We start from the raw sequence: 68373 nt of genomic DNA, 5'->3' as shown, positions 1-68373 counted from the left end.
ACACAGAGAGAGGAGAGGCAGAAAGAGAGAGAGAGAGAGAGAGAGAGAGAGAGAGAGAGGTCTTCCATCCATTGGTTCACTCCCCAACTGGCCGCGATGGCCAAAGCTGTGCCGATCCAAAGCCAGGAGCTTCTTCCGAGCCTCCCACATGGGTGCAGGGGCCCAAGGACTTGGGCCATCTTCTACTACTACCAGGCCACAGCAGAGAGCCAGATCTGAAGTGAAGCAGCCGGGTCTCGAACCGGTGCCCATATGGGATGCCGATGCTTCAGGCCAGGGCATTAACCCGCTGTGCCACAGCGCTGGCCCCTATGTATTGTCTTTTAATTTAAAGTTTATTATTTATTTATTCACTCATTTACTTGAAAGAGAAAGAGAGAGAAGAGACAGAGGAAACAGGAATCTTCCATCTGCTGGTTCACTCTCTAAATCCCTCAGGACTGGGCCAAGCCAAAGCTAAGATCCAGAATCCCATCTGGGTTTCCCACATGGGTGGCAGGAACTCAAGTACTTCTGCCACCACCTGCTACTTCCCAGGCACATCCCTATGGCCAGGGAGCTGGATGGGAAACAGAATGATCAGGACACAAACCAGCCCTGGGATATGGGATGCGGGAGGCCCAAGTAGTGGCTCAACATGCTGCACCACAGTGTCCACCCCTAGATTTACATTTATTTATTTATTTTTATTTATTTGAAAGGCAGAGTGACTGAGAGGAGAGAGGGGTGACAGAGAGAAATCCCCATAGTCTGGTTCACTCCCCAAATAGCCACAGCAGCCAGGGAAAGCAGTTAGGATTTGAAGAAGCCAGGAACTCCATCCAGGTCTCCCACATGAATACAAGGAGCGCATGTACTTGGCCATCTTCTGCTGCACTCCCGGGTGCATTAACAGGGAGCTGGATCAGCTGAGACTCAAACTGGCACTCCAATATTGGATGCCAGAATGCTGGCACCTCAGGTGGCAGCTTAACACACTACACCATAGGTTTGCATTTTAAACAGACTAGGCTATGATAAAAGAAATGTGTGCGTTCTCATTTTTCAAAAACCCTCTTGATTTTATTTTGTACTTTTTTATAGATACAGGTAAGAGAAATATTTACTCCACCTTCCTGTCAACTATATTGTTAAAAGAAGAATTGCAGGGCTGGCGTTGTGGCATAGAAAACGCATATCATGCAGAAACTATGCATGACTTTCAAGTTTTTTATGCTAAAATAAACTCATCTTTGAAAAAAGAGACTTATTTTATTCATTTGACAGGGAGAGTTACAGAAACAGAGGGAGAGACACAGAGAGAGCAAGACAAAGGTCTTCCATCTGCCAATTCACTCCCCAAATGGCCATCATGCCAAGACTGGGCCAAGCCAAAGCCAGGAGCCAGGAACTTTATTCCAGTCTCCCACTTAGGTAGCAGGGGCTCAAGTACTCTTCCACTACCTTCCCAGGCACATTAGTAGGGCACTGGATCTGAAGTGGAGCAGCTGGGACTCTCACCAGTGCTCATATGGGATGCTGGCCAGGAAGGCAGAGGCTTAAGCCATAGCACCAGAATGCTAGCCCCTAAACTTATCTTTTAATTCTGTTTTTTTCCATGAACATTTTGAAATACACTTTATATTAATATTTTTAAAGATTTATTTATTTCTTTGAAAGTCAGAATTACATAGAAAAGGAGAGGCAGAGAGAGAGAGAGAGAGGTCTTCCATTCACTGGTTCACTCCCCAGTTGGCCACAAAGGCTGGAGCTGTGCCAATCTGTAGCCAGGAGCCAGGAGCTTCCTCTGGGTCTTCCCATGCCAATGCAGGGGCCCAAAGACTTAGGCCATCTTCTACTGCCTTCCCAGGCCATAGCAGAGAGCTGAATGGGAAGTAGAGCATCCAGGACTCGAACCTGTGCCAATATGGGATGCAGGCACTGCAGGAGGTGGTTTTACCCGCTACGCCACAGAACAGACCCCTACTTGGAAATCCTGCTTCCTGCTGAAGCTTGGGACTTTATAACCTATGAACTGAATGTCTTTGAGTCACACATGCTGATAGAAAGAACAAATGTCCATAAGGTTAGAGAGACTATCCAGAGCTAATAATAAAGCATTGATGTAAAAATAGAACTTACTTCTGTAAAAAGTGCTAGGTGCACTTGTCCTGATTTATGTATGTTAGTATCTTGTGTTCACTGCTAGTTTGAAAATAGTCACGCTCATTTTCTTTCCAGAGTAAGTACTTTTGTGGTTAATGTACGTTTTTTACATTAATCCATTTCCTATAGAAAACATTTCTATTCTTTGCAAGCAATGACTATTATGAATAAGGTTTCTATGAACATCTTTGTATGAGTATAATAATTTATTTTAGGGAAATATCCAGAGTGGATTTAATGTGTGGGTGACAATAACTTTATAAGTAATAAATGGGTAGGGTCTTTCACTTCTGTCACTCCCAGTGCTGATATGTGAACACTTGTCTGTAATTCTCAGTGGTTTTCATTTCAGCCATTCCAGACAGGTGGAAGCTGTATCTCCTTGGGCTTTTATTTTCTCTTCCCAAAGACTGATGACTTTGAGCATCCTTTGATGTGCTTGCTCACAACTTTGAGGAAGTAGGCTCAAGTTTTTCACCCCATGTTTATAGCTTGCTTGTGCAGTTTGTCTCATGGCTTTGCCTTTCCGTTTTCTGGATGGTATGTGTGGAGGGATAGAAAGGTTTCAAGTACGAGGCACATATGAAATACTGCTTTGCAATCCCTTCATTTCTCTAGGGCTTCCATTTTACTCACCAATATTTAACTGTTTCCTGTAGCTGTCTTGAACATATTTTAGTGGGGTAGCTGTGAAGGGGAATTCTGCATGAGTGCATCCTTTGCCGGGAGGGACATAAAACATCGATGTGTAAGGGTGCAGACCTGAGACTTTTTTTTTTTTTTAGATTTATTCATTGGGCCGGTGCTATGGCATAGTAGATAAACCCACTGCCTGCAGTGCCCGCATCCCATATGGGTGCTGGTTCAAGTCCTGGCTGCTCCACTTCCGATCCAGCTCTCTGCTGTGGCCTGGGAAAGCAGTAGAAGATGGCCCAGGTCCTTGGGCCCCTGCACCCACGTGGAAGGCCCAGAGGAAGCTCCTGGCTCCTGGCTCCTGGCTTTGGATCAGCACAGCTCTGGCCATTGTGGCCATCTGGGGAGTGAACTAGCGGATGGAAGACTCTCTCTCTCTCTCTCTCTCTCTCTCTCCCTATCCTTCTGTGTGTGTGTGTGTAACTCTGAATTTCAAATAAATAAATAAATCTTTTTAAAAATTAATTTGTTTATCTTGGAGGTAGAATTAGAGAGAGAGAGAGAGAGAAACAGAGACAGAGACAGAGACAGAGACAGAGACAGAGACAGAGAGAGGTCTTCCTGGTTCACTCCCGAAAGACTGCAAAGGCCAGGGCTGGGCTGATTAGGAGCCAGGAGCTTCCTCCAGGTCTCCCATGCAGGTGCAGGGCCCCAAACATTGGGCCATCTTCTGCCGCCTTCCCAGGCCATAGCAGAGAGCTGGATCGGAAGTGGAGTAACCAGGACACAAATCAGCACCCAAATGGGATGCTGGTGCCACAGGCAGAGGCTTAGCCTACTACGTCACAGTGCCAGGCCCAGAGCCCTAAAGACTTGCACTACATAAATGATAAAGAACTTTGAGACAGGCATGTGATAATTGATCCTGATAAACTTACAGAGACAGAGGAGCCATTCCTTAAATCTGAGAAGCTGCGCAGTAAACATTTAGCAGTAGGCAAAACCTCTGATACTGCTGGTGCTTTTGGAAAATGTTTCTAAGCAGGAAGGTGGTCGCCGTGTGAGAGCAGTGAACAGCCGCTGAGGGCTTGGGGCTGAGACAGGCCGGATACAGATCTCTCTCCAGTTTGGGTTTAATCCCGTGAGGAAGTAGAAGCTTCTTCCGCCTCTTGCGCATCATAGGGTTCCTGGCAGGTGGCTCGATCCGAGGCAGATTTGGATTGATTTTCTTGTCTTGCATTTCACGTCCGTGTGTCACATCTCCCAGGTAGAGGTGGCCTCAGCTGCATCGCCAGAGGTGAGAGACAGTTCCAGCAGAGAAGGGATGCCTCTGGGTGTGGGATTTGAAGTGCATTCACGGATGATTAAACAAAGCCCTGAACTCCTTTCAGAATCCTTTATATATACAAAGGAGAGAGAGAGAGACAGAGACAGAGACGGAGAGAGAGTCTTCCATTTGCTTGTTAACTCCCCAAATGGCTACAACGACCAGAGCTGCACCAGATCAAAGCCAGGAACCAGGAGCGTCAACCGGGTTTTGAATACAGGTGACAGGGGTCCAAGCACTTGGGCCATCCTCTGCTGCTTTTCCCAGACCATAAGCAGAGAGCTGGATTGGAAGAGGAGCAGCCAGGACTCAAACCGGCGCCAATCTGGGATGGCAGCACTGCAGGTGGTAGCTTAACCTTCTATGCCACAGCACCGGCCCTCCTCAGAATCCTTTTATACATTTGTTCTTACCCACAGAAGTTTCCATGCACTTTTATATTTCTTCTTTGGGGCTGGCCTTGTGGCGTAGTTGATTAAGCCTCGGCTTACAACGCCGGCATCCCGTATGCACACTGGTCTGAGTCCTAGCTGTTCTGCTTCTCATACTATTCCCAGCCAATGCACCTAGGAAAGCAGTGGAAGATGGCCCAAGTACTTGGACCCCTGCCACCCACATGGGAGACCCTGGTAGACTTCCTGGCTCCTGGCTGCACCCTGGCCCAGTCCCAGCTGTTTGCAGCCATCTGGGGAGTGCACCAGGGGTTGAAAAATATCTCTCTTCATTTCTCCCTCTTTTTTTGTCATTCTGCCTTTCAAATAAACCTTTTTTAAAAAGATGTGTATTTCTCTTTTTACTCATTTCTTTATTTCATTTTTTTTCTCATCTTGGCATTTATAGCTATCTCTATGCAATGAAAAGCAGAGTTAGTGCTGAGTCACAGAGCTGACCGAGCAGTTTATTTTTTATATACGCCCGTTCTAAATAGGAAAACACGATTCCGTTTTCCCACCTACCAAACAGCGGTGATGAGCTTGCTTCTGTCGTGGGGGCCGTGAACACGGCTTGGGATCGGCCGCCAAGCGCCTGACCCAGGATCTGACACAGACAAGCACAGTAAACCCTCGTTGTTGTTGTTTCAGTGCCGTTGGGAAAATCCTTTTGTCACAAAATCTCCACGTATGACAACGCGACCGTTGAGACTACACACGTAGTTACTTCTCAGTAATGGCACTAGGTTTTGGATCAAGAGTAGAAAAATCTCCTTCTAGCATTTCCTTGAATCAGTGACACGTTTACTAGAAATAACTCAGGCCCTGAAACCAGTGCGGGGCACCTGCCAGCGCGAACATGCTTCAAATCTGAACTAAATAGAACAGAGCCTCGCACTCAGGCCTGCAGGGGGCGCTCCTCAGAGCAGCCGCTTCGGGCCTGGGCTCCTTCCCTCCGGTAGCTCCACCCCGTCCGGGCCTCTGAGTCCCGCCCCGCGACCTCTGCAAGTGGTGGACCCTGGGCCACCACACGGGAGGGCTTTAGCGCGCAGACCTGGCAATGATGCGTCTCACTTTTTCCCATGTCCCAAACGTACTTCTGCAGGTTATAGCTCAGAAATTTCCAATGTCATTCATTTACAGTATTGCTGAAATAATATAAAGATATTCATCATTGTCACTGAGGAAACCCAGGCTTATGGGTATTCCATTTCCATGCTACTCCTAGTCCAATTTTTAGTTAATGAAAAACCCAGAAAATTGGAGCACTGTGCAAGGGATTTTCCTGAACTCATCAATTCACAGAGCCAAGCATAAAATTCCCATTTTTGGAATGCAAATACCTGGGGAGACTGGGGCAGGTATGCCATCTGTCGATCCAGGAGGGACAGGAAATAGGTTATGGAAAGCTGTAATCATAGATGCTGTCGTTGCTTTTTTGTTTTTTTCACGTTGCTCAAACAATCAGCTAACTGAAAAGCTACTCTGGTGGTTATTGTTTTTAACATGCACAGAACCAACATTTTATTCTCACACTGATGTTTCTTAAGTGATTTTGTAAATTTAGTGTTTTGCACTATTCCCAACTGCTTTGTAAGTGTTGTTTGTGCTTCTTGGATAAAATATTAATTTGATTAGCATAATGATGCATGTATCGAAATCTTATTAGCTGGGCCAGCACCACAGCTCACTTGGCTAATCCTCCACCTGTGGCGCCGGCACCCTGGGTTCTAGTCCCGGTAGGGGTGCCAGATTCTGTCCCTGTTGCTCCTCTTCCAGTCCAGCTCTCTGCTGTGGCCCGGGAGTGCAGTGGAAGATGGCCCAAGTCCTTGGGCCCTGCACCCACATGGGAGACCAGGAGAAGCACCTGGCTCCTGGCTTCGGATCAGCACGATGCACCGGCCGCAGCGCGCCTACCGCGGCAGCCATTGGAGGGTGAACCAACGGAAAAGGAAGACCTTTCTCTCTGTCTCTCTCTCTCTCTCTCACTGTCCACTCTGCCTGTCAAAAAAAAATGACATTATGCTTTAAAAGTTATATCCTTAATTAATTAATCTTCAGTGTCTTTGTGTATAGTTTGTCGTTTCCAAACATTTAACTAAATAAAAACTGAACTAGGAATAGCATGAACATGTCATATCCACAAGCATGAGTTCCTACATGGCAATATGGATATATTTAAATAGATTGTCTCAATGAGTCTTTTATTCATAAGCTTTCTGCAACAGCCAAGCCAGGACAGATTGAAGCCAGGAGCCAGGAGCTCCACCTTGGTCCCCACACAGGTGACAGGGGCCCAAGTCCCCCGCTGCCTTCTCAGGAGCATTAGCAGGGATTTGGACTGGAAGTGGACCAGCTGGGACTCATTCTGGCACTCCCAGAAATAACTAGAACTAACTGGCACTGCATCATCACCAAACACAAGGAGCCTCAAGAAACACCTTCAGATAGCAGTGCCCAAAGTCTGAGCTTCAAGAATACTCCAGACTTCCCCTCGCGGACTGGGGGCTGGGTGCCTTCCCAGACCGTGCGCTCACTGGACACAGGGCTTCTGCGCCTGATTAGAGACCTCGCCGCTGCCCCTGCTGCGGCCACCGCTTCCTGCGCACCTGCTCTATCACGGGTCACCTTGGTAGCCATGCTGGCAAGCCGCCCCCTCCCCATTCCGGCTGCGGAAGGAAAGTGTTTCGGCCAAAGCTGCACCTGCCGCGGAGCCCCTACCAGGGCGGGGCCTGTGGGGAAGGCCTGGCCCTGAGCGCCTCCCTCATCTAGCACAGCGAGAGGTCTGGGCGCTGTTCCAGTGTGGCAGGACCTTCTGCACCAAGCTCTGACCTCAGCGGGCCCCAGCCAGTGCACTCCCGCGGAGAAACCTCGGATCTGGGGGAATGTAGCCCTCTGCAGCTAGCTCTCCAAGGGGTGCACACTGGCCTGACGCTCCACGCCTGTCCCCAGTGTGAGAAGGCTTTGGGGGACCACTCAAGGTGCTTCACCACCAGAGTCCACCCAGGCGAGCGTTCCTTTTCTACTCCGCCTGTCCTCGGAGATGGCGTTAGAGACCTCCCTCCCCCAGCACGTTGTATGCCGACATTCAGGGCCGAAGCCTTGTCGGTGTGGGGAGTGTGGGGTGAGCTTCAGCCTCCAGGCCAAGTTCAAGTGCCTTGTTGCTTGGCACAAGCCCCAGGCACCACCCCAGGGTTCCAGCCACAGCCGCCCACCCCTCGCTCCAACCCAGGAGAATCTCAACTCCTTCCATTTCCATCTCCTCCTGTTCATGCTCCTGCTCCACCCTCTTTCCCCCTATCCTGCCCCTCCAGTTTGCAGCCTTTCAGTCAGCCTTACCTCTGCTGAGTGTGGGGAGCACTTCACCCACAGCTCCCCCCTGAGCCACCACAGAAAGAGCCACGTGGTGGAAAAGCCACACCTGTGTGTGGAGTGCGGCCGGCTGGGGCTTCAGTTAGCAGGTGCACCTGACCAACCACTAGCGCACACGCTCTGGAAAGCAGCGGTTTGCTTGGCTGACAGCCCGGAGGGCTTCCAGGACACCTGGAACCTGCCCAAGCACCGTCAGCTGCCCATCTGCAGCTCAGGGGCCTGGGGGCGGTGTGGGACTTGCAGGAAGTGGTTCAGGCCACGGCTTGCTCTCAATCAGCACAGGAGGACTTCACAACACCGAGCGACCCTACCATTGAGGTCAGCGTGGATGAGGCTTTGCAGAGAGTTTCACCACCTTTGCCACCATGGAACCCATGGTGGTGAGAAGCCCTATGTGCATCTGCAGAGCGGGTGGGCCTTCAGCCAGGGATCCAAGCTAGCCAGACACCAGAGAACACACCTGGGGCAGCCCCAGGTGCGACCCCAGGCAGCGGATCCACCACAGCAGCCTCTCCCATCACACCCCCTCAGCAGTGCTGAGAGCTGGATTTTCTCTCCCTGAAACTGCTCGTCTTTCCTTTAAGTCTTGCAGAGAACAGAGGAAGGGTCTGCTTGCTGGTGGTAGGCAAAGGTACATTACTGAAATACGGTGTTATGGACAAGGATTGATATCAGTGACTACTATCAAATTATTTCCCTTGGGCTCTTTTTAAAAAAGATTTATTTACTTATTTGAAATTCAGAGTTACACAGAGAAAGGGAGAGAGAGAGAGAGAGAGAGAGAGAGAGAGAGAACTTCCATCTGCTGGTTCATTCCCAATTGGCCACAACAGCTGGAGCTATGCCAATCTGAAACCAGGAACCAGGAGCTTCTTCCAGGTCTCCCACATGGGTGCAGGGGCCCAAGGACTTGGGCCATCTTCTACTGCTTTCCCAGGCCACAGCAGGGAGCTGGATCGGAAGTGGAACAGCCAGGACTTGAACCAGCACCCATATGGGATGTGGGCACTGCAAGCGGCGGCTTTACCCACCACGCCACAGCGCCAGCCCCTCCCTTGGGTTCTTTTAAACAAGATTCTGTAAATTCAGTGCTGGTTGTCCCAGCAGCACTGTCAGAATGAGGGCTTTGGGACCCTGTGAGAATGAGAGCGGCAGGGAAAGTCCCCGGTGGCATCACCCATCCGCTTGCCAAGCCCTGGTCCCTGATTCCTCTTCTTCCCCCGGCACTGCACCCCCAGCCGGAGGTCCGTCAGGCACCACATTTTGTTGGTTCCTCTTCAGAAGGCTTCTTCTCAATGCCACTCTCTTCTCCCCTGGGTTACATGCAGCTGTTTGTCGTCATTTGCCTGCATTCCTAACAAGGGACACCAGCCAGTCTCTCCTGCTTCAGCTCTGTGCTCTGGTTCACCATCCATACAACCCCCCAGTGGAGTCCCCCCTCTACCCCTGACTGCACCCCAACATCTAATGTCAGCTCCTCGCTACAAGCACCCGTGCCTGCCACTGCCCGCTTCCCCAGCGTGGCCCAGAAGAGGGGTCAAATGCTGGTTCCCAGCTTGCCCTACTTCTTGGTTTGCCTTTGCGCCAGCCCTGTGGGTTTACTGTCCAAGGCTTCTCCTACCTCTGGGCCTTTGCGCTTCCTCTGTTTCCCTCACCTGAGGCCCAGAACACCCCTTCCCCCTGTCTGTCTCCCACAGCTGTCCTGCTTTTCATAGGCTCTCGCCTTCCCATTATACTTGATGTGGGAACTGCTTAAGTGGCACTTGACAGTCGTGAATGCTGGGGACACATGAGGCTTCCCAGCAGACTGTGAGCTCCCTGGGCACAGAGGCCAACCCAGGGCCTCGCTCAGAAAATATTGCTTGAATGAAGGCACCTCTTCCAGCTGCTCAAGTTTTTTTATGCTAAGACCTAGGTTTCTTTGTCCCCCCAAGACCCAAAGTGGACGCACTTAGAAAGCTAACCAAGGTGACCACGAAAGTGACCGCATCCACTCTGTGTCTTTCTGGTCACTTTTTGCCCACAAATTCCATGGGGCTGTCAACAGTGAAAGCAGAGAATCACAATGGAAACCATGTTGTGTCCTGGGGTCTGGTGTATTCCATGCCCACATTTGTCATGAGACTGTCGCAGATTGCCAGGATGATCACAGCAGGTTTTCAGCTGCATCAGGGATAGGACACAAGGGCACTCAGTGTGTCTGCAGTAGCTGGTGACAAAACACTGCTTCAAGAAACATCTACAGCAAACAGCCACCATTTCAGCACTTCTTAATGGATGAGGGTGTTTCAGAAAGTTGAGGAACATGGAATTTCAAGATAAGTTTGTTTGGGTTCAAAAATTTTTGAGATCCACGTGTACGTAGACTTTTCATAATATGCACTTCCATGGGCTTTTAGAAGACCTCTCCTATGCATCAATTTCAGAATTTTTTTTGGTACCAAAAACAACTTCTTATTCAAATGTTCCACAAACTCTTTGAAATACCTTCAAATATAAAGAGGTAGTGAGTTCACAGGGACAAGCCATCCTGGCTGTCACTGTCAGTGAAGGCATGGATGGGTCAGGTCACACAGACATCACCCAGAGGGGATGGAAACAAAACCAAGATTCGCCTGTAGAGCCAAAGTCTCCGGGCACTGTGGCCATGCAGCACACGAGGGCGCCAGCGGCCATGCAAAGCACAAGGGCGCCAGGTGCAGAGGGTGGGTGCAGAGTTCAGGGCATTCGTTGAATTCTCATGGTGGGAGCTCCCACGCTGAGAACACAGGATGGGAAGCCACAGGACGCTGTTTGGCAATGTCCATCAAGACGTGGGGTTGGGGGAAGAGGCGCTGTGTGGTGGCGGAACAGAGGCTGGAACTGTCTCAAGCTAAAATTCCCCTCCTGGTTTCCTGTCTCCAGAGCCATTTTCTTACATGAGCAGGGCAAGGATCTGAGGGGCCTGTGTGGAGGGAGACACCAGGTCACTTTACCTGTACTAAGGCCCCATGTCTGCAGCCATACCAAAGGCCAAGGGGGGAAAAGCAACCATCGGCAAAGCTCAGTTTCTTTTTTTTTTTTTTTGACAGGCAGAGTGGACAGTGAGAGAGAGAGACAGAGAGAAAGGTCTTCCTTTTCTGTTGGTTCACCCCGCAATGGCTGCAGCGGCCAGTGCACTGCAACCGGCACATCGTGCTGATCCGAAGGCAGGAGCCAGGTGCTTCTCCTGGTCTCCCATGCGGGTGCAGGGCCCAAGTACCTGGGCCATCCTCCACTGCACTCCTGAGACACAGCAGAAAGCTGGCCTGGAAGAGGATCAACCAGGACAGAATCCAGCGCCCCGACCGGGACTAGAACCCAGTGTGCAGGCGCCGCAGGAGAGGATTAGCCTATTGAACCGCGGCACCAGCCAAAGCTCAGTTTCATCTCAGGGCTCGGGGATACTTTAGTAACACATGACAGTTCGACAAGGTCCCTAAAAGAAAACAGCAGCAGCCTCTTGGAAGCGTAGCTGTCACAAAACACACCGAACACCAGAGTAAGGGAAAAGATTTATTGGGGAAAAGCCCGCAGGCTGGAGGGAAGGGGTGAAGAAGGAGAGTGTAAGAGAGAGAGACAGAGAGCAGAGGCGAGAGGAGGAGAGGAGAGGAGAGGAGAGGAGAGGAGCCAAGAGAGCAGGAGAGAAGAGCCAAGAGAGCTGAGGAGCCAAGAGAGCCATGTGTTCAGGAACAGGCCCTTTTAAAACTTTGCCGGAGGGTGGGCAGGGAAGCAGGAGCAGCGAATCCCATTAGGATGGGGGTGGAGCTTGACACCGGTGGTTGGGCCATGTAGCCACCTGGCTTCCAGCAATGGCTGCCGGGGCAAGAGCCTAGGATGTAATCAAGGTGCAGATCGCGCCATAGATAAAACTGCACCAGTTTCCTAACAGTTCGACAAGGTCCCTAAAAGAAAACAGCAGCAGCCTCTTGGAAGCTACTTGAGGCCGTCCAGTGGGGCTGGGGGCATCTGTGGGCCTCCTCAGATGTAGTTAGAATGTCCTTCACAAGCAGGCTGTCAGCTGTGGCTGGAAAGCTTGTAACCAGACCCACCGGCATCTCCTCCACTGATAGCTTCCGGTGCTGCATGTGTGACCTTGTGGCTTTAAATCACACCTTCAGGGTGGGTGCAATCTTTCACCCTGAGCTGGCAGGGGAAGGGGCTGAACCCCCGGGATGAGGTGGACCAGCTCCAAGAGATCCTGGCTATCTTGTGTGACCTCACAGTTTTAAACCATGCTTTCAAGTGTGTTGCAATCTTCCACCCAGAGCTAGCAGAGAAGGGGGTTGAGCCCCCGAGGGAGAGACAGGCTGTCTCAGGAGACCCTTCCCCCGCTATCTCCATGAGCCCCAAGCCAATCAACATATAGTATATGAAAACTCTGTCCTATGGCCACCCATATTAGGATAAACCAATGAACAGATAGTAATGCAATTAAAACTGGGACACTTCCTCAAAGCCAAGGTCCCACTCGGGCACTCTGACTGCTCTCCTCCAAGCCAAGATGCTTTTTCCATTGCTTGCTAATCAAATAAAAGTTTCTTTTCTGTGAAAGTAAAAGTTTCTGCCTCTTTGCAAATTGTTTTGCAGCCTTTTATTTCTATAGTAAGCTAAAGAAAACAACCCATGGCTCTCACTCCTGAAATCACCCTCCCCTCCGAGATGGGCAACAGTACTGTTCAGTTGAGAATCCGAGGAGGAGCAGGTGCACAGCCCCTTCAGGAAATGCACCTTCCTCACTGTTCCTCCCTTGGGTTCCTCGGCCTTTGCTCACAGCTGAGACATCCTGCTGGACGGCTGCTCTGAGACGCCATTTCTGCAGGGGCGCAATGCAGAATGCTCACGCATTTATCAAATACGGGTTTCAGGACAGCCACTCTGTGCCGGGTGCGGAGGACGTCACGGCAAGCGCGCCCAGCCCTGTGGCTTTCCCAAGCGCTGCTGGGGTCTAGGATTGCTGCGGGACTGCCCAGGCTTTCTCTCTCCTCCAGGCAGTCCGAGTTTCAGACTGCAAGGACCTGATTTGCAGTAGGCACCGTCAGGTTCGTGGCTACCCCGGATCTTTTCAATGTTCTTCCTGTGTTTGGGGATTTTCTCCGCAATGCAGCTCCCACTCCACGCAGCTGAAGGCAGAACTCGCCTTCCCAGCCTTTCTCAGAGCAAGGGCAAGCGGTGACACAGGCACAGCTGATGGGTGCACCTGTGTGGCCTGCTGACTCAGCGGAGAGAGACCCGAGGGCACAGGCATGGTGCAGCGCTCTTTCGGGTGCAAAGGGGAGCACGGTGTGAGTGTGTGGCTCTCCAAGAAGCGCTGACGAAGGTTCTGGCAGCAAGAGTGCAGCAGTGGGGGACCTGGTGGACTCTCAGGGCAGCTGGCCCACACGGAGGCTTCTGGCTGTGCAGTTTGCAGTGGCCATAGCAGAGACACTGTGGGCTACCCACGGTTCTCACGTGCTTACCTTATACCATGCTGAGAGTGAGTCCTGCTCCTTGCAAAGAACTGTGACTTGACCGGTGCACTCCCAGGTCAAAGGGCGTGAAGGGCAGGTGTGGGGTCAGCAGGGGAGACGCTGCTTGGGATGCCTGCATCCTGCAGTGCAGGGCCTGGGTCTGATCCCAACCCCACCTCCAAAACCAGCTTCCTGCAGGTGCATCCTGGGGCAGCAGAAGGGGCCCAAGTAGCTGAGTCCCTGCCACCACGTGGGGGACAGGGGTTGAGTTCTGGGCTCATGGCTTCCGTCCAATGCCCTCTCTGTTGTGGGCATTTGAGAAATGACCAGGGAATGGAGATCTCTCTCTCTCTCTCTCTCTCTCTCTCTCTCTCTCCCTCTCTGTGCCCCCTCCCTCTCTCCTCTGTCTCACTCTGCCTTTCTAAGTAAAAATTGAATAAATACAGCTCTCTGCTAATGCACCTGAGAAAGCAGCAGAAGATGGCCCAAGTGCTTGGGCCCTGCACCCCTGTGGGAGACCTGGATGAAGCTCCTGGCTCCTGGCTTTGGCATACCCAGCCCTGGCCATGGCCAACATCTGGGGAGTGAATCAGCGGATGGAAGATCTGTCTTTGTCTCTTTCTCTGCCTCTCCCTTTCTGTAACTCTGCCTTTCAAATGAATAAATAAATCTTTTTTTAAAAAATGAACAAGCAGAAGACACAATGAATTCCACAAATATTTATTATAAGAGTGCCCTGTATCAGCCAATTAGCCTAGGTACAGCATAAAATACTTCTCTCAGCCACAGTAACACTGGCATTTCAGACTCCAGATGCCCGCTTGCTAAGATAAAAGGCAGCCGAGGGCAGCTGTCCGCAGAGCCCTCCTGCCAGTCAGGGCACATTTTAAAGATAGAATCGCCCTAAAAATAGGCCCGCACGTCCCAGGCTGGACAGGTGATTGGCCAGAGAGAGGGGAGGAGAGCGCGGCCTCAGGGAAGGAGCCTGGAGCACAGAGCCCTGCCCAGCGTCCTCGCCGCCATGGCCCTGCCGCTGAGGTCCTTGAGCCGGGGCTTGGCCACCGCAGCCAAGGGCGACCACGGAGGCGCCGGAGGTGAGTGGGGCCGCGCCCTGCCCCTGCCCAGCTGGTCCACCCCCGGGGTCCCGGAGACCGCCCTCCCCTCGTGTGTTGCATGGCCACAGTGCCACAGGGCCTCCTCCGGCCTGGCTCACGCGCCTTCCCCTGGCCGCCCGCAGCCAACACCTGGCGCCTCCTGACCTTCGTGCTGGCGCTGCCCAGCGTGGCCCTGTGCACCCTCAACTGCTGGCTCCACGCGGGTCACCGCGAGCGCCCCGAGTTCATCCCCTACCACCACCTGCGCATCCGCACCAAGGTAGGCGGCGGAGGCCCTGGCACCGGGCGGGACGGGGTGCAGGACTGGGTGCGGGACCCCAGGCGGGCGGCGCTGACCTGTGCTCCCCTCCCTCTCTCCGCAGCCCTACTCCTGGGGGGACGGCAACCACACGCTTTTCCACAACCCGCGCTTCAACGCCCTGCCCACGGGCTACGAGAACCCCTGAGCCTGGGCGGCCCAGGCCAATAAAGGTGTAGAAGCCCCGAGTCCGAGTCTGGCTCGCGGGGACGGCGGGGTGGGCGGGACCTCGCGCAGGTGCAGTGCCCTCTGCGCGCCACGTGCTTTCTCCTCCAGGCCGTGGCCTTCGTGAGTAAGTGGGAGTCCCCTCGGGGCTCTAGGCGGCAGAGGGCTTTCCCTTACACGGAATTGTCGCAGGAACGGGGAGAGGGGACAAGATAGACTCGCTGAGGTGCCGGGAGATTCAATGGCTGGTCTCGGCTCAGGCAGCTGGGACGAGGTCCAAGCGAACCCAGGGTCGCAGACCTTGCATCCCCACTGTCCCCTGACGCGCACAGCCCAGAGTGACAGCCTCTGAACCCTGGCCATCTGGAGGGAACCCCATCTCAATCGCGGCCTCTGAGCCAATGCGTGCGGCCTAGGGTCCTAAATCTGGGCTCGGAATATTCTAGTCACGCTCTACAACCGTAGTCAGGAGTCTTTCGGGGTAGTCTGGGAAATCAGCTCCTTCTGGAAGCCTGGACTTCCTGGCTTTTGGAGACCAAATTCAGGGCGGCACTGGTGCATATGAGCTGTGTCTCATTCACCTCCTAGGACAGCCTGCCCCCTGGCCAGACGGAAGCCACTACTGAGACCCAGGACACACACCCACATACATGCACACTCACACACAGTCACACAGGTGCACACGTGTGCCAGTACACACACGAACACACACGTACACTAGCACACACATACATGCACACTCCCACACACAGGTGCACACATGCATGCACATACATGTACACTCACACGTGTACATTAGCACATACATATGCAGGTACACATGTTCATGCACACACATGTACATTCACAGATGTACACTAGCACACACACATATACTCACACACACGTGCACGCACACGACCTTGCCCCACTCCCCTTATATTCCTCATGGAACATCAGGCAAAGACGACCTCCGGCCCAGGCACAAGAGAAAAGTGAGAGAACTTTTTCTGCACACATAAGTGGGTTCCCTCAACTCTACCTACGGTAGCACCCCAGTGCCTGCATTAGGGCGTTTTACATTCAAGGCAAATGCATCACCGACATCCTGATTCCACGTGGCCATTCTTCCACACGTGCACATCCTTACTCCTGCGTCAGCAGTCTGTCACTGGAGCAGCCTGGCAGAGGTGCAGACATAGAAGAACCTTTCCACTGTTGGGACGGGCTCAGCACCCAGGGATGCTCAGACCAGTCGACCCATACAGAGGTTGCTCCCATGGAGACAGCTTTACAGCGGGAGGCAGGACCAGCCCCGGGAGGAGATGGGCAGGAGAGGGGATCACTGGGACAAAGGCAAATCTGAAGCCCCGCTGCTGGTGTCCTCGCCGGGGAAGGTGGCCGCGTCTCCCGGCTTCTCACCCAGCATCTCCTTGTACCGGCGCTTGAAGAAGCCAAGCTTGGAGGGGAAAGAAACCACAGAATCTGGGTGAGAGGGCAGGGGCGAAGGTGGGGGCAGGAAGGAGCTGAGTGGGGAGAAGGAAGGGGGCTGTGTGGGATTGAGATTCTGGCCAGATCACGAATGTGCCCCGCGGCTGCGACGCTGTGTCTGGGGGAAAGCAGGTGCCAGGCCCATGGCTGTCTCACTCCAGCCGCTCTGTACTGTGGGTGCTGCGAGTGTTTAGAAGGGACACACTGACACGGGGAGGTCAAGCGACTCCTCCGACCTTAAACAGGAGTCAGGAACAGAGCCAACAATGAGGCCAGGCCTGCGGCACCGGTGCTCTGAGCGCTGGCTCTGCCGCCTGTCTGGGGAAGACTGGTGGGTGCAGGTGGTGTGGAGGGAGGGCCACGCGCTCACCTTGTACAGCGGGGCTGAGATGAGAGCCAGCAGCAGCAGGCCGCCCACGCAGCTGCCCGCCACCAGGGGGACAGGGTCATGCTCCTCATACTCCTCCAGCACCGTCTCCACCTGCAGGGCATCAGGCCTTCTGCCCCCCACTCCCTCCCAGCTCCCGCCTCCTCTCCCCCCTGCCCCTGCTCCAAGGGCTGCAGGCAGAGACCCCTGAGCTCAGGGACAACCGTCCTGCCCAGAGACCTTCACCCCTCCTCCTCCCTGCACGCTGGCGACCCCCACCCAGCATTAGCGAGGCAGCACCAGGAGCCCTGGGGGCCTGGCCGCGGCCTCCCACGCAGCCCCTACCTGGGCTCTCATAAAGCGATTCTGGCCAGGAAGCTGGGAGTACACGGTCCTGTTGAAGGTGATCTCGGCCTCGCTCACCACCGACACCTTCTTTTGCGGCATCTGCAGGGGGGAAAGAGCCTGCCAGTTGGCTCTGGGGGCGCTCAGAGTTCCAGAACTGTCCTGGCTGGAGCATGGCCCAGCCACAGCAGGTGCCGCCCACGAGTGGGGGAGGGGCGCTGCCTCTGGGGCCTCCGCACCTGGCTGACCCAGGCGAAGCTGAGGTTGCCCTTCAGGGTGAAGTGGAGCTCCTCCTGGATGCCGAAGGAGGGGATGTGGCAGCGGAACCTCAGGCAGTGCGCAACGCTGCAGTCCTAGGGACAGTCCAGAGGAGCGTGAGGCTGCCGGGGCTTCACTTAGGAAGGGGCCCAGGCAGAGAACCCAGGCTGTGTGGGCGGGGCAGTGTGGAGCAAGCCCCGGACACGGTCCTGCCCCTCAGCCCAGTGCCCCCGCACTGACTGGGGGCTCAGGGGCTTTCTCACCAGCACGGGACTCCCTGAGACCCGGCTCAGGTCAGAGGTCCTCGGAGGTTCCTTCTCCCGCACACAGGGCAGGCTCTGGAGAGAGACGCGAATCCTCAGCCACCCAAGTGTGGACGGTGCCCCTGCCAGGGTGTGCGGGCTCTGGGACGGGGTCCTAGCCAGCGAGGCCAGGTGGGCACCTGGGCAGGGGCCTCCACCACCACGTCCCACACAGCCGCTCCGTTCAGGTGCACGGGGGCCCAGAAGTCTATGCTGATGGCCAGATCCCGCACACTCAGGTTGTTCACCTGCGGGAAACCGAGACAGGATGTGACGGTGGTCCCTGGAGCGGCCCAAGCCCACCTCTTTGCTAGAGGGCCCTCAGCTCCTCTCCATCTTCCCCCACCAACTTCCTGCTCGGTCCGCCCCGTGGATGCGTGGACGTGGGGGCTCTCCGGGCGCTCACCCGATAACGGTGCTCGGCCTCTTTGCTGCTCTTCTCAGTGGAAGTGGAAAAGTTGAAGAACCTGGTGGAGCCTTCGTGCCTGGACAGAGAGGCCAGCTGGTGATGGCCTGCCCGAGGCTGTGCCTGGCTGTGCCCGGGTCAGGCACAGGGACTCGGAGGGGCCCAGCAGAGGACCTGGGGGCAGAACGGGGTCTCCACCACCTCCATGCCTTTTGCCTCTGTCACTGGATTACGCACTGGTCCCCTGCCAGCCCTGGGTCCTCTTTGAAGTCGCCCAAGCTCTTGTTCTGCCTAGAGTGTCCTTACTCCCACTCTGGAAATTTTCACCTAAAGTCCCACCTGAACCTTCACCCTACTCAGCATCACAACATCTCCCGGTGGGAAAAGGGGTTCACATTGCATCTGGAGCAGGTGCATGTGAGCCTGGGGCTGAGCTTGGGGAGGCTGCAAGGGGCCTGCAGGGACAATAGCTGGGCCACCTGGGAGACGTGGTAGTGGGAGCCTCCATGGCGGGAGTGCAGGAAAGAGCTGGTGGCTAAGTAACCATGAGGCAGGAGGGCACATGGTCACCAGGCTGCAGGAGGATTTCCCTCTTCTCTCCCTTCCCCCCTCCCTCCCTCCCTTCATCCATCCAACCTACTCAGCCATTACTCTGTCAGTCCACTCATCATCCCTCCCTCTCTGTTGGTCCTCCCCAACCCATCCATCCATCCACCCATCCACTCATCCATCACTCTGTCAGTCCATTCATCATCCCTCCTTCTCCTAGTTTTCCACCCACCCATACACCCATCCATCCACTCACCCACCCATCCATCCACTCACCCACCCATCCATCAACTCACCCACCCATCCATCCACTCACCCACACATCCATCCACTCATCCCCTCATCCATCACCCTGTCGGTCCACTCCTCCATCCATGGCCTCCATCAGTGTTTTGTGTGCTTCTGTGCTGGCGCTGGAGTCAGCAGTTAAGCCACAACCCCTGCCCTCTCGGAGCTGAACCTCTCAAGTCTCAGCAGAATCAAGGGGACCAGCAGAGGAGCCTTCCCTCTGCACAGCCCCCAGCACCCAGAAGCCCTGCAGGCCAGGCAGTCTTCTCCCAGCCTGCCTGGCGACTCAGAACACACGGGCACTGGGGCAGGACCACCTGGCTCCACGTCTGAGGCCCCACTGCCTGAGTAACCCGAGGCAAGCTACTGAACCTTGCTGGAGCCCTGCCTGCATTTCTCCCTCTTTAAAAGAGATGCTGATGGGGGATTTCGCCTTGTGATGAAGACGCGCACATGTGGGGCCAGCGTTATATCTCAGTGAAGCCGCGGCTTGTGCCAGTGTCCCATAGCAGAGCACGGGTTCAAGTCCTGGCTGCTCTGCTTCTGCTCCAATTTCAAGCTACTGCACATGGAAAGGCAGCAAATGATGGCCCAAGTACTGTGTCCCTGCCACCATCTCAGAGATCAGGGTGTAGTCCCTGGCTCCTAGCTTTTGCCTGGCCTCAGGCCTCGCTGTTGCAGTCATTTGGGGAGGGAAACAGCAGGTGAAAGGTCTCTGTCTTTTCCCCTCTCTAGCCTGGCCCAGCACCAACTGGGGCAGGCATTTACAGTGAACTGGCAGATGGAAGGTGGGGGGGGGGGGAGGGTCCCTCCTGGGCCCCCAGCTCCCTGACCCACCTGCAGAGCCCAGGGCAGCAGCCCTGCCCCTGCCTTCCCAGCAGCGGATCACACCTCGGGCCCCACTCTGGGTTCTGCTGAAACTTGACCTTTTCTCTCCTCTGAGTGGAGACAGACCACTTCCTTGTGTGACAAACTGCCTGACTCAGAGTGCTCAGTGCAGGGGCTTTGCTGCAGGACCTTGGCGTGGAACACGTAGGACAGGGCTGGCCTCAGGGGAAAGGAAGCTAGCATTGAGGAGGAAGAGGAGCACAGTGGGGATGCGCTGTGTGTGGCCCACGAGCAGGCCAATCCCGCAGAGTTCAAGCAAGCTGTGCCTTAATATTATGAAATGAATATATGGCTGCCCCTGCCCCCAGCACTCTCACAGTGGAACTCTGAGGGCAGAGCTTAGATATCCATCATCACAGTGCAGACTGGGGCTGGCGCTGTGGCATAGAAGGTTAAGCAGCCCCCCTGCGGCACCAGCATCCCATATGGTCACCAGTTCGAGACCCGGCTGCTCCACTTCCAATCCAGCTCTCCGCTAAAGGCCTGGGAAAGCAGCAGAAGATGGCCCAAGCGCTTGGGCCCCTGCACCCATGTGGGAGACTCAGAAGGAGCTCCTGGCTCCTGGCTTTGGATTGGACCAGCTCTGGCCATTGTGGTCATTTGGGGAGTGAACCAGCAGATGGAAGACCTTTCTGACACTCCCTCTCTCTGTCTGTAACTGTTTCTCAAGTAAATAAATAAAAAAAAACTTTCAAAAAAGTACAGCCTGGGCCATGGGAGAGGCCAGGCTTACAGGGAGGTGAGAGGTCAAGGGCAGGGCTGGGATGAGCACCTTGTGATCATCATGTAGACAGCGTATTTCACTGGCAGCTCCAGCTCAAAGGAGGTCTTGTTGCTCGCAGGCTTATTATTCTCACTGGAGAAAGACAGGGGAGCCCAATGGGGAAGGAATTCAGGAGCATCTCCATCTGGGGCCGCAGACCAGAGGATGCCTGGCTCACCTGCTGGCATTGGCCCTCATGAGCAACCTGTCACCCAGGGTGGCCTTGGAGGAGACATCGAACGTGACTACGAAAGTGCCCTGCAGGAGATGGTAGGAAGGGAGAGGAGGTCATGGGGAAGGGGGTGGGGAGGGAGAGCAGAGATGAGGCTCTGGGGGAGGCACAGACCTGAGCACCCCCTTGGAAGATGGGGTGGTCGACGCTGCAGCTGGTACTCCTCAGGCCCTCGCTCTCGGTAGGCACGGCCTCACATGCTAGGCGCAGGGGCCGCTGCTGGGGTTGTGTCTGGGGGAGGAGAGTGAAGCAGAGAATGTCCCCCACATGCATGTGTGGGCCTGACACGCAGCAGTGGCGGCCTGCGGAGCAGTGGGGAACAGACAGACATCTCCATAAATAGCGCTGGGGACTCGGACCCCTACTGTGTATAGGGGGACAGGGAGCTAAAGAAAAAGAAGTTAGAGCCCTACCTCACACCATATATTAAAATAAATGCCAACAGGATTAAAGGTGAAAAAGCAAACAATAAAACTATTAGAAGATAACACAGAGCACTTTTAGTTGCCTTGGGCTAAGGAAGTGCTTCTTCATATATTTGTTTTTATTTATTTGAAAGGCAGGCAGAGAGATGGGGTGGCAAGGTATCGGAGAAAGAGAACTCTTCTATCTGCTGGTTCACTCCCCAGATGCCCACAACACAATCAAGTTAAAACATTCTGTTTATTGGGGCCAGCGCTGTGGTATTGTGGGTAAAGCTGCTGCCTGTAGTGCCAGCATCCCATATGGGCACCGGCTGCTCCACTTCCAATCCAGCTCTCTGCTATGGCCTGGGAAAGCAGTAGAAGATGGCCCAAGTGCTTGGGCCCCTGCACCCATGTGAGAGACCCAGAAGAAGCTCCTGGCTCCTGGCTTCAGATCAGTGTAGCTCCAGCCATTGCAGCCTTCTTGGAAGTAAACCAGCAGATGGAAGACCTCTCTCTCTCTCTTTCTGCCTCTCCTTCTCTTTCTGGGTAACTCTGACTTTCAAGTAAATAAATAAATCTTTTTTAAAAATTCTGCTTATTATAAAGAGATGGAAAAGACAAGCAGCAGGACTGGTACAGGACTAGTAACTGGAATATGTAAAGAACTCAGAAAAATATAGGCCTTCCAATTGAAAAATGGAAAAAAAGATATGGAAAAGATATGGACATACACTTCCCCAAAGGAAATATCTGAATGACCAAGAAAAATAGGAAAAGTTGCTCAATGTTATTAGAAAAATACAACTTAAAACCACAAGGAATTATGGATGTTTGGGGCAGTGGCAAAGATGCTAGTTGAGGGGCTGGTGTTATGGTGGAGCAGGTTAAGCCATCACCTGCAATGCCAGCATCCCATGTGGGCACCGGTCAAGTCCCGGCTGCTCCAATTCTGATCCAGCTCCCTGCTAATGCACCTGGGAAAGCAGCGGAAGGTGGCCCAAGTGCTTGGGTCCTTGCACTCACATGGGAGACCTGTAAGAAGCTCCTGGCTCCTCACTTCAGTCTGGATCAGTCCCAACAGTTGTGGCCATTTGGGGAGTGAAGCAGTGAATGGAAGATCTCTGTCTTTCCCTCTCTCTCTGTAACTCTGCCTTTCAAATAAATGAAATCAACCTTTTTTTTTTTTTAAAAAAAAAAAAAAAAGGCCACTTGAAACACCCACATACTGTATCAGGGTCCCTGGGTTAAAGTCCCAGCTCTGTTTCAGATTCCAGCTTCCTGCTAATGTGCACCCTAGGAGGCAACAGGTGGCCAAGTTCCTGTCACCCACGTGCAACACTTGGATTGAGTTCTGGGCTCCTGGGCTCCAGACTGGCTTTGGCCTCCAGTTGCTGTGGGCATTTGGGGATCTCTTTCTCTCCCCCCCTTCTCTGCCTTTCAAATAAATAAAAATAAAAGTTCACAGAAAATGGAATTAAAACATAAGTATATTTTGAAAAACTCAAGGAGATACTATTATCCACCTACCAGATTTACAAAAATTAAAGTCTGACAATGCCAAGAGTTAGGGTAAATTAAAATCTACAGGAGCTCTCCCATGCTGCTAGTGGAAGTGTAAATAAATAGGGAGAAAACTGTACTTATTAAACTTGAACATAACACATCCCAAGTGACCAGGCACTTCCATGCACAGGGGACACCTTCCAAAATATTATGCATGGGTGCACCAGGATACATACTCATGAATGTCATGGGACAAATCAGGACGTGAGTCAGACAGCCATCAGCTGTAGAATGCACAGACCACAGCGGTGTAATCATACAAAGAGATTCTGTGCAACAAGGAAGATGTTCACCAGCCCCTTGCAACAACATCGGTGACCCTCAGAAGCATAACGTAGAGGGAATGAGGCTGGGCCAAGGGTGCATACAACATGTTTCCCTGGGGCTGGCGCCATGTCTCACTTGGTTAATCCTCCGCCTGTGGCGCCGGCATCCCATATGGGCGCCGGATTCTGTCCCGGCTGCCCCTCTTCCAGTCCAGCTCTCTGCTGTGGCCCGGGAGGGCAGTGGAGGATGGCCCAGGTGCTTGGGTGCTTGCACCCGTGTGGGAGACCAGGAAGAAGCACCTGGCTCCTGGCTTCGGATCGGTGCAGCACCGGCAGTGGCAGCCATTTGGGTGGTGAACCAACGGAAGGAAGACATTTCTCTCTCTCTCTCTCTCACTGTCTGACTCTACCTGTCAAATAAGTAAAAAAAAAATTAAAAAAAAAAATGTTTCCCTTCAGGCCCAGCTCACATACTGGCCAGCCTGGATGGAGTTCTTTAGGACACACGTGGGGGTGGCAGAGTTTTAAAGAAATACAAAGGGAATGAGGATCACAAAGAAAGAACAGAGGTTACTTTGTGGGAGAGGGTAGGATTACCATGGGCAGAGACACACAGGGAGGGAGCTTCTGGGCTGCCACAGGGGTTAATGTCTAGATCTGGATGCTAACGGCACAGATGCCTGCTTGCTGTTTTTAAAAATGAAGTTACTGTTCTTTTTAATTATGTATTTGAAAGGCAGAGAGAGAGAGAGAGAGAGAGGAAGAGAGAGAGAGAGATCTTCCACCCACTGGTTCACTCCTCCAATGCCCACAACAGCCAGAAGATGGGAACTCAACCAAGGGTCCCCACATGGGTGCCAGGGACCCAAACACTTAAGCCATCACCTTCTGCCTTCCAGGGAATGCTTTATCAGGAAGCTGGAATGAGAAGTGAGGCCAGAACGCAAACTCAGGCACTGCCCACTTGCTTGATATTATTCAGGAAACTACATGTGCTTTGCCTCTCTCTGTCTCTGTCTCTCTCCCCCACCCCATGTGTGTAGTACGTGTGCATGTGTGTGTTTATATGAAAAGGGACTTCAAAAGTTCATGGAAAATGCAGTTAAAAGATAAGCTTATTTTGGTGCAACATTTTTTAAATCCATGCATGGGTTTTACATAGTACACATTTCCTAGAACTTCAAGGACCCCTTGTAGCATCATAGAAGGATTTTAGAAACGCTTTGTAACCCTGGGGTTACAGGCAGGGGAGGGGCCCCAGCCACCTTAGCCCTTGGGCGCTGTTTACCTGGCCCGACACCCGCCTGTAGGATAGCCCTGCTGGGTAGTAGAGGGTGATGGTGGTCCCATAGGAGTCCTCGCCCTCATTGCGCACGGTCACTGTCACTGTGAGCTCCAGGGAGAGCCCCACCAGCAGGGTATTCAAGCTGAAGAGAGAGGAAAGTCTTGGAATTTCCACTAGAAAGGGGCTGGCATTGGACCAAAGGCAGGAGTAGGATTACGGGAGCTCTTGAGCCATGGGCTGCTCACCTGTCAGTCACAGTCACTGCTGTGAGAGACAAGCGAGGGAAGAATGGGTATGCATCAACCCCGTGGTGATGGGAAATACAGAAGCCTGGGTGTCTGACAGGAACGGGGGAGCTCACCCCGAGAAGCTGAAGCTGACGCTCAGGTCCCCCTCACACAGGCGATCTTGTCCGCAGTTCTTCTCAAAGGGGAGCTGCAGCAAAACAGTACCTTCTGTTCCCACCTCGGTCCTCACCTTCCCGCAGCCCTCACAGGAGAAACACAGCAATGACTGTCCCTGGGCCTCTGCTGGACGCTGGCGAGGAGGGGAGGAGGAGCTTGGGGTTGAGACAGACAGGGGAGACAAGATGCTTGTCTCCAAGGAGGGTCAGCTGAGTGAGTCAAACCCAACTCACTGTAGCAGTCATTCGGCAAGTGTTACTGAGTGCGACAGTGGACATACTCTGGGGTGTCATGGTTAGGAAAGCTGGAAGCTACAGGTTCCTGTGCACAGGGCACCTAGAGTCTCCAGAGGCCACACATGCAGAGACAGATGGCTAGGACTCCAGGAGTGTGGTCGGTGGCCCAGGAGCACCAAGACTTAAAATGGGGCGGAGAAGTGGAAGCTGCTGAGTGTGGCTCTCAAAACACAGGGGGATGAGTTATGGCTTTGGGGGACTTGAGACCATCCTAGGGGTAGGGAGAAGGAGGTGTTCCCAAGCGAGATACAATGCCAACAAAGGCACACAATAGGGATGAGAAAAGCCAGCAGGATCAGCAGAGTGGGAACTGGAAGAATGGATGTCAGGGCAAAGTAGGGAGCCCGTCAGGATCTGAGTAGGGTCCCAGTGGGGGCAGGGCTTCGGGAGCCTGGGGGAGGCATTCTGGACTTGATGTGGTCGGGAGGCAATGGGGGGCTGCTGCGGGTTCTGAAGCGCACGGAGACACGGGGGCCAGCGAGCACCTCCCTGGGAGCTGCCGGCAAGACTCACGGAGGCAGTGAAGTGGTCCTGCGAGCCCGCGGCCAGCACAGGGCGCAGATTCTGGGACGAGGGGATCGGCTGTCCCTCCAGGGAGAAGTTGAGGCGCAGGATGATGGGGTTCACCACGTCCTCCACGCAGTCCTGGGGGAGACTGGGCTTTTCAGGAGCCGCTGGCCTGCCCCTCGCCCACCCCCTCCTTCGCCAGGACTTCTCCGTCCATGGGGGGCTCACCCAAGCCACCCAAGCCGTGGAGCTCACCTCCCAGGCCTCAGTTTCCTCTCTGCAGCCCCAGTTTGCTCAGCAGAGCAGGGGGTACTGGAGTCCAGCCTGTGCTCCCTCTTCCCCTCCTCCCCAGATCCCCAAATCCTCACTGGCAAAAGCAGCCTCATGGTTTCACAGTGATGCCCCAGCCCCAGGGTCTTCCTTCGAGTTAAAGTCCGGTTCTGGGTCTCTTGAAAAATGGCCCGAGAGACCAGGCGGCCTGGGTCCAGTGCCAGATCATAGCTGACGGAGCTCTGGACATCACCTGAAGGGGAAGAGCCGTGGGAAACAGAAAGGGAGCAAGAATCTAGAATGTTCTCTGATTTGTTCATGCACTAAATACTGGCTGAGCACTTTTTAATGTCATGGGTCATGGTGCTGGGTTGGGGGGGGGGGTACTGTGGATAACACAGACAGACAGACAAGACAGAAACCCTGCCCTTGCAAAGCTCACATCCTCTTAAAGGAGCCAGGCACAGGAGTCATCCATCAGTGCCAGGCTGGGAAGGGCTGTGGATGCAAAGAATATGCGAAGGCAGCCCTGGGCAGGGGGTGCTGTCCAAGATAGGCCAGGTCCAAGCTGGGACCTGGAGCTTAGGCAGGAGGATGAGCAGGATCTGGATAAACTGGCTTAGCGGTGAGGGCACCCTTGTCCCACAGCAGACTACCTGGGTCTGATCCCCAACTCTAGACTCCGATTCCCGCTTCTTGCTCATGTAGACCCTGGGAGGCAGCTCAAGAATTGGGTTCCTGCCACCCACACAGGAGACCTGGATTGAGTTCCTGGCTCTCCGCTTCACCCTGGGCTGGGTTGCTATGGGCACTTGGGGAGTTTAGGTCATTGGGAGCCACCCTCAGCAGGTAGTTATGGCAACAGGGCTGTTTGTTTAGGCAGAGTTTGGCCCAGCAGCTCTATTGCTTCTCAGCTCATCGTGTAGTGGTCCCTGGACATCTACTAGGCCATGGCCAACGTCCACCAGACGCTGGGGACAAAGACCTGTCTTTGGGGACAACTGATCATGACCTCTGACCTCCAAACTAGAAGCTAATGTCAACCTGCTCCTTCCCAAGGAGCTGCTGCATGGTATTTTAGTTGAAGCGTTGAAAAGCAGACTAACACAGAGTGAACCAGCAGATGGAAATGGTCATTCTATTTTTCTCTCTCTCTCTCTGTCTCTCTCTCTCCCTTCCTCCCTCCCTCCCTCCCTTCCTCCCTCTCTTCCCCCACCTCAAATATTTTTTTTTTTAAAAAGAGTAGGGTGGATGGGGCCAGCGCTGTGGCATAACAGGTAAAGCTGCTGCTTGCAGTGCCAGCATCCCATATGGACGCCAGTTCTAGTCCCTGCTGTTCCACTTCCAATCCAGCTCTCTGCTGTGGCCTGGGAAAGCAGTAGAAGATGGCCCAAGTCTTTGGGCCCCTGAACCCGCATGGGAAGATCTGGAGGAAGCTCCTGGCTCCTGGCTTTGGATCAGCGCAGCTCCGGCTGTTGTGGCCATCTAGGGAGTGAACCAGTAGATGGAAGACCTCTCTCTCTCTCTCTGCCTTTCCTTCTCTCTGTGTGTAACTCTGACTTTCAAATAAATAAAATAAATCTTTAAAAAAAGAGAGAGAGAAGGGTGGAGAGCAGCCAGGACTGTGGGATCAGTGCCTAAGCCCACAAGGGGGGAAGAAGCTGGGCGTTTACAGATGGTGAATGATACCAAGGGGTTGGGATAAGGAGAGGCCAAGCCACAGAGGGCAGTGCAGGGAGGGCTGTGGTCTTTACAACTGCATGGAAGAGCTGTGAGGGATGGCAGGCAGCTGAGGCAGAAGCCCAGACCTGCATTTTAGAACAATGGAGAATGGGGAGGGGGGGCGCAGGTGCAGTGCTCAGGACTGCTCAGGGTCCTGACCTTGTGCAGGAAGCAAGGGGAAGCAGTGGCCTGAGGCAGGCAGGGCCTGGGAGACAGAAGCTGGCGGACTCCAGAGGGGTCCTGGAGGCAGGACCTGTAGACCCGGGTGTGACACTGGAGAGCAGGGGCCCTGGTTTCTGATGAGGGTCGCTGAGCAGGTGCAGAGGTGAGATGTGGGTCTGGGCCTGTTCCAGCCCAGGCGTCGCACTGGGGGGTCTCTAACGGGGTGGGAGGCCAGGTCCTCCCCAGAGAGGACACTCACCTAACTGGTCGGCAGAGGTTTTGTGGACAGTGAGGCAGACAGTGGCCTCCCCGGCTTCCAGGGCACCGGGTGCCTCTCTGCAGTGCTGGAACACAGCCTTGGCCACCTCCTCCGGGCTGAATCTCATGGCCACGCCCACCTTCAGCACTGGCCGACTCCTTAAGGGGCAAAAGCGGGGAGCTAAGGATGGGATGAGAACCAGGGCAGGGAGGGCAGCACCGGTGGGTGGGACACACAGTGGGCAAAGGAACAGGGGGAGAGGAAGGCCTTCTCACCTGAGCAGCAGCACCTGTCCTTGGGCCCCTACAGCCAGGTCCACCAGGCCATCCTGGGTGAGGTCCTGACCCCCGCTGAGCGTCTGCCCGAAGTACTGGAGCCTGGGGGAGAGCTGGGTGCCTGCGATGCGCTGGCCAGGGAGGAAAAGAAGGGAAAAATCAAGGGGAGATGATGGGACAGGCTGCAGAACGGAGACCCGAGTGGGAGCGGATCTGCAGAGGGAGCAGATGAACGATGGAATAAAAAACAGAACAGTACAGGGGTGAAGGCTCATTTATTTACCACCTGCTGGGGTTACTAATAAATAACTCCGTGAGCAGGGCCAACGCTGTGGCGCAGCAGGTTAATGCCCTGGCCTGCAGTGCCAGCATCCCATATGGGCACCAGTTCGAGACCCGGCTGCTCCACTTCTGATCCAACTCTCTGCTATGACCTGGGAAAGCAGTGGAAGATGACCCAAGTCCTTGGGCCCCTGCACCCACGTGGGAGACCCGGAAGAAGCTCCTGGCTTCGGATCAGCGCAGCTCCGGCCGTTGCAACCGATTGAGGATGAACCAGCAGATGGAAGACCTGTCTCTCTCTCTCTCTCTCTCTCTCTCTCTCTCTCTGCCTCTCCTCTCTCTGTATAACTCTGCCTTTCAAATAAATAAAAATAAATCTTTAAAAAAAATTATCCAAGAGCACAGAGCTTGGTGCCCTCCCCAAACTGTCTGTGTAAGAACCTCATCGGTCATAAAAAGAGGCCAAGTCAGCCCCCTGCCTGAGGCCACACAGCCCAGGAGGGCTGGCCAGGCCCTGGCTGTGACCTGGGTTCTTAGTTCCATGCCTCTCTCTTGCCCATTAAGCTGCCACAATGTAGCCAAGGCTGTTTGGAAGCAAAGGAGAGACCAGCACTTACCCAGGCCTGCTGAAGTTCAAGGAATAAAACACAGGAAGGAGGAGGGATGGCAGCTGCCAAGGTCAGTGACAGGAGGCTGCGTTCACTGAGCCCAAGAAATAGAAAGGAGAGGGAAGGAGAGGCTGAGGCCCCGGGCCTCACCTGGCTGTGGGTGGGGCTCATGTCCAGCCCCGGGGCTCCATGAAACAGGTAGACAGCGCCCCGGTTCTCCTGCTCCCCTGGGGCCCCGATGGCCACATCTGCCAGCTGGTCCCCGTTCACGTCCCCTAGCACGGTCAGAGCCGCCCCAAAGCGGCCCCAGGGGTGGCCCTGCTCCCCGCGGAGAACACGCTCACATCGCCACGGAGCCCACTGCTGAAGAAAACCAACATTAAGACTGCACCCAGACAACCCCTCCGCCCCACACCCAGCCCCACCCAGCCCCGGGTCCATCAGCCACTCACCCCCCGGGGCAAGGGGCACACGGACACCCGGCCCCCTCGCGTCTGCTCGTAGTAGTGGGGGGCCCCGATGAGGACCAGGTCGGTGCTGCCGTCTCCGTCCACGTCCACGGAGCAGAGGGAGCTCCCGAAGTAGGAGCCGATCTGGAGGGCAAAGGCTGTGGTCATCCACCTGCCCCTGCCACAGGCATCCCCCACCCCCTGCCAAGGCACCCTCCGCCCCTCGCCTTCTCCCTCTCCACCCCTGGTCCACTCTGGCTGCATCTACACCCACCTGGGTCCCTGTGACTTCGGCTCTCGGCTCCCAGTGCGTGGACGTCTGGGTGAAGAGGACGACCTTCCCCGTGTGCTCATAGCGAGGCGCCCCCAGGACCAGGCTCTGCACCCCCTTCCAAAGCACCAGCTGGCTGGAGTAGCCTGAGGAAGCAGGGCTCAGCACGGGGCTGCCCTCCCCTCCCCTCTCTTCCCTCCCCTCTTCTCCCCTCCTCTCCTCTCCCCTCCCTGGCCTGGCCCCGCCCCACCCCAGGGCTCAGCTCCCACCTGTCCCCACCCCCGCTTCTTCCTCACCCAGGTAGGAGTCCCTCATGTCCACGTTCTGCTGAGACATGTTGATGAAGGTGGGGCTCCCGCCCGGGGGGTACAGAAAAGCACCCCCGGACCAATCAAAGCTGCCCACAGCCCCCAGCACCGGTCCTTCCTGGGAGGGAGGATTCCGATGCTGAGCGGGCCTGGGCGGAAGCCAGCCTGAGCCAAAGCAGCACCCGCCCCAACCCACTGCTCACCTGGGGTTTCTTCTCTGTCTTCCCCAGGCCGCACATGACTCTTGTCTCCAAGTCCATCCCCTCTGCCACCACTGGCTCAGCCCTGCCCTCCTGCCGCCCCCCCCCCTCCGCCCGCTCTCCACTGCCCACTGTGTGACCCGGTGCACCTGCTGGGAAAGCACAGCCAAGCCCCTCAAGCTGGCGCCTAGGACCCTCCCAAAACCCCATGGTGGGCCCTCCGCTCTGCAGCACACCAAGTCTGTGGCCTGGGCGCCTGGCCCCTGGCCCCTGCCCTCTGCCAGGGACTCGGCTCTTCTCTCTGGAAGGATCCACCTCAAAGCCCTCCTGTGAGGGGTGTGTGCTCTCGGGGAGAGGGGGGGATTTGGCTGGGCACTGTTCACAATCCAGGTGGTATAACTGATTGTGCACACAAACGCAGGCACAAGTGCACCCTGAACCCCAAGGACCCAGCCCGGTTTCATTCTGCAGCCTCCCACGGATCCACACACACCTGCGGTCAGTCAGGTCCCTCCCTGGGTCTGGTCCTTCTCCTTCCAGGCTGCCCCTGGCTGGTCCCAGCCCTGCTGGTCCTACTCTCTCCAGCACAGTCCCCTTAGGGAACCTGTGCACTGGCCTCTCTCCCTCCCTGAAGCAGCCCGTCCCTGGATTTGCCCCTCACTCAGCCTGCCTTATGCTGGTACAGTCTCCTTCCCCGAGTTCTGGGCCCTCACACACCTCCTGCATGTCTCCTTCCCACACTGAACTTGAAGACAAATTCTCTTTTTGTGTATTTCTGGGCCCAGCTCCCTGCCCAGGGCTGGCTTAGCCTTGGCACCCAAGTGCCCATTCCGCTCACCGTGGTGAGAAGTGAGCTGAAGCCCTCTTGGGACATCTCATGCTGGAAGGAGGTGCTTGCCGACGACAGGGTTCCTGGGGAGGGGAACAGGGTCGCTCGGGGTCGGTGAGAGCCCTGAGACCCTGAGGGCTCAGAGCAGAGGGAGGAGGACCTGGTCTGGGCCTGGGTTGTGGGGAGCAAATTTGGGTGAGTGGAACAAGATCATCAAGGCTGCAGGGGACAGTCGGGGCAGGGCCAAGTCCCCAACGTGCCCCCCAATTTACCCTCGACGGCAAAGATCCTATCGTATAGCTGCTTTTGGATGCTGCTGAGCGCTGAGAAATTGTCCACCTGGAACACGTGGGCGTCCGGCGGCTCGGAGGCGATGGTGTCCAGCTCCTGCCTGGCTGTGGGTTTCTGGAACGCGTCCCCCACCTGAGCAGAGAGGCCCGCTGAGGAGGAGGGGCCTGGCGGAGGGGCGGGAACAGTGCGGGGAGGGGCCTCGGCAGAGGAGCCGTACCCCGATGGCGTAGCGGATGATGCCCGCCTGCTCGGCCTGCGGGATGACAGTGCTGTAGTGCAGGGGGTCTTTGTACTTCTGCCCATCCGTGATGACGATGAGGATCTTCTTGGCACTTTCGCGGGCCCCGTTCTTGGTTTGAAACAGCTCTGTGCTGTCGGGGAAGACGAGCAAGTGACACCACCCATTGCTTCTGCAAAGATTTCCTCTGTGCCACACACGGGAGAGGCCGGGGAGGCCCGGACCCTCAGACTCCACCCAGGAGCGTTGAGAAAACGGCTCAGCCCTTGCTGAATGCCGTGCAGGTAACAGTCACGATCAAGGCACTCAGCGCCTTGGTCCTTGAACTTCTGCCCACTGCTGAGCTACGTTCTTGGGAAGAGCAGGTTCAGGGGAGAAGCTGGGGGTCAGACACGCTTTGGGCAGGTGCCAACCGTCTCGAGCCTCGATCCTCTCCTTGCAAGACGGACGGGAGGAAAACACCCACACGCCAAGTATTATCCTGGACACAACCTAAATGTCCACATTAGCAGACCTTGCTGCAGCCCCTCGGCTGAAGAGTGCACAGCCACGTGAAAGGAAAACAGCAAACTGTGGACAAACAGAAGAGGTTCTTCCCCAGGGTGCTTCAAAAAGTTCATGGAAAGATGGGATAAACAGAGAGGTTTATTTGGGTGCCAAAAAACTTAATATCCGGGGCCGGCATTGTGGCGCAGTGGGTTAAAGATCTGGCCTTTAGCACTGGAATCCCATATGGGCGCCGGTTCAAGTCCTGGCTGCTCCACTTTCGATCCAGCTCTCTGCTATGGCCTGGGAAAGCAGTAGATGGCCCAAGTCCTTGGGCCCCTGCACCCATGTGGGAGACCCGGAAGAAGCTCCTGGCTCCTGGATTCTGATTGGCGCAGCTCCGATCATTGCAGCCAATTGGGGGAGTGAACCAGCGGATGGAAGACCGACCTCTCTGTCTCTACCTCTCTCTGTAACTCTGTCTTTCACATAAATATTTAAAATAAAACTTAATATCCCAGGAGGGAGGGAGGTTGGGGGGGGGGAGCCACAACAATACAAAAGTTGCACTTTGTATTTATGAAATAAAAAACCACAAACAAAGCTATGCATGGATTTCAAAATAAATGTATCTTTTCATTCTAAAAAAAGAAAAACTGAATATCCACCCATAGTTCTTTCACAATACACGTTCCTTTGCTTTCTGAAATTCCCTGTTACAGGGCTGATTTGAAGACAAAGCAGGAGGAAACAGTCCGCAGCCTGCTGGTGAACTCGTGAAACAGGTCTGCACAAAGACAAGGCTGGACGTGGCCCTGAGCTGAGCGGGGCGGGGAGGGGGGTCACTGGGTCAGGTGCACCTGTCCAGTCTTGGTGCTAAAATACTGTGACTGGCCTAACTAGAGGGACTGCAGGTGACACTGCCTTTAAACTAAAGCCCTTAATGTTATTGCCATTTTGTCTTTTTTGAAATGAATCTTCTGTAAGAAGAAAGAACAGTGGGAGGTGGGGAGGGAGGGAGGGAGAAGCAAGTAGCACCGTGGCTGAGAGGGGCTTGGCCCTGGGGAGTGGGAAGGCTGCGGGAGACACAGTGCATTCTGGGAGGTGCAGTACATTCTGGGAGATGGTAAGCAGGGCCTGGGTTGGGACCACACTGTCACCCCTGCCTCCCTGACCCCAGCACAGGGAGAATCTTGAAGGGGGGGCTCTGGAGAGGGATGCCCCCTGTGTGAGACAGAGGCTGCCTCCCTCTTGGTTGCCCAGTCCTACAGGGCAGTGTCTTCAGAGGGAAGAGGGTACATTTGGCGGGGGCATCTTCTGCCTGGGATGTTATGGCCACAGCCAAGGATCCCAGGACTTCCACCCGGCTCCTTCCCATGAGAACCACATCTTCTTCTGTGGTCACACACACACACACACAAAGCAGGGTCTGTGTGGTGGTGAGCTCTGTACTAGACAGGCTCACAGTGAGTACCCAGGGTGTGCATGATGAGCAAGGGGGCTGGAGGGAGGGGAGTGGGACAGAGGCCCCAAAAAGAGCCTTGCACTGATTCCCGAGTCTGTGCCCAGGAGGAGAGAGGCTCTGTGTCATCGTTCTCTCAGGAGAACCTCAGCCAGGTGCCTGCACCATCTGTGCACCTTGGCCAAGCAGCTCACACCCAGTGCTCACTGAATCCTAACAGCAAGTGTGAGTTGATCCCCACTTTGATCCTGAGAGCCAGCATTCCCAGGGTGAGTCACGTGGCCTGCAGGAGCCAGGAGGGGAACTGCGACGTGTCTGGGCTAAAGCCCACCCCTCCCGCTGCCCCACTGGGCTCCTAAGGGCCTGACTGTGGGAACTCCAGTCCCACATCAGGGGGACCCAGTGCAAAGGGGCCAGGGGAACACCCTGGGGGGAAGGCCCTGCCTGCCATCGGCCCACTCCCTTCTGCAGCCCCCACATCCAGAGCCCCCCCACCAGCCTCTGGAAAGGGCTGCGGGGACCCCTGCGAGACAGCCACAGAGAGCACAGGATGGGGGGAGAAGGGTACACTTACACCACTTTCAGGATCCCCGTGGCCGTGAACGTGAGGCCTGTCAGCTGCACGATGGGCTCCACTAGGCCCTGAGGATTGGAGCTGTTCCGGAAGCTGCTGAAGGTGAAGTGTGTCACCAGCAAATTGGAGTATTGCATCAGCGAGAACTGCAGGTTGGAGTACTGCATCAGAGAACTGCAGGTTGGAGTACTGCATCAGCAAGAACTATGGGTTGGAGTACTGCGTCAGTGAGAACTGCAGGTTGGAGTACGGCATCAGTGAGAACTACAGGTTGGAGTACTGCATCAGCAAGAACTATGGGTTGGAGTACTGCATCAGTGAGAACTACAGGTTGGAGTACTGCATCAGCGAGAACTGCAGGTTGGAGTACTGCATCAGAACTGCAGGTTGGAGTACGGCATCAGTGAGAACTACAGGTTGGAGTACTGCGTCAGCGAGAACTGCAGGTTGGAGTACTGCATCAGCAAGAACTATGGGTTGGAGTACTGCGTCAGTGAGAACTGCAGGTTGGAGTACTGTGTCAGTGAGAACTACAGGTTGGAGTACTGCGTCAGCGAGAACTACAGGTTGGAGTATTGCATCAGTGAAAACTACGGGTTGAAGTACTGCATCAGCAAGCACTGCAGGTTGGAGTACTGCATCAGAACTGCAGGTTGGAGTACGGCATCAGTGAGAACTACAGGTTGGAGTACTGCATCAGCGAGAACTGCAGGTTGGAGTACGGCATCAGTGAGAACTACAGGTTGGAGTACTGCGTCAGCGAGCACTGCAGGTTGGAGTACTGCATCAGAGAACTGCAGGTTGCAGTACTGCATCAGCGAGAACTGCAGGTTGGAGTACTGCATCAGAACTGCAGGTTGGAGTACTGCATCAGTGAGAACTACGGGTTGGAGTACTGCGTCAGCGAGCACTGCAGGTTGGAGTACTGCATCAGTGAGAACTGCAGGTTGGAGTACGGCATCAGCGAGAACTGCAGGTTGGAGTACGGCATCAGAGAACTGCAGGTTGGAGTACGGCATCAGTGAGAACTACAGGTTGGAGTACTGCGTCAGCGAGCACTGCAGGTTGGAGTACTGCATCAGAGAACTGCAGGTTGGAGTACTGCATCAGAGAACTGCAGGTTGGAGTACGGCATCAGAGAACTGCAGGTTGGAGTACGGCATCAGAGAACTGCAGGTTGGAGTACGGCATCAGTGAGAACTACAGGTTGGAGTACTGCATCAGTGAGAACTACAGGTTGGAGTACTGCGTCAGAGAACTGCAGGTTGGAGTACTGCATCAGTGAGAACTGCAGGTTGGAGTACTGCGTCAGTGAGAACTGCAGGTTGGAGTACTGCATCAGTGAGAACTACGGGTTGGAGTACCGCGTCAGTGAGCACTGCAGGTTGGAGTACTGCATCAGTGAGAACTTCTGAGGGCTGGGGGGGAGGCGTTGGGGCTCAGGGCTCTGACGGCGGTCACTACCTTTAGCACACTGGTTATTCCGGGATCACTGAGGACTTACAAATCATTTCCCCTATGTTCTCAGTCCCTACAAATAATGTGCTGAAACCCACATGGGAAAATGGACCAGTCAGGGGGTAGGACCTGTGGTCAGGCATCTCATACCACAGTGCCGGTTCCAGTCCCAGCTGCTCCCCACTTCTGATCCAGTCCCTACTAATGTGCCTGGAAAAGCAGCAGATGATGGCTCAAGAGCTTGGGTCCCTGCACCCACACCAGGGACCTGGATGGAGTTCTAGGCTCCTGGCTTCAGCCTGGCCCAGCCCCGATTGTTGCAGCCGTTTGAGGAGTGAACTAGCAGATGGAAGATTTCTCTCTCTCTCTCTCTCTCTCTCTCTCTCTCACTCTGCCTTTCAAATAAATCAAATAGATCCTTAAAAAATGGACTGGCCCAAAAATACAGAAAGAAAAGTGAAAACCAAAACAAAATCATGCTCCTCTCATCATTTACAAAGAATAACCTTCAAGAATTTCTCACATACATGAATTTATGAGGGAACTTCAAAACACTCGTGTAGTGGCCGCGCTGTGCCATAGCAGGTAAAGCCATCGCCTGCAGTGCCGGCATCCCATACAGGCACCAGTTTGGGTCCCAGCTCCTGCACTTCCAATCCAGCTCTCTGCTATGGCCTGGGAAAACAGTAGAGGATAGTCCAAGTCCTTGGGCCCATAGCAGAGAGCTGGATCGGAAGTGGAGCAGCTAGGACTCGAACCAGCACCCGTAGGGGATGCCAGCACTGCAGGCGGTGGCTCTACCCCCTACGCCAGAGTGCTGGCCACTGAAGACCTCTTCTGTGCACAAATTTCAAATTTTATGCACCAAAAATAATTGAACTTTCAATTACATTTTACATGATTACATTGAAGTTCCCTCATAAATACATACACACTAGTTTCTGGGAAATAAAATAAGAAGACAAAGAAATCACAAGTTACGTGGAAAACAACAAACCTTCACCTGTGTGGCTGAGTTGCCTTAGGACAAATTTCACAGCAAAATTAGCTGAGATCCTTCCAGCATTTTGAATAGCATGGATTCACACTGCGTCTACGGGGGAACCTCCCAGGCCAGGGCTGGGGTCGGCCCTGCACTGGGCCCTACCTTGACCCTGGTCCCTACCCAACCTCATCAGGACACAGCTCCATGGACCCCCACCCCCAGCAGCGGCCTCCTCCCAGATATGCCCCCCGCCCCCGTCCCCCAGGGCTCGGTGCCCAGTCTTCACCTGGGTGTTGGTGTCCTTGAACTGGTCCATCACAGCTCTGACAAAGTCCTTCATCTTGCTGAAGTCATTTGAGCTAATGCTGCCAGAGCCGTCAATCAGGAAGACAATGTCCATCTCTTGATCTGGACACTCTACAGGGAGGCAGGGAGGCAGGAATCAGGGACACACCTGCGGGTCCCAGCCGTCTCAGAGAGCCCCAGAAACCCTCCCTGATCCACAGTCTCAGCCCATGTTTGGCCTCCCCATCCAGCTTCCAGCCCCTCACAGAGGAGCTCGCCCCAGCCAGCTCCTTCCCCTCTCCTCCATGAGGCCTGGGAAGGGGGAGGAGGAAGTGAGGACAGGGCTCCCCATTCATTCTGTCAACAAATATTTATTAAACCATTAACCCCTACTCAGGGAGCCTCCCACACCAAGGCACCTGGGCTATAATCCCAGCTCTGCCCCTTGCTAGCTGGGGAATGCAAGCAAGTCACTTAAGATCTCTGGGTGTTGGGGCTGCACTATGGTGCAGTGAGTTAAAGCCCCAGCCTGCGGTGCCAGCATCCCATATGGGCACTGGTTCAAGTCCCAGCTGCTCCTCTTCTGATCCAGCTCTCTGCTGTGGCCTGGGAAAGCAGTAGAAGATGGCCCAAGTCCTTGGGCCCCTGCACCCATGTGGGAGAAGAAGCTCCTGGCTCTTGGCTCTGGTTCAACTCAGCTCTGGCCATTGGGGAGTGAACTAGCAGAATGGAGGGCCTCTCTCTCTCTCTCTCTCTCTGGCTTGATATCTCTGTAACTGTCTTTCTTTTTTTTATTATTTATTTTTATTTATTTATTTATTTATTTATTTATTTTTTTAATTTTTGACAGGCAGAGTGGACAGTGAGAGAGAGAGAGAGACGGAGAGAAAGGTCTTCCTTTGCCGTTGGTTCACCCTCCAATGGCCGCCGCAGCCAGCGCACCGTGCTGATCCGATGGCAGGAGCCAGGTGCTTCTCCTGGTCTCCCATGGGGTGCAGGGCCCAAGCACTTGGGCCATCCTCCACTGCACTCCCTGGCCACAGCAGAGAGCTGGCCTGGAAGAGGGGCAACCAGGACAGGATTGGTGCCCCGACCGGGACTAGAACCCAGTGTGCCGGCACCGCAAGGCGGAGGATTAGCCTAGTGAGCCACGGCTCCAGCCTTCTCTAACTGTCTTTCAAATAAATACAATAATTATTTAAAAAAAGAGAGATCTTAGGGCCGGTGCTGTGGCGCAGCGGGTTAATACCCTGGCCTGAAGCACCAGCATCCCATATGAGCGCAGGTTCGAGACCCGCCTGCTCCACTTCTTTTTTTTTTTTTTTATAGGCAGAGTGGACAGTGAGAGACAGAGAGAAAGGTCTTCCTTTACCGTTGGTTCACCCTCCAATGGCCGCCGCGGCCGGTGTGCTGCAGCCGGCACACTGCACTGATCCGAAGGCAGGAACCAGGTGCTTCTCCTGGTCTCCCATGGAGTGCAGGGTCCAAGCACTTGGGCCATCCTCCACTGTACTCCTGGGCCACAGCAGAGAGCTGACCTGGAAGAGGGGCAACCGGGACAGAATCCAGCGCCCCGACCGGGACTAGAACCCGGTGTGCCGGCACCGTTCCACTTCTGATCCAACTCTCTGCTATGGCCTGGGATATCAGTAGAGGATGGCCCAAATCCTTGGGCCCCTGCACCTACATGGGAGACGCAGAAGAAGCTCCTGGCTCCTGGCTTCGGATCGGTGCAGCTCCGGCCTTTGTGGCCAATTGGAGAGTGAACCAGCAGGTGGAAGACCTCTCTCTCTTCCTCTGCCTCTCCTCTCTATGTGTAACTCTGACTTTCAAATAAAAATAAATAAATAAATCTTAAAAAAAAAAAAAGCCACCAAGCCTGACACCACGGCCTCTCTGGGTTAACACACTGTTCTTTGCCTGGTCCCAACACAGCCCTCAACAGGAAGACAGGTGACAACAGCTGTGACATACATTCAGGCCAGGCACTTTACATTCATGAAACCCTACCCTCTGTATAACCATTCCAGTTATTAGCCCTCCTCTTCCCAAAGAGGAAACTGGAGCCCAGCCAATGAAACCCCTTGCTCACCAGGCCACAGAAAACTTTAACATGGGCATCACCATTCTGCAGACTGACGCTCAGAGAAAGCCCCTGTGCTGTCCCCAGGCCCCTTCTCTTCCCTTACACTTCCCACTGCCCCATGCTGGCATGCCTTAGAGGGGAGCAGTGGGTCTGGGGGTCCCTGGAGCTCAGCAAGGAAGCATCCAGAAGAATTGCCTTCCTCCCAGATGTGTGTTTCTCACCGCAGATCTCACCTCCGAGGCCCCACCCCTCTGAAACTCACCTGCTGCCCGCACTGGAGGACCCTCTGCCACCTGCAGAACTCACATCCCCTGCCCACTGGCAGCTCCTGCCCTGAGCTGCCCTCCCTGCAGGCCAGAAGCTTCCCTCACCCCTGTGGGGGCTGCTAATGCTGCCTTAGTCACTCAGGAGGGGAGCCTAGGCACAGAGGGCTGAGAGGCAGGCTGCACGCTCCACCCACCCCTCAGGGCCAGCGAATGTTGACATGGGGAACCGCAGGCTGTAAGGACCTACCAGGCAGGGCAGCTGGCACGGTCCCGATGGGCTGTGCGTGGGCATCCAGCAGCACACAGAAACCTTGGGCGTACACGTTCTCCCCGCAGGCTCTATGCACGGTTGGGCCACAGGCCTGAGACAGAACTGTGAGCACTGGGGTCCACTCTCCATGGCCCTGTTCCCCCAGCCCCTGTGTCCCATCCCTCATGTCGCCCAGGGCCACTCACCAGCAGCTGGGAATGGTTGGGGGAGGCCGCCAGGGACAGGCCCAGGGACATGTTCACGGCTTCGGGGGGCGCTGAGAGAACCCACAGACAGGCCTTCAGCCAAGGGAGAGGGGAGAGCTGGGAAGGGCGGGGCCCGCGTGGGGCACGGAGGCGGAGTCCCGGTCACTCACTGAATGGGTAAATGGGAGTGCAGGTGCCGGAGGCGGGCATACACTCATACAGCCGTCCTGTGTGGTTGGCCGACGCCACCGCCAGGGGGGCTCCCACCATGAGTCTGCAGATGCAAGCGGCGCATGGTCGGGGTGGGTGGGGAATGGGGGGCACTTTAGGGTGAGGAAGTGGAGTGGGAGCTGCTCTGGGCGTTTGTCCCAAGGCAGCCAGCTCAGAAGTCAGAAGGCTGAGGACCATGCAGGCGTTTTCCATTACTTTTTAGACTACCCACATAAATATATGTGCATTTATTTATACACATGGTTTGGATTCGTTTTTAAGATTTATTTACTTATTTGAAAGGTGGAGTTCAAGAGATAGAGGGAGAGACAAAGACAGAGAGATCTTCCATCAGCTGGTTCACTCCCCAAATGGCCGCAATGACTGGGGCTGGGTCCTGCTGAAGCCAGGAGCCTCTTTGGGGTCTCCCAGATGGTTGGCATGGACCCAAGCACTTGGGCCATTATCTGCTGCCTTCCCAGGTACATCATCAGGGAGCCAGATCGGAAGTGGGGTGGCCAGGACTCGAACTGGCACTCAGATAAGGGATGCTGGTGTCGCAGGTAGTGGTTTAACTCACTGCACCACAATGCTGGCTTCTAAGTTGGATTTTTTTTTCTAACATTCACCAAACATAGAACTATTTAAAAACAAAAATGGCACATCCCAGCCATGGGTAAGGACACTGTGTGTCTAAAATGCCATTGTTGTGAACCACCCAAGAAGGAGAGCATCTCAAGTTCAGTGCAGACATGTGCAGAGGGCTCTCAGAACAGATGGTTGATTCTGTCATTTATCGGACAAATGTGAATGCCATGGAAATGATTGCATTAACAGTTGACCAATGGCTGTGTCAGAATCCATGCCTAGGCTGTAATACAAATGCAATGGTTTATTTGCAAAACGCCCCATGAGGAAAATATTTTTAGTTTGGGAAATATTTGATCACTACCAACAACCCAGCTGCAGGAGAAAACTAGACGAAACAAGTGGATCCTAGCTAGACAGCACTGGCCGAGCCAGGACTAGCGAAATGGGTGTTCAGTTTCCTGTAGACCAGACAGCCGAACCTGTCCTGGAGGCTGCCACCCTGCGGGGCAAGCTTCACAAGTGTCTAAGCTGATGCAGGTGAACCTTAAACAGGTGGCCAGTGAGGGAGAAGTTCAGGACCTGCTGGCATAAATGGTGGACAAACTCTAAGACCTTAAGCATGGTGGCCAAGTGGATAAAGCTACTGCCTGCAACACCAGCATCCCATATGGGTGCAAGTTCTAGTCCCAGCTGCTCTACTTCTGATCCAGCTCCCTGCTAATGGCCTGGGAAAAAACAACACAGGATGACCTGAGTGATTGGGCCCCTGCTACCCACAGGGGAAGACCTGGAAGAAGCTCCTGTCTCCTGGCTTCATCCTGGTCCAGCCCTGGCCATTGCAGCCATCTGGGGAGTGGACAGTAGATGGAAGATCTCTCTCCCTCTCTCCCTCTCTCAAATAAATAAATACACTAGAATTTTTTTAAAAAAGAAATCTAAGACCGATTTAGAAAGCACACATTTCTAAAGACACACACAAATGCAACAATGAGATTTTTCACTAAGAGTTTTTTGAAGAGACCAAGTGAATAGCGATAAATTTGGAATTTACTGAGTGTGGGCTGGGAGGGACACAGCACAGGAGAAGCAAAGAAACTGCCCCACCCGGAGGACAGGCTCCAAGCCTCCCTCCCAGGTCAGTGTCTGGCCTGCAGGTTTTTTGTGGCCTTGCCTGGGATTGAGCCTAAAACACTGGTGGTGTCAGGGGCCCCGGAGGAGCCTGGAAAACTTCTCAAGCAGCTGTCCTTCCGCCAGAACCGCCCCTCCCCCAAAAGAGTGTCCCTCAGGCCACCCTGCCTGCAGGACACTGCGGGCATACGTGAGGGGAGGGGTGGGGGCGTGGCCTACCGAGATCCGCCAAACTGCATCACGCTCTGCCCGAAGCCGGCTGCGTCTTCCTGGAAGATCACCGGCTGGCCCACGTCCAAGTTGAATCCGTGGTAAGAAGCCAGGACTAAGGCCATGGGAGGGGTCAGGGGCGTCAGAGAAGCCCCCATCCCCTCCCTCCTTCCAATATAACCCAGCCCAGTGCCAAGGGCAATAACCCAGGCCCCTCCAAAGACACATTTGCAAGAACAGCCAGGATCTGGCTGGCGGTGGGCCAGTTGCTTCCTGCAGGGTTAGATCAGGAACATTCCATAAGGCAGGGTGACTATGAAATTGATTGTGTAATCTGGGACCTTCTGATATGAAATGGGCACCATTAGTCATTACAGCAGGGACAGTCCCTGGCAAACCAGGACACAGGACAGACAACTCAAACCCTGTCCACCCCTCCCCACCCCCATCTTCTCATTGTACAGAGACCCCGAGCTCCAGCTCGGAATTCTGGGATCAGTGATCCATGCTTGTGTGTTTCCCAAGGCCCGGCTCTTGGCGTCAGCCTCTGAGAGGGGAGATTCTGTCTCATCCTTCAAGGCTTGACCCGCGCTGCCTGCTCGGTATGCAGACAGCCGGGCAGCGACACAGCCAGGATCCCACCCTGCTCTCCTCACAGCTCTGCTGTGGCTGGCTCTACCTTCCCAGGGCTTTTTCTGGCTCCCTGCTCCCCAGCAGCCATCTCTCCTCCCCATCCCTCAGAATTCCCAGGCATCTCTGGACTGAGAAGTTAGCTCCAAGTGGGGAAGCTCTGAGGGGGTCCCATGCCTGCCGGGAGGGGGGGGTGTCAGGGTGAGGTCAGGTATTTGGGAAGCCATTCAGGGAAGCTTCCTCCCTCCTCCTGGAGCTTGGGTCCTGAGCCGGAAATCACCCCCAGCCACCTGACAAGGTGCTCAGGCTGCTGGCTGACGGGGCAGGGACGCCAGGGGTCCTGGGCTGGGGGGCGGTGCTCACAGAGCTTGCAGCCCGCCCCCACCATGACCCAGCCCCTGCCCCAGAGCTCCTGGACCTTCCAGTTACTCAGGAGAAGCTGAAAACCTGGGCTTTGTGTGACATCTGGCTTTTTCAGAGACACAGAGATGAGGTCCCTGGGGAGATTTGCACTGTGGACTCGTCCCTGGAGGCCCCGCAGCCTGCGTGAAACCACACTTTGGAGGACATCAGGCTCTGCGAAGGGCCATCCTACCTGCCCCTCCCCACTGCTCCGGTAAACTTCCCTCTAGGCTGTCCTCCCCAACTCAGCACCCCCACCCCCACCAGGGCCCCCAGGAACAGGAGAGAGGGCGGCCATGGAGAAAGACAGGTGTCCGTCCACCAGAGCGCAGCTCCTGAGCCCGCTGCCCTCACCTCTGTCCAGGTCACACCCCTCCCGCATAACGTTGTGCACTCCTGGAGAGCTCCTCCCCAGCCCTGAAGATCCCCACTCACCCCCAAGGAGGACCACAGCCCCAAGGGCCATCTCTGAGCAGTGCAGCGGTGAGGGGAAGTGGAGAGGGAACAGTGGCCTGGAGGGTGCTCAGCGCCCCTGTAGGAGGTGTTAAAACCATGACTCAGGGCCTCCAGGGCTGGAGGAGGGGCACAGTGGGGAAGAGGGCCTGGTTAATCATAGAACAGAGGCGGGGGCAGAGGCCAGAGGTGGGGGGTGGAATACTTCCCGCTCCCCACCCCCTCCAGGCTCCTGTGGGCAGCTGGCTTCCCACTCCTGGTCCTCTGCAGCCACTTGGTGGCCAAGGGGAGGGGGCCCAGAGCTCTCTAGGGACTCAAGGGTTGGGCAGGAGTGAAAGGGGAAGCTGCAGAATGGAGCTGAATGGCCCCAGCAGGTGCACCTGGACTTAAGAGGTGCAGGCCACCCCTTAGTGGGCTGGGGCAGGGGAGAGGGAGCAGGCAGCTGGGTCAGGGTGTGGGTTTAAAGAGCAGCCCCTCTCCCAAGAGAAGAGTAACCGCAGTGATGAATTCCTACAGCGGCCTGCTACCCGGCAATAAATAAGACAAGACTGCAGATGCGATGGCAGTGCAGGTGAACCCGATTTCATCTTTTTATGTCTGTGATTTTACTTTGTAAATTTTTTAAACAATATTTTATTTATTTATTTTGAGAGGTAGAGTTACAGACAGAGAGAGAGAGAGACAGAAAAGTCTCCCCTCTGCTGGTTCACTCCTCAAAATAGTCACAGCGGCTGGAGCTGGGCTGATCTAAAGTCAGGAGCCAGGAGCTTCTTTCCCAGTGTTCCGTGCGGGTGCAGGGGCCTAAGCACTTGAGCCATCTTCCACTGCTTTCCCAGGCCATAGCAGAGAGCTGGATTGGAGGAAGAGCAGCTGGGACTTGAACTGGCACCCATTAAGGATGCTGGTGCCACAGGCAGAGGCTTTAGCTCACTACACCATAGCACAGGCCCCTACTTTGTAAATTTTATTGATGGTTTATTTAAAGGCAGCCAGACAAAGAGAGACAGTCCATCCACTGGTTCACTCCACAAACGCCCACAACTTCCAAGGCTGCGTTAGGCTGAAAGCTCGGAACTCAGTGCAGGTCTCCCATGTGGGCCACAGAGACTCAGCCACCCTGCACCACCACCTGCTGCCTCCCAGGGAGCACAACAAGGTTGAGGGGGGGGGGAGGGCAGAATTGAGAGCAAAGCCAGGAATCAACCCCAGGCACCTGTTAGGGGATGTGTGTGCCCAAGCAGCCTCGTAACCACTGTACCAATGCGCACCCCACCTCCCAATTTCACCCCTAGCGAAGGAAACCAGGCATCAGAGTGCTGAAGTGTGATTTCTTTCATATGAAGTTAAAGAACAGGCAAAACTTTTGAAGCTAGAACTAGAAGACCAATTGCCTCTGGTAGAATATGGAGGATGCCTCCAGCATTTGGTTCCTTTTAGCATCTAACACTTAAAGTTGCTAAATGAAGGGTTAGATCAATAACGTCACTGTTATTCACGCTGTGTATTTAGTGTGTGTGTTTAACATATTCCATAGCCAAGCGTAAATCAACTGGAACTCCACCCGGGCCTCCCACGTGGGTGGCAGGGGCCAAGCACCTGGGCTGTCCTCCCCTGCCTTCTCGGGCACATTTAGCAGGGAGCTGGATCAGAAGTGGAACAGCCAGGACTTGAACCGGCACCCATATGAGATGCTGGAGCCCCAGAGGTGATTTAACCCGATGTGCCACAATGGTGGCTCCTAATCTAAATTATCAGTGCTTTAAATAGTTGTCACATATATACACAAAATAATTTATGCTAGAAGTAGAGATTTTTGTCATATGTTGTAATATTCAGAGTCTGTTCCTGGGTTTTTAAAAATAGATAATGTAGGGGCTGGCATTGTGGTGTATTGGGTCAAGCCACCAATGGCGACGCTGGTATCCAGTCTGGCTGCCCATTTGTGTCCTGGCTGCTCCACTTCCCATCCAGCTCCCTGCTAGTGGCCTGGGAAAGCATCGTAAGATGACCTACGTCCTTGGGCCCCTGTACCCACGAGGGAAATGTGGAAGAAGCTCCTGGCTCCTGCCTTTGGTCTGGCTGTTGCTGACCATTTGAGGAGTGAACCATTGAATGGAAGATGTGTGTGTGTGTGTGTGGGTGGGTGGGTGACTGGGTGGGTGGCCTTCTCACTCTCTGTAACTGTGCCTTTCAAATAAATAAAGAGTTCCAGGCTCCTGGCTTTGGCGCTGCCCAGCCCTGGCCATTGCACTAGGGGAGCGATCCAGAAGATGGAAGATGGATCTTTTTCTCTCCCTTTCAAATAAATATAAATCTTCAAGAATGAAATAAAATGTGGATGAAATGTCAAGCCTAAAGATTATAAGATAGTTTTCTAGACAAACACTTGACTTCCGTGTGACAGACAGAAGAAATGGACCGTGCTGCACTGCCACGAGCCACGGGACTGGGCTGAGGGCTGTGACCCTGGCAGGCAGGCTGGTTTACCTACGTCCTTGCAAGGCCAAGCTGAGCACAGCTTTCTCCCACTGTGCCCAGGGGCCAGGACAGGCAGCACCGTCCGCTGTCCTGCGAAACTGCATGTGGAAGCCTGGGATGAGCTTTCTGTGGCTCTCCGTGTTCCGAGCCTGCGCCGCTGGCCTCGTCCGGTCCTCATGCCCTCATCTTTTCTATGCACTTGGGGATGGCACCGCGCCTAACGCGTGCACTGGGACTTTCTTCCACACGCACAGCTTCAGGGTTTTGCTGATTTTAGCAAAAATTGCCTGCTGTGCCCCTGCCGTATTATCCCTTGTCTCAGCAAAAGTGCTTTGTTTTCCCCTGGTTTTTAGAGAACAATGAGGGTAAAATGCAGTGGGAGCTTCAATGCTTGCAACCCCCACCCCTGCCAATGCAACCTCTTCCTGCAGCCCTGGGCCAAAGCTGCCAGCTCTGAGCCGGTGCCAGCTGGGGACCACGTTCCCCAAGCTCGGGCATCCCAGGGACTGCAGGCGGCTTCCACACTGACAAAGCCAACTCTCGACAAAATTGTTTTGATCAAACTTAACACATGACAAAGCAACTACAAGTAGAAATTTACTGGTATTTCAGTACAGTAGAAAGATGAACCTAACACAATACCAATGGTTATTTGTGGGAGTGGGTATTTGGCACCACAGTTCAGAATGCACTCAGGATGCCCATGTCCTATATCAGAGTTCCAGCTCCCTGCTATGCACACCCTGGGAGGAAGCAGGTGATGGATCAAGTACTTGCGTCCTGCCACACTCATGGGAGGGAGGCCGGGATTGAGTCCTGGGCTCCTGGCTTTGGCCTGGCCCAGCCCTGGCTGTTGCAAGAATGTGGAGAGAGTGAGCCAGGGGATTGGAAGCTCTGTCTCTCTCTTCCTCTGTCTTTCTCTCCCTCTGTCTGTCTGTCTGTCTGTCTCTCTCTCTCTCTCTCCCTGCTTCTCTACCTTTCAAAATAAATGGCAAAAGGCACGGGGATAGAAACTGTCCCTGAATGTGCGTGTGTACACACATGTACATACATATGTACATACACACATATGAATGACACTTTGGAGTTCTCTGAGTGCTTTATGCTGTATGGAAATTTAAAAATGTGGGGCTAGTGCTGTGGCATAGTGGATAAAACCACCGCCTGCAGTGCAGGCATCCCATTGGGCACCGGTTCCAGTCCCAGCTGCTCCACTTCTGATCACACTCTCTGCTATGGCCTGGGAAAGCAATAGAAGATGGCCCAAGTCCTTAGGCCCCTGCACCCACATGGGAAGACTTGGAGGAAGCTCCTGGCTCCTGGCTTCGGATCGAAGCAGCTCTAGCTCTTGTAGCCAATTGGGGAATGAACCAGCGGATAGAAGACACCTCTCTCTCTCTCTCTCTCTCTCTCTCTGCCTCTCCTTCTTTCTCTGTATAACTCTTTCAAATAAATAAATAAATCTTAAAAAAAAAAGAAAGTAGCAGAGGATGGCCCAAGTACTTGGTTCCCTGCACCCACATGGGAGAACCAAACACAGCTGTGGGCTCCTGGTCTTGGCTTGGTTCAGCCCCAGCTGTTGCAGCCACTTGGGGAGTGAGGTAGAGGATGAAAGACCTCTCCTCTCTCTCTCTCTCTCTCCCTCTCTCTCTCTCTCTCTCTGCCTTTCAAATAAGTAAATAAATCTTTTTTTAAAAAAAATCACAATAACTTTTCCTTAACACTTAAATTGCGGTATGGGGCCCTAGGTGCTCAGGTTTAGGGCATTGAAGATACTGAAAACTACAGATGTGCAGCTTGAACAAACCTCTGAGAATTTAAAAACTGGACTGATGGTCATCCTCAGGATCTGATCAAATGTTTTAAATCTCATCAGTCATTTTAAAGCTCCATGTCATGGTAATGAAATATTACTCACCCACAAAAAGGGATGAAGTATTCATATACACAGTCATGTGGATGAATCTCAAGGGAACTGTGCCATACAGAAGATAGCAAATACTGTATGATTCCAGTAACACAAAACCTAGGAAATGAAAACTAATCTACGGTGACAGGAAGTAGATCAGTAGTGGCCTGAGTATGGAGGAGAGGGGAATGAAGCAGCAAAGAGTGGTGGGAAAACCAGGTAACCACATGCAAAATAACGGAGTTGGCCCCTTACCCACACCATATACACAAATTAACTCAAGCAGACCACAGAGCTAAAACCATGAGAGTGCTTCAAAAAGGTCATGCAAAAATAGAATGGAAAGGGCCAGCATTGTGGTGTAGCGGGTAAAGCAGCCACCTGCAGTGCTGGCATCCCATGTGGGCAACAGTTCATGTCCTGGCTGCTCCACTTCCAATCTAGCTCCCTGCTAATGTGCCTGGGGAAGCAGCAAAAGATGGCCCTAGTCCTTGGACCCCTGCTGCCCAGGGAAGACCTGTAGAGATACAAAGAGAAAGAGAGCTCTCCCATCTGCTGATTCACTCCCCAAATGTCCACAACAGCTGGAGCTGGGCCAGCCCAAAGCCAGGAGCCTGGAACTAGCAGTGTGATATGGGATGCCAGCATTGCTTAACCCACTGCACCAGAATGCTGGCCCCCTCAGTGAGCTTTTTAAAGCACTCTCATATAAAACTCTTTAAAGAAAACATAAGGCAAAAGCTTATGACATTAGATTGGGCAATGATTTCTTAGCTCTGACACCAAAAGCACAAAAAAAAAAAAAAAAGAATAGAGACAACACCAAAATTAAAAACTTTTATGCATCAAAGGACATAATCAATAGAGCAAAAGTCAAACTATAAAGTGGGGGGAAAATTTATAAAAAATTAATCTGGTGGAGCCAGCACTATGACATAGCGGGTTAAGTGGGCACCTGCAGTGCTGGCATCCCATATGGGTGCCAGTTCGAGACCCGCTGCTCCACTTCCAATCCAGCCCTCTGCTATGGCCTGGGAAAGCAGTGGAAGATGACCCAAGTCCTTGGGCCCTTGCACCCATGTGAGAGACCCAGAAGAAGCTCCTGGCTCCTGGCTTTGGATCGGCGCAGCTCCGGCCATTGCAGCCAATTGCGGAGTGAATCAGCGGATTGAAGACCTCTCTCTCTCTCTCTCTCTCTCTCTGTCTCTCCTTCTCTCTCTGTGTAACTCTGAGTTTCAAATAAATAAATAAATAAATATTTTAAAAATGAATCTGATAAAGGATTCATACCCAGATTATTTAAAGAACTTTCACAACACCACCAACCACAACAGATCCAATTCAAAAGCAGGCACAGGACTTTTTAAATAGACATTTCTCCAAAGATAAACAGCTAGCCAACAGCCACATGGAAAGACACTCAGCTTTATTAATCCTTAGGGAAATGCAAATCAAAACCACATTGAGGGGACTGGTGCTGTGGTTTAGGGGGGAAATCCACCACCCACAGTGCTGGCATCCCATATAGGCACCAGATTCCCATATGGGTTCAAGTCCCAGCTGCTCCACTTCCAATCCAGCTCTCTGCTAATGCTCCTGGGAAAGCAGTGGAAGATGGCCCTAGTCCTTGGGCCCCTGCACCCATATGGGAGACCTGGCTGAAGCTCCTGGCTCCTGGCTTCAACCTGGCCCAGGCCTGTCATTTTGAGCATTTGGGGAGTGAACAAGCAGATGTTCTCTCTCTCTCTCTCTCTCTCTCTCTCTCTTTCTCTCTCCATAACTCTGACTTTCAAATAAATAAATAAATATTAAAAAAAAAAAGACACAGTGCTATATAACCTCCTACTCATTTGGACAGTTACTATCCAAACAAAAACAAGGAAATACGTGTTGCCAAGATGTGGATACAAGTGCACTGTCGATGGGTGGGAATATAAAATGGTGCAACCCCTACAGAAACCAATGTAATTCAGCAAGGAATTACAAATCGAATTCCATAGGGTTCAGCCAGTAGTGGTGTTTCTGGCTACAGGCGTGAAAGAATTGAAAGCAGGATCTCGAAAAGGTGTTTTGCAGCCTTGTTCACAAGAGCCAAAAGGCAGAAGCAACTTGATGTTCCTTGGCAGACGAATGGATAACCAGAATGTGGTCTGTCGGTACGATGGGCTGTCATTCAGTCGTAGAAAAAGAAGCAAATGCTGGCCAGTGCTGCCACACAGATGAGCCAGGAGGACCTTGGGCTCAGCGAAGCAGCCAGCCACAAAAGGACAAACACAGTGGTTCCGCTTACAGGAGGTGCCGAAGTAGTCAAATTTGTAGAGGTCAAAAGTGGACTAGTGGTTGTCGGGATCCGGGGAGGGGGAGAGTGGGGAGCTGTTTAATGGGTGTGAAGTTTCACTCTGACAAGATGACAAATTCTTAAAATTGGTTGCACCATGCTGGGAATACACCTATTGAACTGCAGACTTAAAAATGGTTGTGATGGTCAATTTTGTTATATATGTTTTACCACAACTCTTTTTTAAAAAATTTATTTATTGGGCCGGCGCTGCGGCTCATTAGGCTAATCCTCCACTTGCGGCGCCGGCACCCCGGGTTCTCGTCCCGGTTGGGGCACCGGATTCTATCCCGGTTGCCCCTCTTCCAGGCCAGCTCTCTGCTATGGCCCGGGAAGGCAGTGGAGGATGGCCCAAGTGCTTGGGCCCTGCACCCCATGGGAGACCAGGAGAAGCACCTGGCTCCTGGCTTCGGATCAGCGAGATGCGCCGGCCGCAGCGGCCATTGGAGGGTGAACCAACAGAAAAGGAAGACCTTTCTTTCTGTCTCTCTCTCTCACTGTCCACTCTGCCTGTCAAAAAAATAAAAAATCAAAGCCATTCTCATTTCTGTCTCTGACATTGCTCTCCATGGCCGAGCCTTGCAGCTCTTCCCCCTACACGAGGTCATGGAGTAACAGAGGGTCACTGTGAGTTAGTGTCCCCTCCTGGGCTGCAGAACACTGGACCTTATCGTCCTCAATCACCCCACCCCACCCCTCCACCATGCCCAACCTCGAGTAATCAATTAAACAGTTTTTTTTTTTTAATTTTTAGAAAGCTCAGCAACTGTCTTTCTCTTGGACACCCCTTTATGGTGGGAAGAGGCCCCTACTCGCCTGTTTGCCCGTCCAACACTGGAGAGATGAATGCCCAGTGGCCACGATGTGATCAGAGACACAGCTTAACCACTAAGTCAAGCTCAACAGGTAAATCGGCCATGAACCAACCCAACACCCACAGGATCAGCACTCGCTACAACACCCACAGGATCAGCACTCGCTACAACACCCACAGGATCAGCACTCGTTACAACACCCACAGGATCAGCACTCAATATGCTCTGTGGCGTAGCAGGTAAAGCCGTCACCTGCAGTGCCGGCATCCCATATGGGCTCTGATTTGAGATCCAGCTGCTCCATTTCCGATCCAGCTCTCTGCTATGGCCTGGAAAGCAGTGGAAGATGGCCCAAGTCCTTGGGCCCCTGCACCCGCATGGGAGACCCAGAAGAAGCTCCTGGCTCCTGGCTTTGGATCGGCGCAGCTCAGCCATTGCAGCCAATTGGGGAGTTAACCATCAGATGGAAGACCTCTCTCTCTCTCCCTCTCTCTCTCTCTCTCTCTCTCTCTCTCTCTCTCTGCCTCTCCTTCTCTCTCTGTGTGTAACTCTGACTTTCAAATAAATAAATAAATCTTAACACACACATATACACATACACACACACACAGTTTGTCTTCTGTTACTTGGACTGCTGGGGATAAAGCATCTCCCACATTGCACAAAGCCCAGAACTGATCCAGGCTTTGCACATCCAGGACTTCATCCAAGGATCAGGTGACACTCACTCTCCCACGTGCCAGAATGAGTCACTGCTGTTCCACTGTCTACCTTAGACATTGCTCAGTGTCCAAGCTGGTCCTCGAGAAAGGAATTTCCCTTATTCTTCAAGCACTTGGTCCTAGACTGTAACCCATCCCATGACCACTATCTTTCTGGCTGTTAAAGCTGTTAAGCCTACAGAAACCTGATGTTTATCTCAGCACCTCATGAGACAGGGGATGGAATTTGGCATCAATCATGTGCATTGGGAAATAACAGGAAATACGATGATTTCTAGAAAACATTTACCTCTTTGATAAAGAGAAAGTATCCTGCTTGCCTTTGGGGCAGTGAGTTGAGGATGCACTGCCTGGAGCCCTGTGCCACCATGAAGGCGTGGCACAGACAAAGGCCACATATGGATGGGCAACTGGGAGTTTGGAAAGAGTCTGTGTTTTTTTTTTTTAAGATTTATTCATTTATTTGAAAGGCAGAGTAACAGAGAGGCAGACGCAGAAAAGAGAGAAAGGGGGAGAGAGAGAGAGAGAGAGAGAGAGAGAGAGAGAGAGGTCTTGCATTTGCTGGTTCACTCCCCAAATGGCTATAATGTCTAGAGCTGGGCCAATCCGAAGCCAGGGGCCAGCAGCTTCTTCTAGGTCTCCCATGTGGGTGTAGGGGCCCAAGCACTTGGGTCACCTTCCACTCCTTTCCCAGGCCACAGCAGAGAGCTGGATCGGAAATGGAGCAGCTGGGACTCGAACCGGTACCCATAAGGGATGCCAGCATCCCCAGGCAGCAGCTTAACCTGTTAAATCTCTAGCTTTGCCCGAAAGCTTGTTCTGCTTGGTTTGAAAAAGGCACAAAAGCTTTGAGAGCTTCATGCCACTCTTTGACCAAGTTTCAGAATGGACAACAGACTAGGAACAAATCTGCAAAGTCACGAACACAGTCCGATTTTCAGATGGCGTCATATTTTTAAGTATATTTGAGTCCTGCAGCTCACACACATTCATCCCAGCATTCATGCATTTCGGGCTTCCATGGACACTGGGCTGAATACAGAAAAATCCACTGACTGGTGACACTGTTCTGAGCTGCAGCAATCATGTGTTTTTTTTGTTTGTTTGTTTGTTTGTTTGTTTTATTAAAAGTTATTTAAAAGGCAGAGTTGCACAGAGAGAGAGGAAGGGAGGGAGAGAGAGACAGACACAGAGAGTGAGGTCTTCCATCTGCTGGTTCACTCCCCAGATGTCTGCACAGCCAGGGCTGGGCCAGGAAGAAGCCAGGAGCCAGGAGCTTCTTCCGGGTCTCCTACACGGTGCGGGGGCCCAAGGACTTGGGCCATCTTCCACTGCTGTCCCAGGCCAAAACAGATAGCTGCATCAGAAGTGGAGCAGCCAGGACTCAAACAGTCATCCATATGGGATGGCAGCACTGCAGGCGGCAGCTTTACCCACTATGCCACAGCGCCAGCCCCGTGTGCGTGTGTGTGTGTGTGTGTGTGTTGAATCGCCGCTTTCATGCCTCTGAGCCTGGACTCATTTTGTGATTTGGAGATGTGACGCCACACAGTGGCGACCCCGCATAGTGCAAAGGTCATGAACGGCAGCGACAGGTAGGAACCAGCCAAAGAGCTCTCTGAGGCCTGAATGCGGGGTAGGAGCCCCTGCAGGCCTGGCAGTCCCTGTGCAGCTTTTCAGAACAGCACAGCTGTACACCGTGTCTGTGCAAATTACCCCTCGCAAACACTGGAGATGTAGGTAGGGTAAAACTGTTTATGGATTTTTTTTTTCTCTTGAAAACACAAGCGTTTAGAAGACCACCAGCAGCCCCAGTCTGGGGAACATCTGGTCATCAGAGGTCCTGCCTGGGGACATTCGATCATCACTGCTCCTTCTGGGAACTCGAGAACATCAGAGCTTGACCAGATCTGGGACGCCATGCTGGTGTCTGGAGGGGAGATTTGAGGAGAAGGGAGAGGGTCCCTTTTCAGCTTCCCTCTACTCCCGTGACCACCCCTGCCTTCCTGCTTCTCTAACACTTCAGGGCTGCCGCACAGTCAGCAGGGCAGATGCAAGTGAGTGTGGCTTTCTCATTGGTCTTCATTTTCAATTTATTTAAAAGGCAGACAGAGACAGAGATGTTCCAACCCACGGTTCACTTTCCCAAATGCCTGCAATAGCCAGAGCTGAGCCAGGCCAAAGCCAAGAGCCCAGAAGTCCACGTGGGGGGCCGGGACCCAAGCACTTGAGCCAGCACCTGCTGCCTCCCAGGGTGCACATTAGCCGGAAGTTTGGATCAGAAGAAGAGCTGGCGCTAAGCCCAGGCACTCTGCTAGGGTATGCAGGAGCCCACGTGACATCATCACCATGACGCCAAATGCTCACCCCAAAACTGTGTGTTAGAGAGACGGCTGGTGGCTCTAGTGGAGCAGGGCAGAGTGGATCCTGAGGCTACTGTCCATGGATTACCAGACACAAATCCCAGATCAGGTCCCCTGGGGGCCACGGCGGGGGACCTGTCCTGAGGCTTTTTTTGCCTTGACACGACCAAGGGCGTCCCCTGTGTTGAGAGGAAGGTGTCATCCCACACTGGCCTGACCTCGGTGAGAGCCAGGGAGCCAGGAAACCTCGGTGGGGGAGAGGAGGTAGGTCCTCACTGGGCCACTTGGGGCTCTGACGTTGCATTTTCCTGAGCAATCTGTCCATTTGCTTCCTGCATCATTTCTTTGTACTGCCGTTTGAAGAAGCCGACCTGGGGGTGGGGGCAGGGAGAGAAGCAGCAGCTCAGGGCATTAGGTGGGGGGAGGGCAAGGGGCCACTGGGTTGAGAGGCCTCCAAGGCTCACAGCACGACACCAGGGACTTGTGCATGCTACGTCACTTGGGCCAGCCAAGACGCAGTGAGCTGGGCGGCAGCAGTTTCACACTGACAAATCAAGCCCCAGAGCGGACCTGGCTAAGAAAGAGTGGGAGGTGCTGTCACCATGCCAACCCAGCCTGCCCTTTGGTATCACTGCCTGCCGGGGAGGGAACCTTCAGAGAGGTGGAGATGAAAGGGGGGAGTGGGACCTGTGGGTCACACAGGAAGGCACAAACTTGGGGACACTTGGGGGGAGGCATCGAAGGTGAGAGAGAGTTTCTCACGCGAGGTGACCTAGCGAGAAAGTGCCCGGACCCCGCAGTGACCTCCCTCTCACACTTTAGACAGCATGGGAACCGACGCTGGGGGTGTGGAGGGAGGGCCACGCGCTCACCTTGTACAGCGTGGCTGAGATGAGAGCCAGCAGCAGCAGGCCGCCCACGCAGCTGCCCACCACCAGGGGGACGGGGTCATGCTCCTCGTACTGCTCCAGCACCGTCTCCACCTGCAGGGCATCAGGCCTTTTGCCCCCCACTCCCTCCCAGCTCCCGCTTCCTCTCCCCCCTGCCCCTGCTCCAAGGGCCGCCAGGCAGAGACCCCTGAGCTCAGGGACAACCGTCCTGCCCAGAGACCTTCACCCCTCCTCCTCCCTGCACCCTGGCGACCCCCACCCAGCATTAGACCCTGGGGGCCTGGCCGCGGCCTCCTACACAGTCCCTACCTGGGCTCTCATAAAGGGCTCCTCGCCCGGAACTTGGGAGTACACAGCCCTGTTGAAGCTGATCTCGGCCACGCTCACTACCGACACCTTCTTTTGTGGATTCTGCAAGGGCGGGGGGAGCAGAGCGGTTGGCTCTGGGGGCGCTCAGAGTTCCAGAACTGTCCTGGCTGGAGCATGGCCCAGCCACAGCAGGTGCCGCCCACGGGTGGGGGAGAGGCGCTGCCTCTGGGGCCTCCGCACCTGGCTGACCCAGGCGAAGCTGAGGTTGCCCTTCAGGGTGAAGTGGAGCTCCTCCTGGATGCCGAAGGAGGGGATGTGGCAGCGGAACCTCAGGCAGTGCGCAACGCTGCAGTCCTAGGGACCGGAGAAGCAGCATTGGGACAGAGAAGGGTAAGTAGAGGCCACAGTGACCTGAGGGAAGCAGCTGTGAGTGGGACCCGGAGACTGAGCGCTGTGCCCCAGAGCCCCAGCCTCACCAGCACAGCACTTTTGTGAATGTGGGTCAGGAGCCCCGACTCTGGAGCAGCCACTTTCTCCGAAGGGCACTGCACGGCCGGGTTCTGGGAGACACAGAGAGAACGGGGCACTCAGCTGGAACGTGGTGGGCTTGGGGGGGTCAGGACACAGGGAACCAGGAACAGGGCACATGGGGAGGAGTCATGCTTGCCCCTGGGTACCTGGGGATGGGAGACCTCCACCTCCGTCCATACGTGCGCCCCATTCAGCTCCACTGGCACCCAGAAGGTGATGCTGACCGGTAGGTCCCTCTGTCCCAGGTTGTTGACCTGTACAGAGGGCAGTGAGGATGCAGGCCACACCCCTCCCGGACGCCCCAGCCCCCAGGTCTCCACCACGTGCCTGGTATCTGTGCTGGGCCATGCCACTCCCCTCCTTCTCTGAGGCTGAGAAGTTCAGGTACTTGGTGGACTGCTCGTGGCTGGGGAGAGAAGAGGTCCGGGTGGGTCTGGGGTTCTGTGAGGAGGCTGAGACCATGAGCACGGTGGACAGGGTGGTCAGCGGGACATGGGGTGGCCTGGTGGAGGCCTGCGGCTGAGCTGGGGTAAAGGACGGTTTAGGGAGCAGGGGGCTAGGCTTTGTGCAGAAGCTGCCTCTGCAGGGGAGCTGCTCAGGGGGCTGGGCAGGAGGTGCAGCGGGTCTGGGTGCTGTGGCTGCGGGTGTGTCTGGGCTGAGAGAACACATGCCTAGAGGTGGTACCCCCTGCAGGAGGCATCAGAACCCCTGTGAACAAGCCAGGAAACAGCTTGGATCCCACGTGTGGCTTGAGAACCTCAGATGGGCAGGTGCAAAGGAGCGGTGGGAAGAGAGCATCTAAGCAGGTGTGTCGCACAAGGGCAGGGTCTATGTCTAGTTCAGACTGCACAAGCCAGAGGCGTGGCAAAATCTTCCTCGTAATGCATCCATGGAGGTGAGCCCTGCATGGGGCCAGCACACAGCAATGCTGGGAAGTGATGCTGGGAAGGTGTCCCCATCGGGAACTGGATCTGCTCAGATGCTTACCTTGGCCTCTTCATGTCTAAGGCCTCGTCTAGCCACCTTAGGCAGCATTGCAGGGCTCCGTCCTTTTGTGCAACTTCTCCCTGACACCTGCAGCTGCCGGGACCTCTGTTCCTATCCTTCCCCAGGGGGACTGGGGAAAAGCCCCTCCGAGTGCAAGTCTGTTCCTTGCACTGCGCAAATGCCAGGGGCCCCTTTGAGAAGCACTGCTAGCCAAGTTCAAGGTTGTGGGCCCTTCAACAGCGAGTGAAGCCTTCCTTTATAGAAGGCCTCACACACACACACACACACACATACACAGGGTGCAGAGCCACAGGGCAGCCCTGGCTGAGATCCTGGTTTCAATGAGGGTCATCTTGCTCCCCATGAAGGCTGCAAGAACCTCCAAGTCAGGAACACATCTCATACCGCCTAGGGAGCCCAAGAGAGCGTGGGACTGTCAAGAAAGCCCTCCGAGACCTAGCACCTCTATTAATGTAGAATATAAAGGTGATGGTGATGATGGTGGTGGTGGTGGTGGTGGTGATGGTGACGGTGATGATGGTGATGGTGATGGTGGTGGTGATGGTGATGGTGACGATGGTGATGGTGGTGGTGGTGGTGGTGGTCATGGTGGTGATGGTGACGGTGACGGTGATGATGGTGACGGTGATGGTGGTGGTAGTGTTGATGGTGACGGTGGTGGTGATGGCGACAGTGATGGTGGTGATGGTGATGGTGGCAGTTGTGGTGGTGGTGGCGGTGATGGTGACAGTGATGATGGTGATGGTGGCAGTTGTGGTGGTGATGTGATGATGATGGTAATGGTGATGTGGTGATGGTGGTGATGGTGATGATGATGGCGATGATGACAGTGATGGTAAAGGTGATGATGTCACAATTACTGGCCCACAGTAAGTGCTAGGTCAGTAAGCGCTGCTAGCAGCAGGCCCCTCCCCTGGGAAGGCGGCTGCTGTGGTGTGGGTGTATAGGATGTCTCCTTAAACACATACAGTTTAATTGCCAAATCATAGGCTCACAGTGTGAAGAGGGTGATATCCAGAAATGAGGCCTTTGGAAAGTGATTGGGCGTGGATGACGTTCTCCAGTGATGGAATCCTAGTGGCTTTGGAAGAGGAGCAGAGCCAGACACACAGTCATGGATGGACATATGTGCTCCCTGGGGTGGCTGCACCCCCTCAGACTCTGCCAGAGAGGGCAGTCATTGCCTGGTGAAACCCTTACATCTGGCACCGCCAGAACCATGAGACACAACAGACTCTGTTAGCCTGCCTCAGGCATTTCATCACAGTAACGAGAAGTGGGCTCCTACCATAGGGATGTTCTACTGTCTTAGACATTCAGCTGCTGCAGGGGCGAAAACCATGCCCCCATCAGGAGGATGAGGAAGAGCCCTTCTGGGGTCCCACCTGCTGATCACGGTGTAGACGGCATACATGACCGGGAGCTCCAGCTGGAAGGTGCTCTTGCTGGTCCTGGGCGTGTTGTTCTCACTGGACAAGGAGGAGAGGCCCAGTCACTGAGGGAGCTCCAAAAGGGGGGGAGGATGAGGCTGGGAGTGAGGGCACGCGCACCTGCTCACGTTGGCTGTCAGAAGCATCCGGTCTCCCAGCTCAGCCTTAGGGGAGACGTCAAAGGTAGTCAAGAAGGTGATCTGAGGAAGAGGCAGGAACAGGTCACAGAGGAGCAAGGCAGGGCAGGGCGGAGGAGCAGAGGGCATGGGGGAGCCAGCTGACCTGGGTGCCCCCGCGGAAGATGAGGTGTTTGAGGCTGCAGCTGGTGCTCCGGGTGTCCTGGCTCCCGGAGGGGACGCTGTCACATGTCAGACGCAGGGACTGCAGCTGCAGCTGGGTCTGGGCAAAGTCAGGCCAAAACAAAAAGGCAGGTGACGATGGGTGAATGCTCCAGAAACTCGCAAAGAAGTGATGCCATTTCCCGGGATCTACTTCAAGGTTGGGTTTGTTAAAAGATCTTTAGACATTGTCTTGTCAAGCTTCCTGCAAACGTAGAATCTAAAACTATTACAGTTTTCCATTTGTATTTATTGCTAAAGTGTTTGTGTGTGTGTGTGTGTGTGTGACAATGTTAACCATTTGAAAGCAGAGAGACTAGAAAATCAACCTCTGTGGAGCCACCGCTCACCTGAGGTGCCAGCATTCTTCTATGGCTGCATTCAGCTGTCCTCCTTTTTCTGAACAATTTAAAGCACATTCCAAACATGCACTGTTTCATCCATAGCTATTTTGCTGTATATGCCCACTGATAAGGTTATTTCATGATGTAACCGCAAGACCTAACAAGCCCCACCCACCAAAATGAACAACTCCCTAATATATCAGTCGTGTTATTTTATCACACATTTGTTAAGTCAATATCCAGCCAAAGCTTGCCATGGTCTGGATATTGGTCTGGTGCCCCCTCAAAGGTCAATGATTAAAGCCTTGGCCTTCAATGGTAGAAGCTTTGGGAGGTGGACCTTGGTGGGAGGTACTTAGGTCATTGGGGGTGTGCCCCTAGAAGGAATTGTGGAGGGTGGATATTTGGTGCAGTGGTTAAAATGCCACTTGAAACACCCACTTCCCCTTGTTGCAACCCTGCCACCCACATGGGAGACCTGGACTGAGTACCCAGTCCCTGGCTTCAGCCTGGCCCAGCCCAACCTGTTGCAGGTATTTCAGGAATGAACCAGGCAATGGACAATATCTCTCTTCTTCTCTCTCTCTCTCTCTCTCTCTCTCTCTCTCTCTCTCTCTCTCTCACTGCCTTTAAAATAAATATAAATAAATAAATAAAAAATAGTTGTTTTCAAAGAAGGAATTGTGGGGCCCCAGTCTGTCTCCAACTTCCTGTTGGATGATGCAAACTCTTCCTTACACACACACACACACACACACCTCTGCTGTGAAGTGACCACAACCAGAAAGACCTTTGCCAGAACTGACCGATGCAGGCACCATGAACTTGAACTCCAAAAATGTGAGCTAAGTACCTCTTTTCTCCATCAACTTAGCTGCCTCAGATATTTCACTGTAGTAACACAAAGCTGACCAGTGCAGGCCCACCCATTGCACTGTCGATGGCTGGGCGGTTGCCCCTGACACACGGGAGGTGGTCTTTCCTAGTGCGTTGCTCACACAGCAATCACAACAGGAGAATGTTCTCGCTGAGAATACCAGACTAAGAGAGATGGAGCAGAAACCACAACCAGGAAGACTGGCACTGTGGCCCAGGGAGCTGAGCAACTGACTGCAATACCAGCATCTCATATGGCGCTGGCTCGAGTCCTGGCTGCTCCTCTTCCAATCCAGCTCCCTGCTGATGTGCCTGGGAAAGCAGCAGAGGACAGTCCTGGTCCTTGGTCCCTGCACCTACATGGGAGACCCAGATAAAACTCCTGGCTCCTCCAGCCTGGCCCACCCTTGGCCATTGCAGCCATTTGGAGAGTGAATTAGCAGATGGAAGACCTCTTTCTCCCTCTCCATCTTTCTCTCTCACTCTGCCTTTCAAATAAAGAAAATAAATATTAAAACACACACATGCCTCCATACACACAACCAGATGTAATCTGTGAACCCTGGTGCAGATAAACCAGGGTGTATTGAAAGTCTGATCTAAATACCAAGGCATCATTCACTTCACTGGGTGTGACAAAGACATCCCCATTGTCCAGGCCTGAAGAGGGAAATACAGCGGTACAATGACCCAAAGTCTGGGGTTCATTCCAAAATACTTCAGCGATGGTGGAAGGGACAATGGGTGAAAGAAATATGGCAAATGTTGGCCATTACTGAGTCTGCAAGTTTCCACAAGGCGCATGGAACTACTTCCTGCTTCTGTCAATGTTTAAAAATCTTTCACCATAATATTTTTGTAAAAAGTCTATTTCTCCTTGGCTCCCTGTGACCCTGATTCTGTCTTCTAGAACAAATGCTGAAAAACATCAGACTGTTCCCTACCTTTAGATATAAATGCTTATTGGATCACTGCTACTATACTCGTTCATGTACTCACATACACGGCAACAGCAGAGTTGAGTAGCTACGGCAGACACCGTACAAAGGACAAAGCTGAAACATTTGCAATCTATGTCTTTATAGAAAAAGGTTTGCCAAGCCATGAATCAGAGGAACTAACAAGTTCAACCCCTTCTACAGGACAAATGCTTGAAAATATGTGAAGGCTAGGGTTGGCACTAAGGTTAGGGTGCCGCCTGGATACTGGCACCCCAAATCAGAACACCAGTTAGAGTCTCGGCTGCTCTGCTGCCAATCCAGCTCCCTGCATGAGCCTCAGCAAGTAGCAGAAGATGGCCCAAGTCCTTGGTCCCTGCTACCCACGCGGGGGACCCAGGCTTCAGCCTGGCCCAGCCCCAGCCATTTCAGCCATTTGGAGAGTGAACCAGCAGATGGAAGATCTCTCTGTCTCTCTCTGTCTCTGTCTCTGTCTCTCTCTCTCTCTCTTACTCTACCTTTCAAACATTTAAAATCCTTAAAAATAGATATGTGATAGGGCCAGCAGTGTGGTGCAGCGGGTTAAAGTCCCAGCCTGCAGCACCGGCATCCCATATGGGCGCTGGTTCGAGTCCCAGCTGCTCCACTTCCGATCCAGCTCTCTGCTGTGGTCTGGGAAAGCAGAAGATGGCCAAAGTCCTTGGGCCCCTGCACCCATGTGGGAGACCCAGAGGAAACTTCCGGCTCCTGGCTTCGGATCGGCTCAACTCTAGCCATTGCAGCCATTTGGGAGTGAACTAGTGGATAGAAGATCTCTCTCTCTCTCTCTCTCTCTCTCTCTCTCTCTCTCTCTCTCCCCCGTGTGTGTTTACTTTTCTCTTTATCTTTCAAAGAAATAAAATAAATTTTTAAAGAAACAATAGATATATGGAAGCTGAGATGTGTTTTCCTTTAAAAGAAGAATGCTCACATGCCATGGAGTACGAAGACCCCCAAGGCAAAGTCCCCTCTGTGTCCACACTCATGGCCTCCCAGGAGCCCATCCCTGATAGCCAGTGTCCAGAAAATGCGATGCCCCATGTTGAACTCTGCATGAGCCACGCCCACCCTGCCAGCACCAGCCCAGATCTCCTGACCTTGGAGAAGCAGCCAAGCAATGGCAGCCTGCGCTGAGCTCGGGAGCCAGCTCAGATCTGTGGGGATTCCCAGCTATGCTGCCGCTGTCTTCCCCAGAGCCGGTACCTGGGCCTCTGCCACGCGTCGGTAAGACAGCCCTGCCGGGTAGGAGAAGGTGACGGTGGTTCCGTAGGAGTCTTCACCATCATTCCGCACGGTCACCTCCACATTCAGCTCCAGGTTGTTCCCCACCACCAGGCTCTTCAAGCTGGGGGTCCGAAGAGGAGTGGGGGAGGAGAGGATTCTGTGACTGAAGCTAGAAATGGCCTGGGATGGGAGGTGGGAGACCCGGGTGGGAGCGTTAGGGAACCAAGGCCAGGGGGTCTCTGGCCCCAGGACACCGGGACCGGGCTAAGGGGTGCAGTCTCACCCCGAGAAGCCAAAGGAGATGGCAAGATCATCCTGGCAGATGTGGTCGGCTCCACAGTTCTTCTCAAAGGGGAGCTGAGAGAAAGTCCGTGTTGGGTTTCTCCGTGATGTCCAGAGCCCACCCACCCCAGCACCCCCTCCTGGGAGAGACACCCGCGACAGGACTCACAGAGGCCGTGAAATATGTCTGAGCATCCACGGCCAGCATCGGCCGGAGGTCTCCAAAGGAAGGGAGGGGCATGCCCACCAGGGAGAAGTTGAGACGCAAGGTGATAGGTGTCACCACGTCCTCCACACAGGCCTGCGGGACAGACAGGGAAGTGAGCGGCTGGATCCAGTCTATGTCAACACCGCTGACCCTCGACCGGCGCCTCTGAGTAACCTGCCAGGCACAGCCTGCGCCCCAGCCGCCCCCACCCGGCCCTCTCTCTTCACTCAGCTTCATTCCTGCATCTCTTGTCTTTCCTGGTTTTATCTTCCGTAACCACCATCTGACATCTATCATCTAGAAGCTGGGTTTGGTCGCCCCCTTTTGGAGCTCCCTGAGCACAACAACCATTTGTCACTTGCTGTGTCCCCAGCCCAGAGGACCAGCTGCATAAATCTGTGCCCAGTGAATGACTGAAAGGATCCCAGCTCAAAGCTCCCACGCTCTCCCAAGCAGCCACGTCTTCCTGCCATCAGCTGTGCCCCCTCTCGCCCTGGCCGTTCACCACATTCATTCATCCACTCACTCATTCAACCACAGTGCACGGAGCACGTCCTGCACACCAGGGGCTGGGCTCAGGCTGAACCCCAGGGACAACCAGGACACATCCTCTTCTTGCTACGCCCAGCCCCCCACCTGCTCCTGAATGGTCTCCATCCATATCCAGTTCCACGTAGCCCCTCACCGGGAGGAGCAGCGGCAAGGTTTTGCAGTACAGGTCCAAGCCAAGGACTTCCTCTCGGCTCAGACTCCTGGTTTTTGTCTCCTGGAAGACGGCACGGGGATTCAGGCGGCCAGGGTCAAGGGCAAGGTCAAAGGACACAGAGCTTCTGAGTTCACCTATGGGACAAGCAAGGAAGAGCTTAGAAAAGCCAGGAATTCCCTTAGGTGGGCCAGGGGCGAAGTAGGAGGTAGGAGTCCACGGCTGGGGGACTGCAGAAGTCAGGGCATCCCGGGTGGAGAAGGGAAGACTCACCCAGCTGGTTCTTGGGACTTTCATAAACCTGAAGGCAGACGAAGGCGTCCCCCAGCGCCTGCAAAGAGGCCGCCGGCTCTCGACACTCAAACATAGACCTGGTGACCTCCGCAGGCACGAAGCGCATGTCCACCCTCACCCTGAGGATAGGTCTGGTCCTGCAGGCAGAACCCAGAGCTGACCACAGGCCCCCGGCGCCAGGGAGCATCTCCTGCTCTGGGGTGGGGCAGGGTCCTAGTCTGGACCTGGGAATGTCCAATCTCACCTGAGCAGCAGCACCTGTCCCTGGGCCCCCACAGCAAGATCCATCAGGCCGTCTCCAGTGAGGTCATGACCCCCGCTCAGTGCCTGCCCAAAATACTGGAGCGTGGGGGAGAGCTGGGCGCCTGCGATGCGCTGGGCAGAGAGAAGACAGTGAGTCAGGTTGGGGGAGGCTGCTGTGTAGCAGGTGTGGTTTGTCCTTTGGAGGTGGCCTTTAAGAGGCAGAGCCTGGGGGATCGTGGGGCGTGGCTCCTCCACAGCCCCACAACCTCTGCCTCTCCACAAGCTCCAGCCTTGATGCCATCCGCCACAGTGTGACAGCCGGTGAGACCTCGCTAGAGCTAGGGCCTTGCTGTTTAACTTCTAGTCTCGGAAACTATGGACTAAAGGGCCCTCTCTTTACATAGCGCCCAGCCTCAGATATTTTGTTACAGTAACTGAGCACGCAGGATCCCAGTGGGTAGAGGGAATAAGTCAGGAATCTGTAAGAGGAACAGGCAGGCAGGAAGGGGAGTGACAGAAAGAGGGGCAGGCAGTGGAAAAGCCCCACCAATAAGCCTAAAAAGGAGAGGTGGGGGAGGGGAAGTGATGGTCAGAGGCCAGACCTTGTGTTCCCCAGGTGCCTGCAGGTGTACAGAGCCAGGCATTAGTGGTCAGATAATGTAAAGAAAGGGAGTGGACAGGTGGCTCTGAGAAAGGTTTTGGTGAAGCAGAGAGGAGGCTGTGCAGTGACAGGGATGGTGACCAGGGCTAACCTGGCTGTGGGTGGGGCTCATGTCCAGCCCCGGGGCTCCGTGAAACAGGTAGACAGCACCCCGGTTCTCCTGCTCCCCTGGGGCCCCGATGGCCACATCTGCCAGCTGGTCCCCATTCACGTCCCCCAGCACGGTCAGAGCCGCCCCGAAGCGGCCCCAGGGGTGGCCCTGCTCCCCGCGGAGAACACGCTCACATCGCCACGGAGCCCACTGCTGAAGAAAACCAACATTAAGACTGCACCCAGACAACCCCTCCGCCCCACACCCAACCCCACCCAGCCCCAGGTCCATCAGCCACTCACCCCCCGGGGCAAGGGGCACACGGACACCCGGCCCCCTCGCGTCTGCTCGTAGTAGTGGGGGGCCCCGATGAGGACCAGGTCGGTGCTGCCGTCTCCGTCCACGTCCACGGAGCAGAGGGAGCTCCCGAAGTAGGAGCCGATCTGGAGGGCAAAGGCTGTGGTCATCCACCTGCCCCTGCCACAGGCATCCCCCACCCCCTGCCAAGGCACCCTCCGCCCCTCGCCTTCTCCCTCTCCACCCCTGGTCCACTCTGGCTGCATCTACACCCACCTGGGTCCCTGTGACTTCGGCTCTCGGCTCCCAGTGCATGGATGTCTGGGTGAAGAGGACGACCTTCCCCATGTGCTTGTAGCGAGGTGCCCCCAGGACCAGGCTCTGTACCCCCTTCCAAAGCACCAGCTGGCTGGAGTAGCCTGAGGAAGCAGGGCTCAGCATGGGGCTGCCCTCCCCTCCCCTCCTCTCCTCTCCAATCCCCTCCCCTCCTCTCTCCTCTTCTCCCCTCTTCTCCCCTCCCCTCCCCAACCTGGCCCTGCCCCACCCCAGGGCTTAGCTCCCACCTGTCCCTACCCCCGCCCCTTCCTCACCCAGGTAGGAGTCCCTCATGTCCACGTTCTGCTGAGACATGTTGATGAAGGTGGGGCTCCCGCCCGGGGGGTACAGAAAAGCACCCCCGGACCAATCAAAGCTGCCCACAGCCCCCAGCACCGGTCCTTCCTGGGAGGGAGGATTCTGATGCTGAGCGGGCCTGGGCAGAAGCCAACCTGAGCCAAAGCAGCACCTGCCCCAACCCACTCACCCATCTGACACCCCCTCCCCTCCCTCCTGTTCCACCCCAAGGGGCCCCACGCACAGGCGTGAGCACAGCGCTGAAGCCCTCCTGGGACATCTCCAGCTCAAAGGCGCTGCTCCTCGTGGTCTCTGTCCCTGCAGGGAAGCAGGCGCTTAGGTTTGCAGGGGGAGAAACAGGCAAGGCCACCCCACAGCTTATGAGAACCCGCAGTGAGAGACCAGCCCCTGCAGGGGGTTGGTGACTGTAACAGGGGTGTGTGGGCTCAAATAGGCGAAGAACTGATGGATTTCTTTTTTTAAAGATTCATTCATTCATTTGAAAGGCAGAGCGATAGAGAGGGAGGGAGAGACAGAGATCACACGTCTACTGGTTCACTCCCTCAAATGCCCATAATGGCTGGGGCTGGGCCAGGTCAAAGCCATAGGTAGCAGGGACCCAAGTACTTGGGCCATTACTTGCAGCCTTCTAGGGTGTGCATTTGAGGGAAGCTGGCTTGGAAGTGGAGGAAGGACTTGACCCCAGGCATTCTGAGGTAGGGATGTGCATGTCCCCAGCAATGGCTTAACCCACTGGGCCACAGCACCTGTCCCCTGTGGATTCTGAGCGGCGTCTCCATCCCTAACTTACCCTCGATGGCAAAGATCTTCTCCTTCAGCCGGCCTTGGATATCTCTCAAAGCATCAAAGTTCTCCACTCTAAATACGTGTTCATGATCAGGCTCCGATGCAATGTCAGTTAGTTCCCTTAGGGAATAGATGTCTTGGAAAGCTGATCCCACCTGTTCCAGTAAAATAATCAACTGAATATGCCTCATGTGTGCTGGGTGCGCATGTCTTCCAGGAGCCCTGCAGGATCACTGTCATAACACCCAGTGGACAGACAAAAAAAAAAAAAAAAAAAAAAGGCAGCATCGAGAAGGGCAAAGGATCTTGGGTGCCTGGACTGAGAGACAGTCTTAATTCTAAAGACAGCAGGAGCTGAGAGAGCTGAGGTTCTACCCTCGAAAGGGGAGCTGCTTTGAGAGGAAACCATGGGCAGGCACCCCGAGTCCTACCCCAATTGCGTAGCGAATGATGCCCGCTGCCTCAGCCACAGGGATGACGTTTGCGTAACCCAGGGGGTCACCTATTTTCTGGCCATCAGTGATGACAATAAGGATCTTGGTGGCATCTTTGCGGGCCCCAGTGGAGGCACGGAACAGCTGGTCTCTGTCAAAGAAAGAAGAGCATCCAGAGGCCTGCAAGCAACACTGTACCCACCCCTGACACCTGTGTGACATGAGGGGGTGCACCTGCCCCTGGGAGACCCCAGCCTGGCAAGGGGGCCCCAGGACTGGATTCCAATCCTAGCTTGACCCTTTCTTGGGAAGACAGATGAGACCCAAATAAAGATCTGGATGCTCTGGGAAAGTCCCGGGAGAAGCCAGGACTCACACGACCCTCAGGATGGCTGTCGCCGTGTGGGTGGTCCCCCTCAGCTGACGCACAGAATCCAGCAGGTGCAGAGGGTTTGCGCTGGAGACGAAGTCGTTGAAGGTGAAGTGTGTTTGGAATGTGTTGGCGAATTGCATCAGGGAGAACTAGGAGAACCACATGGGGGCTGGGGGCTGAGGCTGCTTCTCCAGGGTCCCCAGCCCTCTCCCCACCCAGCCAGCCACCCCCCGAGGCCACACCTGGGTGCTGGGACTGGGGAACTGGCTCATCACAGCCTTCACGAAGTTCTTCATGGTGGCAAAATCAGAGGAGGAGATGCTGCCAGAGCCATCGATCAGGAATACAATGTCCTGCTCCTGCTTGGGGCACTCTGTGGAAGGGGTTGGCACTGTCCCCTAAGAGACACTCCCAGAGCCTAGGACCTCGGCTTTGTGGCCCCCAAGAACTCATTATGCCAATACCCAGCCCCAAAGAGTGGCAATCAGAGTCTGCCTGCACCCTGCTTCCTCTCCTCCCTAACCCATCAGTCCCCTAAAGTGTTGTAAAAAGGCCACAACAGTGGGGATGGGGTGCCGGTGCTGTGGTGTAGCAGATAAAGCTGCTGCCTGCAGTGCCAGCATCCCATATGGGCACCGGTTCAAGTCCCGGCTGCTCCACTTCTGATCCTTCTCTCTGCTATGGCCTGGGAAAAGCAGTAGAAGATGGCCCAAGTCCTTGGGCTCCTGCACCTGCATGGGAGACCCAGAAGAAGCTCCTGGTCCCTGGCTTCAGATCAGCACAGCTCTGGCCATTGCAGCCATCTGGGGAGTGAGCCAGCAGGTAGAAGACCTCTCTCTCTCTCTCTCTCTCTCTCTCTCTCTCTCTCTCTCTCTCTCTCTCTCTCTCCATGCAGCCAGCCTGGCTCATAAAACAGTGAAAGTTCCTCCAGTCCAGGTGGGAAGAAGCTGAGGCCCCTCTCCTTCTGGTCCTGATCCCCACTCCCGCAACACCCTAGCATCCAGCAAGGAAAGGAGCCTGCGCCAGCCCCTGGCCACTGTATGTTCATGCTGATCGACACTAAACTACTTTTATTAAATGTGTGTACTTTTGTAAAGTTTTTATTCATTTACTTTTATTTAAGAGGCAGAGAGGGAGAAAGGGAGAGAAAGGAGGGGGGAAGAGAGAGAGAGAGAGATTTCCAATTTCTGGTGCACTCTCCAAATGTCGGGGCAATCTGGCCCTCCCGTGTGGGTGGTAGGTACCTCCCAGCATGCGCATTAGCAGGAAGCTGGACTATGGAGCAGAGCTGGGGCCAGAACCTAGGATGTGGGTGTCCCAAGTGACAGCTCAGTCACCGAACCAAATGCCCACCCCAAATGTTTTGTGTGTCATCTCTGGCAACAACCACATACTCGTCCTATTCTGTTTGCCTAAATAC

General features: G+C 54.3%; 3 protein-coding genes across 7 annotated transcripts in view; 1 reads left to right on the top strand and 2 right to left on the bottom strand.

Annotated features, from left to right (window-relative positions):
- The first annotated feature begins 14331 nt into the window (after positions 1 to 14331).
- On the top strand, positions 14332 to 14977 carry LOC133751071 (cytochrome c oxidase subunit 6A2, mitochondrial-like). Its single transcript, XM_062180952.1, has 3 exons — positions 14332 to 14470; positions 14614 to 14750; positions 14854 to 14977. The coding sequence occupies exons 1-3, from the start codon at positions 14398 to 14400 to the stop codon at positions 14935 to 14937; spliced, it is 294 nt and encodes a 97-aa protein (XP_062036936.1). The 5' UTR covers positions 14332 to 14397; the 3' UTR covers positions 14938 to 14977.
- Positions 14978 to 15911: 934 nt separating this feature from the next.
- ITGAD (integrin subunit alpha D) lies at positions 15912 to 43462 on the bottom strand. 5 transcript variants are annotated; one of them, XM_062180946.1, is made up of 30 exons: positions 43379 to 43462; positions 41921 to 42026; positions 39943 to 40046; positions 39773 to 39843; positions 39564 to 39678; positions 36966 to 37096; positions 34237 to 34382; positions 31694 to 31847; positions 31458 to 31608; positions 31195 to 31268; positions 30145 to 30274; positions 29852 to 29994; positions 29581 to 29721; positions 29279 to 29491; positions 28239 to 28369; positions 27964 to 28121; positions 25919 to 26073; positions 25557 to 25688; positions 24705 to 24778; positions 24347 to 24485; positions 20937 to 21053; positions 20769 to 20848; positions 20600 to 20683; positions 18103 to 18181; positions 17837 to 17944; positions 17658 to 17732; positions 17376 to 17489; positions 17137 to 17238; positions 16795 to 16905; positions 15912 to 16392 (listed from the first exon to the last, which is right to left on the bottom strand). In XM_062180946.1, the coding sequence occupies exons 1-30, from the start codon at positions 43407 to 43409 to the stop codon at positions 16276 to 16278; spliced, it is 3486 nt and encodes a 1161-aa protein (XP_062036930.1). In that variant the 5' UTR covers positions 43410 to 43462; the 3' UTR covers positions 15912 to 16275. The 5 variants fall into 5 exon arrangements, with proteins under 5 accessions (XP_062036930.1, XP_062036931.1, XP_062036933.1 ...); XM_062180947.1 differs by having other exon boundaries at positions 29279 to 29488; XM_062180949.1 differs by lacking the exon at positions 17376 to 17489.
- A 10831-nt stretch (positions 43463 to 54293) lies between these two features.
- The window catches only part of ITGAX (integrin subunit alpha X), a 17506-nt gene continuing 3426 nt past the window's right edge, over positions 54294 to 68373 (bottom strand). Inside the window, exons 6-30 of the mRNA XM_062180951.1 lie at positions 67196 to 67326; positions 66957 to 67102; positions 66578 to 66731; positions 66151 to 66301; positions 65584 to 65657; positions 65318 to 65447; positions 65004 to 65146; positions 64733 to 64873; positions 64431 to 64640; positions 63680 to 63810; positions 63415 to 63572; positions 63124 to 63278; positions 62400 to 62531; positions 62232 to 62305; positions 61928 to 62069; positions 58472 to 58588; positions 58310 to 58389; positions 58145 to 58228; positions 56079 to 56157; positions 55898 to 56005; positions 55697 to 55780; positions 55461 to 55574; positions 55221 to 55322; positions 54894 to 55004; positions 54294 to 54392 (exon numbers count right to left, since the gene is read on the bottom strand). Coding sequence (XP_062036935.1) covers positions 54294 to 54392; positions 54894 to 55004; positions 55221 to 55322; positions 55461 to 55574; positions 55697 to 55780; positions 55898 to 56005; positions 56079 to 56157; positions 58145 to 58228; positions 58310 to 58389; positions 58472 to 58588; positions 61928 to 62069; positions 62232 to 62305; positions 62400 to 62531; positions 63124 to 63278; positions 63415 to 63572; positions 63680 to 63810; positions 64431 to 64640; positions 64733 to 64873; positions 65004 to 65146; positions 65318 to 65447; positions 65584 to 65657; positions 66151 to 66301; positions 66578 to 66731; positions 66957 to 67102; positions 67196 to 67326 — 3050 coding nt within the window. The remainder of the gene's footprint in view (positions 54393 to 54893; positions 55005 to 55220; positions 55323 to 55460; positions 55575 to 55696; positions 55781 to 55897; positions 56006 to 56078; positions 56158 to 58144; positions 58229 to 58309; positions 58390 to 58471; positions 58589 to 61927; positions 62070 to 62231; positions 62306 to 62399; positions 62532 to 63123; positions 63279 to 63414; positions 63573 to 63679; positions 63811 to 64430; positions 64641 to 64732; positions 64874 to 65003; positions 65147 to 65317; positions 65448 to 65583; positions 65658 to 66150; positions 66302 to 66577; positions 66732 to 66956; positions 67103 to 67195; positions 67327 to 68373) is intronic.

Source organism: Lepus europaeus, chromosome 21, assembly GCF_033115175.1.
Source record: "Lepus europaeus isolate LE1 chromosome 21, mLepTim1.pri, whole genome shotgun sequence".
NCBI lineage: Eukaryota > Metazoa > Chordata > Mammalia > Lagomorpha > Leporidae > Lepus > Lepus europaeus.
This window is presented reverse-complemented; position numbering and strand designations above follow the sequence as displayed.

Coding starts and splice junctions, on each gene's coding strand:
- LOC133751071 (XM_062180952.1), top strand. CDS start 14,398: ATGGCCCTGCCGCTGAGGTCCTTGAGCCGGGGCTTGGCCACCGCAGCC. Junction 14,471..14,613: donor CGACCACGGAGGCGCCGGAG/GTGAGTGGGGCC, acceptor GGCCGCCCGCAG/CCAACACCTGGCGCCTCCTG. Junction 14,751..14,853: donor ACCTGCGCATCCGCACCAAG/GTAGGCGGCGGA, acceptor CTCTCTCCGCAG/CCCTACTCCTGGGGGGACGG.
- ITGAD (XM_062180946.1), bottom strand. CDS start 43,409: ATGGCCCTTGGGGCTGTGGTCCTCCTTGGGG. Junction 18,182..20,599: donor GTCTACATGATGATCACAAG/GTGCTCATCCCA, acceptor CTCTCTGTCCAG/GCACGAAGGCTCCACCAGGT. Junction 17,239..17,375: donor GCTTCGCCTGGGTCAGCCAG/GTGCGGAGGCCC, acceptor TCCCCCCTGCAG/ATGCCGCAAAAGAAGGTGTC.